Raw genomic sequence first — 72,089 nt, 5'->3', positions numbered from 1 at the left:
GGTCGAAGAGAACCTGGTCGCCGCGGTGCACGTAGGACGTCTCATGCTGCGAGCTTCGCAGGATCCCCGAGGACGAGACGTCTGCAGTCCGGTCCAAGTCCTCTTTGAAGATTGTGAACATCACGCGGTCCAAGAAGTACAGGAGAGCAGCAGAGACGACGAGACCAGAGAACAAGCAGGCGGAGACGAATGCGCACATGCAGACAACAGCGAAGAGGGGACCACGACGCAGACCGAAGCGTATGCAGATTCCGTGCGCGAATCTGTGCACCACATCGCTCCAGGCGTCCATGACAACGAGCGCAAACATCAGCAGGACCACGATGAGGACCTCCCCCTGCAAGTTTTCATGTCTCCAGGTTTTATTTCAGCTGTCTCTGCGATCCTCTTGTATTCATTACGTGTTCAGTACGAATGCCGGTACTCAATATACTTACAGCTCTGACTAAATGACGGAAAAGGAATCATTCATTTATCAATTACTTAACAAATATATGCTACAAACACACAATTTATTGTATTCTGATTATGTTTTCTCTCCCCTTAAGTATGTAAAGGTCATTATCAAATTTTGGTAAACAAATAACGAAAACACATACAGTTTTGTGCGAAAAAAACGAACGCCTCTTGTATTGCGGAAAATAGATATCGCGCTCGAAATTTGGCGGGAGGACAGCGGTTGCGCCGGTTGTTCTGCGGAGTTTCGGAGCTTGATCACCCGATTATTGAAGCTGCCAAGAGTGTCGTGGCCGTGGGAAACAAGCAAGATTTCCCATCTAATGCATGGTAAGCGCCGTTGTTAATGTCCTAAGGCCATTTTGCGGCTATTCGTGACCCTTCTCACACTTCTGTGCAAAGCCGCCTTTGCTTCATACCCCGCTAGCAGTGAGGGTCGCCAAAGTGTGCTTCATGCGGCTTCAGCCTTGTCTGTTCTTTCAGATGTGCATCAAAGTGCATCAACACATGGCGGAGCGCTTCTCGTGGGTGGGCATGAGACGGAACGCTGGCTGATATTAGGATCGAGTGTATTACAGAAAAGCAAGTGAGCAAATTGTGTATGGAATTCATTTCCACCAGCATTGAGGCAATCAACTTTACTGGGCATATTGCTCCTAATCATGATATGGTTTGGGCAAGAGCAGATAAAGCTGCTGCTGAGGAGGGAGGTTGGCCTGTTAAACCACGTATCAAGTCTTTCGAATACTGATGAGCACTATAGTGTCTGAAAAAAGTGGTGTTCTGTACGATATCTGTCATACAATATGCAGATAGGAATGCACCAACTTCCCTGCTGCTTTCAATTGTCTATCATAAATTACGGATAATTGCCGTTTCTATAACCTTTCAAGTACACTTCATTGTTGACGACATTGAAAAGGAACCAGACGTCTCTTCGTTGCCGTGCATCATTGCATCGGGTATGTTTATTAGTTTGAGTGCAAGACAAACTTCATTCTTTACGTAGGAACCTAGAAATGCACATTAAAGATTGACCAGGGTTGCACTCCGCTTAAACAGATTAAAATGCGCGGAAGCACTGTTTGGCATAGCCTTGATTGGCGGTTTACAAATGCGACTGAAGGCAAAGTGTGCCTTCAAGAAATGAAAATTGAAGGTTTCTGTTAAAGGGAAGGTTCATTGTCGCTCTCACTTCTCGGTGGATTCCGGAAGTGTTAAACATCTGTGAATCTCATAATTACCGGCATCTAATTGGAGGTACATATGTCGCTATTTCAAATCATATTGTAAACTAGCCTGCAACATGACTGGAAGATGGTTGCTAAATGGGAAGTGAAATGTCATTTTTGTGCATGGTTGAGCAAAGGAGCATTAGCAGAAGGAGCAAAGCACACTTACTTTAATATTGCGCCTCCTAACAGCTTTATGCAGAGTATTAAACTGTAGTCGAAAAATAGGATGTACACCGGTGAAAGAAGGCTGAATTCGGAGTTACCTTTTGTATACGTAGCTTCACAATACATCGTTTCTTGTTCTATCAGAAACACAAGATGAGTGTAAAGTTTTATTGTTGGCTTCACTGCTAGAATAGATACTGAAGGTTTAGGCTTCCATCTTCAGAATGCCTAATTTATTTCTGTTGTCCTAGCTAATGTCTCTGTTTTTGCGTAAAAAGTGCGAAAAGGCCTGGGTGTCTCATATGTTTTATGTTATAAACATAAATACCGTGTAGACTCGCTGAGAACCTCGTTTCTGTCGGCAATTGCTGCTCTTACAGGCGGTACATAGTAGCACATAGGACAAGCATTGGGTCTGTATCTAGTTACATATTATCGAGTAACAATAGCTAAATGGCTATCCTAAACCAATGAGCCTGCTAAACATTTATTTCAGTGCGCTTATAACAATACACATTCATTGCTTTGCGTTAGATTGGCTGTGAAGGGCAGTTTGTTGTCTAGACATGCTAGCAGGTGGTAGACATTAGTTGCAGCATGGATGTAGCCTAGTTTTGAAGTACCAGGATCTCTTACATCTGTAAAACTAGGAGCTTTAATAATTACACCATCGTGGTTGACTTAGGCTATTTAAGAACTGGGAAATAATGAGCTTGCACACGTCTTTTTTTGTGTGGTCTCGAGGAGATGACATTTAGTCTACAGAAGATTACATGAACTCCATTTACCGACATGATGTGGCAGCAGCACCGGATATTGATGGGGCCTTTACGACGCTCTTTAGTAGTTATTTTTGCCTTCAGATTTTTTTTTTTGCTGCCGAAGTCTGCTGCACCTTTGAATTTGTTCCAAATTCAGTTTAGTTCATTCACACGACAATGCGATTTTTGATCTTTGCAAAATTAGAATAGCGCTGCTGATTGGATCAGCATAGAGAAAGTAAAAGTAAGTGAATTTCGGTGTGCTTTTGTGTACCACATTTGGCATGTTTAACATTTATTTGTGCATAGCGCTGCTCATTGGATCAGCACAGGGAAAGTAAATGTAAGTGAACTTCGGTGTGCTTTTGTTTACTCTCTTTGGCATATTTAACATTTAATTGTGCAGTTCTCTGAAATAGCTCTAATCATGTGCAGAGCGCGCACGTAATATCTAACATGGACTTAACAGTCCATGCATCCCTTTCACTCTTACTCTTGTTCATCTAGACATTTGCATTTTTTTTTTTGTGTAAACAACCAGCAGTGCGCACTACTTGCAATTAATTTTCTTCTATTTACTTCTACAAGCATTTCGTACTTGCATTGCTACCAAAGCCAGAGCCTGCACATTTCCTTTTCATCGCAATAATGGTAGTGTGCAGTAACTGTAAACGCTGGAAGGAATAGTAGTTCAGTTTAGAGCAGGGCGTCTTTACGTCACTTTCCATTCGATAGAATTTCTTTATGCTACCCATTGAGCAGCTTTTTAAAGCGTAGGCTGTTCTCATAGAGGTAATATGGCAAAAGTAAGAATGACTTGAAATGACATGGTTACAGGAAAGAACTCCGAAATTCTCTTGCATTTTTCATCTTATCCCGATGCAAGTTGTGCATATTTTTGTATGTATTTTTGAATACACGAACCTCTTGTTGAAGCTTTTATATAAGTAAAATAAATGTTCATTTTGCTATTTTAGAGTGCGACAGATATCACATGCAACAGGAACATCATATAGTGATCGAAGTACATAATTAAATTCGACTACAAATTGTTCGTTCATGGTTAGCTATAGTACATATATTTTTAAAATTCGTGATCATGTAGCGTCATCTCTCTGAGCAGTGGACAGCAATTACAATGATGCAGTGCAAAGAAGTAAAACATTAACTTGGTTTACACATGAAAAGTTTAACTGTGGGTCACTATAATACTTAAAAAAAAGAACAGAAGAGTATACAGCCTAGAAAGAAAATTTGGTAAAAAAAAAAAAGAAAGATATGGCCTTGCTAGCTGAATACAGAAGAAATCTAGCTTATCAATGTCGGGTCGATGCCTCTGGAAGTACTAAAATGTCTTGCCATGACTGCCTTTTCAGATTTGGACTCGGCGTTCATAATCACATTATGATGCCAGCAATACGGAGTAGCAGTCTATGTTGTCGGCTTAGTGTAATTGGCCAAAACACTGTCTCCCGTTTTTCTGGTACTAATTTCAAAGACGACTTAAGTAAAGTCTCATTGTTATGGGAAACGTTGCTTGGTATGGTACTTTCAATTGTTTCATTTCATTTAGTACCTGTGCAGAACTGGTCTTGTAAGCCACGGAGGAATGAATTTGGTATTTTGGTACTTTGGAGCCACGCTCACATCTCGACAGCCAGCAGAGCTCACTGCTCTAATTTCGTGCGCGTAGACTGTCGTCTTTCACCAGAGGAGCACCAGGAAATAGTGAACATTTTTGTTCAATAAATAAAAGCTGTCACGTTCCTATCGTCTTCACTGTGTACTGAATTCTCTCCTGCATTAAAAGCATAGGAGCTAGCCTAGCTGAGCAGACAGCTGTGGCGAATTGCAAATAATGAGTTTTATATTGTAAGGGTTTTATGGGGTGAGCACAAAAACACATCTGATTTTGCATTTTTTGCTGTTGCTTGTAAATTATACTGTAAAATAACAGTAATAAAGATAACAGGATCGCGTCGAGTTTACAAAACTCTGTATATATTATGGTATTTGCCAGTAAAAAGGGCGTGTATATTTATATTGTAGGCCCTGACGTGTACTTTTAATAGTAATATTACATTATTATAACCGCTGCCTGTAAAACGAAAAAACAGTTCTTTGTAACTGGTAGCCTAATATGACGGGTGATATTGCATTGTTATAACCTCACCCTGCAAAATGAAAAAAAAAAAAAAAGGTCTTGTGTAATTGGCAGCTAAATATGGTGGGTATATTACTGTTAAAACAACAGCCTTTTTTTTCACAGTGTAGGTTGTACATCCAGTGCATGACACGAAGTTACAGTCGGATACAACTTAAGTCCACAGTACCGTCACATACCATTCATCCGTAACAGAAACAAAGGCCGCTGTGAATGCTTTTCTCCCCAAATAAATCAAAATTTAAGCGTGATGCGAAATTTTAAGCTGTATAATTACATTCGTTATGGTCAAATTTCAAAAACTGTTTTCGTTCACTGTTGATTGAAAGAATACGAACGGCTCCTATTACTGCCCGTAGTTAGCAACTGCTGTTTTTAAAACGTTGCATCCTAATTAAATGTTTATTCTGTGCAATAGTTGAGTGCGGTGCAGTCCACTAAACATCACTCCTGCACACAAGAAAGCCCTCACACATGGACGTTAAATGGCATACAATGTAGCAAGCTTTTGTTGGGCCACAACATGTCGCGCAATCAACATTCACTTGCACCACCGCGATGGCCTTGTTAGCGAGTGAAATTTGGTGTGGCGTAATATATTTTTACCTAAACGTTTTCTGATTAATTTTAGGGCGACATAACGTGATGAAGCAGTTATTGACATTTTTAACATGCAGCTTGGAAGCAAGAACAGAGTCCTGTCACCTCGCCCCAATACGAAGAAAGGTACGCACTCCGAGGTATTGGCTGGCCACCTGCTCCGGAGACATGAGTCCCAGCAGCGGCAGCGTGACTAAGTGCACCACGGCGGCAGCTGGCTTGGGAACCGCGTTGAAGGCCCACAGCAGCAGCGGAAGTAGTAGAGAATACAGGCAGCCGCCAAACTGTGAGAAAGCATGCGCACTACTGGTTGTGGGAAGGCCCATTGAGTTGTACGGGTATAAAAAGCACTCAGCTACGCTGGAAACGTTAGTGCTGCTTGATATCCTTACTAACGGGTTCTCCGACTGGCCCTCGGCTTTACAATTATCGTGCTACTATGTATGAAAAGATCGCACCCTATTATTACCAGCAGCAGATGACCTTCCGAGAGCAACTTTTCAAGAAAGAAACTGTGAGCGATGTCGCAAGCACCGATACTGTTTTCTGTGCGATTTTGACGCGACCTTGCAGTGCCTTTTTGTGAGGACTATAAAAGAGTGGCGCTAGTGTGTGTATTACGGTTCATACCAGATATAAACGGCGTCCTTATGCTGATGGCGCTAGGCCAGTTTACATGGCGGGTTTCGAAAAGAAAACTACACCCAGTCTGGTTTTGAGGGTTTAGTTTTTGGGACCTTGTTTATGAACGCGCCATTGCATCGCTGCGAAGAGTTGTTTTGGTTTTAATTTATTGTGTTCGTTTTTTCACAGAGGTGCTCTTTATCTCTTTACCTGTGGCGCAAGACGCGGCCGGATTTATACGTAAATCCGGCCGCAGCTTTCTCTGCCAGGTTTGATTTTGTTATCAGGATTTCCCGCGCTTTATCTCGAAAATCGGCGGCCACCTGCATTGAGCGCGGCCAAAAGAGGTGATTCTACCCTGCAATGCGCCCGAGCGGAATTGCTGCTATCATCTACTACGAGTTGTTCCAGTTTTTCTTGGCGAGAGTTCGGCCAGCGAACTTTTAATGCGTCTCTGCTGTTGTGTGCCCAAGCGCCCTTGTTCTTGGCAATGAAATGTGTCCAGAACACCAGCCGAGTGTCACCAGGCTGCGTGTTCCGCTTCTCAATCGTGTAATAGAGAATTAGTACCCCTTTTTGAAGCTATAAATCTGTAAAAGTAAAGGAGAGCTCCTGTTGTCACTTCTTATCAAGTTGCAATTCTGGGGGAATCCACGTTGGCTTTAGAATACGAGCAAGAAGCAAAACACGCAGCCTGGTTACTTTTGGCAAAGACTGTACATGCAAGGTCGGCCATGTAATATCTTGTGACCTCAGATCCCTGCCATGAGTAACCGCTCGGCCATGCCACCTGCCACAGCAGCTGTCAACTCGAAGATGCCCCATTGTCTCTTGATATCACACTCCCGTCGACCAGTCAACGCTAGGCCATAATAATGTGACCGCATGAGGTCATTAATTAGTCAACCAGTAAAAAAGGAATTTCGTGGTAGCTCCGAATTTGCGTTAGGAGACGGTGACGCAACAATTACCGAATTTGATTTAGCCATATAGTGGAGCCACAGGCCTGACGCGCATTCCTCCTTATACATAACCTGTTCCTTCCAAGATAGCCACCCTCTGGGTCCTTACCGTGACAGGCCACCTTCCTCCGCTTTTTCCATAACCTTTCTAGCCACTGTATAGTCAATCACAAGTCGAGAACGCAGCGGCAAATAACCATCACAGGCATTTTCAACTAATCGCTTTAGTTCTTAACGCTGGTCCCCCTCTAAATGGAGGAATACCGCCTTTTGTCCACGTGTCCCCAGCCTAAACAGTTTTATTCTTTCCGTTTTTTTAGGGAAAGGGGGGGGGGGGGCTGAACACGGCTCGCAACGCTAAACCCCTTTTCAAATACTGGCACGATGACAGCGGGAAAAAATACGGGATACATTTAAGCTCCGCTTTTAATTGTATGACGCGATAGCGTAGGCTGCCAGCCTCCATATAAAGTCCCGCTTTAATCAAGCCGTATAAACGTGCCTGCGTGGCCTAGGCGTAACGTACAATCAGATGTTTTGGCAGGCTGATTCTGATATTACCCTCCATTTGAATAAAGAAGCCGGAGTTGACTGCTGCCGCCAAACGTAATGTCAGGAAATCCTACGTCCAGTTACTGGTCGGCCATGTCAGTTATCGCCTGCCAGCGCCATATGGTCGTGCATTGTCGATCACAACGCCGGCTGCCGATGCCGGAGTTTCGGAAAACGGACTCTTAACTGCTTTCGAGCTAAAATTAGTTTCTGCCGCAGGTGCGGAGAAGTTACTCTCTGTCGACGGCATTGGCTGGAAGGCTCCCTTTAAAGAATTCCTCCGCGGCATTCTTGACTTTCAACTGACGATATATCTTCCCATCATGGCAATGGCAATTAATTTAAGGTGTTAAATAACTAGGGTCTTGCGACTGATGATACAGATGTCAGGACGGAGCGCATGGCTATATGGCTACACCAATTCAATGACAGCATTCACTGCGGATGATGGTGACAGAGTGTAACGGAAGGAAATCATTTAAATTTCTTGCTCGCTGACCGATCATCACTTGTAATATTATATAACAAATGGGATGTAAATAATTTCTCTCGTTGATATATCGCCGCGAGGGTTACAGATATTTATTATTTCCAACTGCCGCCGGCATGCCGCCTTATCACTGTGCAGCGCACAGAACAACCTAGTGCTGTTTGCTTGTTCGTGGTCAGTATCTCGAAACGGGGCTTTATGATTTCCTTTGCAGCGTGAGATGCGCTGAAATTAGTCTGGAATGGTTGCAGGCAAGCAACACAGTTTCAGTGTTGTTCCAAACTTTTCCAGTACCCTTTCTGGTTTATCTAGACCTTTCTGCACCGATTTTATTTTGAGCACTGCCTAATGTAGCCGGCATTCTTAGTTCGACGACCAGCGAGCACGTTTGCTGCTATCGCCGCCAGCCAGTTTCTGTTTTTTTTGCGGGCACAAATCGGCCCGATGAAGAGTTGATTTCACTGCTGTTATGCCTGTCCTCACTTTTGCGTCGCCTATGGCCGTGTCACTACCACGTTGACTCTATCATTTGTTCGAGTCAGCGTGCGAGAAGCGAGTTCCCATTCTGAAAGAAAAAAAAATCGTGAGTCGCAGTGAAGGCTACTGTCATTACAGCAGAGCCGCGTAATGGCAGATAAAAGAAACGCTGACAAGTAGCACGGCGTCGAACACTACTTAAAGGCGAGGGTCGCAGTGCTGCGACGTACGAAAGAGAGAAAAATAGCACGAAGATCGAGGGTTCAAATCGTGCTATAGGGCTCGCACCTGGATGCCGACGAAGAGCAGAGGCAGAAGGTAGAGTGGTATGAGCACTCCCAGGTGGGCCAGGCTGTGGCACTCATCGTGCTCCTCGACCACCGAGGCGATCGACCCCCGCATCGAACAGAAGGACTGTGAGCGAAGGAGCGGCTCCGGCGCAGCCTGACCCTCACCTGCGCTCGAAGGGACGCAGCGATGAGAGATGTTCGCTGTTGTGTGCAGTCGACTGCGAAGTGCTAGTGCGATATGCTTTCCCTTGCTTGATTACGAGTGTCTTACTCTCAGGTCTTAAACAGCAAAACAGACACTTTCGCATACCCAAGGGGGCACACAGATCAGGATCGAATGCTGGACGCTTCATGAGAGGACAGATCGTAATGCGCTGATAAACTTCGAACAGAATACTGACCTTCATTCTTTCCACGCAACGACTCTTCGTCCATGGTGAGCCCTTTCACAATTGCGGTAGAGCGAATAGGAGGCTGCTGGTGTCCCCTCAGTGCTGCAAATAGCAAAAAATGCAAAATAGGAGCGGCGCAGACCAGAAGAAACGATCGCACGCAGCACGTGAAGCCTTCTTCTGAACGTGCTGCAGCACGTGTTGCCACGTGCTGCTTCACGTGGCAACACGCGCTGTTGGAGAAGATGTCATCATCACGAACTTTGAATTCGAACAACTACAGCTACAATCGGACTATTTACTGCGAACGTGAAAACGCGTTCATAGGTTCTCAGACAATATTCTAGCCGCCAACTGCAAATTGGCGTATGCCTCTGAGGCTACTTTTCTCTTTGATTTTCTACAGGATAGTGTATGATGGCACCGCCAATGGCCTTTGTTGTAGACCTGCTGCATGTCTTTTTTTGAATGTTGTTGTAATTACGGCCAGTGTTTGTCTGCAAGCTGCAAGCGGTGTGACAATCGCCGAGTTTCGGCCTAGTGAGCGTGCCATTGTTCTAGCGTGGCCCCGGATGTGAATTTATGTATTGCTGGCAGCCAACCCATCCCGCTTTCCTGTGGCGATAATTTAACCAAGCTGGAAGGATAGAAATGAAAGAAGACTTATTTCTCAGTTGAAAACAAAGCGAATAAATAACAGTCACGTTTTATCACTTTGCATACGCGGGTGAATAAACCATCGCCAATCATAAGTCTACCAGTGCATTAGGGCCACCGAATCACGGCCAATTCCGATTTCGTTCGCTCAAAGTGCAGTAGAGAGCAGCGCGGCTCTGGCGAGCGAATGACCAACTAACTTTATTTTTTTCGGAATTTCGCGCGTTTCTTTTAGTGCTAGGAAAAAGTGGCAAATAGTTTGACTCTGCGAACCAAAGTAGTATCGTGTGAGAACGCACAATTCTCGACTGTCAATTCACATCTGAGGGCTCTGGCCGCTTCATTTTGAGTGGCTGGGTAAGCACCTTGCCACCAAATTTCGCTGATGGTCCGGACATATTTCGAGGTTGAGACAAGTCGGCTTTGCACGTGCGTACACTGCAGTTTATAAATGCCAAACCGTTTTTGGGGATTGGCGTCCAAAATGTGGAGACGAGCCTCAGCTGTGCTAAGCTTAGCGTTTCCATCGGCATAACCTTGCAAGAACTGCATTACGGGAACTGCGCTGTCAGAACTGAAGAGCTACTCTCCCTTCTAGAATTAAAGTTGACACAAGTTAGAAGGCTCGAATTGTCGATACACGACTGCTTGTTTTACGAGTAGTGGCCAGTTCCCGACGACCGTTTGCCGAATATGCAACCGGAAGTATGTACCTGTAAGAGGTAAATAGGCTGTGACAAAAAATGCGGGCTTTTTAGTTCTTATTTTGTAGCTATGCCGCCGATTGCAGAACGTGCACATCCACTAAATTGAGAAAGAAGGCTTATCCCCGAGATGTGAGTGAATATTATTCGTGTCTTTACAAAATTTTAACACATTAACGTTTGCATGCGAAGCAATCTACGCCCCCTAAGCTATACAATTGCCCAACCGTCGGGATTTGGACCCTATTCATGCAGAAGACTTATTGCCGGCAACATAAGTTATCAGCTAAGACCTGCACATTCTCGCAACCTGGTCATTGTCGAGGCTGCAAGGCGAACAACTCAGAAGAGTTGAGCAAGCAATCGTGGTAATGAAAGCCAATGGATACATAAATCGTACCCTCCTTTCCAGAGTTTTGTTGAGGTCCGGCGCTGGACTGCAGTCTTATAGCATGTGCTTAGTCCGGTCGGCACTTCATGGACAGCAGTCACCAGGGACTGTGACCGCCAGGTGCAACATCAATTCAACGCACATCTTCTTTACGAGGGGCATGTCTGGCGTCGTCGAGCTAAACATGTCATCATTTCGCTTCGATCGGACCACCGACGCCCTGCAATCGTGGGCTCTACGCGGTCGCATCATAAAGGCATTGGCGGTCGCACCTTGCGGCGTCAATGGGAAAAGCTCCCTCACATCCATAGTCAACGGATGCAGAAACCAGTGGCAGCTAGACATCCCGATCAAGCGTGATTCGAATAGGGAATGTCTATACGAATTCTGGAATATACCCTTGAGTTCAGCGAAGGGTCTTTTAGGGAGCTGCAAGGGACGGCCATGCTTTGGAGGTTGAGTTTGGATGAGACTGCGAAAATTAAAGCGTTAAAGCTCGCCTTGTAAAAATGCATGAAATAGTAATTATAGGTCTTGAAAGCCGATGCTTAGTTACTAATAGAAATCTATCTACGGCTCTCGCATACAATCAAGAATCCATCGTGCCGACGAATAGCAGTCCCCCGCTCATACATTGCTCGACCTTCGAGGAATTACACAACTATATAGTAATGGTAATCGCCGGAATCCACCATTTTTGCGTATTTTTGCTAGTTTTCGAATGCAAAGCTTATTTTCTTCTGCACTTAATGAACATGAGAAAAAAATTCATGAACTCTGGACAGTGTCTTCCTAAGCTGCTCTTTCGTTACACATGAGGGCTGTGGCAAAAGGGAACGAGCTGTACAGAATAGCGCCTTATGGAGTTCGGATCAGATCGGCCTTATTTCGGTGGAAGCGAAATATGGCAGTGCATGTTAACAAATCATTGGGGGTCGAAACTAATTGACAATCCCTACTATGGCGCGCCTTGTAGCCCGTGTGCAGATTTCGAACATTTAGGCTCAACTAGACACTCATTAGATACGGAGGGTGTACTTTTCGCATGCACTCCCCATCAATGACAAAGCGCCAAATTGATTCCTGATGTTAATTTAGATTTATACAAGCAAATACTTCGAAGAAAATTATCCAGATATTCAAGATGCTTAAAAAGAAAGTTGTTATAAAATGTTGCTGTCGATAACTGAGCATCGCACGTTTCGAAAGAATGCGCAAGCTACGACAGACGCAGGTAAAGAAAGCGCAGGAAAATTTTGAGTAACTGAATGCGTGTTGATTGCTAGTTTACGTGTGGTATACTATTTCAAGGCCTTTAGCACCATTGCAGATTAGCAACCATGGTTGGGAATGAACGTTGCAACAATAAGATGGGGTTACGAACAGAGTAGTGAAAATATACCCGCAAACATAATATCGGCTACATCGCTTAGGGGGCACAAATATATGCAAAAAAAAAAAAAAAAAACAATCAACTAAGAGCCTTGGCGTGAGAGCCGCGAGATATCTACCGAGAGTTAGAAAAAAATCGTAGTGCAGTGCAACTCCCATGTGCCCTCACTTGCAAGTAACGAGCCCGTAACGTTTGTGTTGCCTGTTTTCGATTAATTCAGAATTGAAGAAGAGAGAGATTAATTTAATGAGAAGTAAGGTGGAGAGGTTGGCCTGCGGTAAAGAAACCCTGGTCTTTTTCTACTCACTGGGGAAGGGGGGAAGAGGAAGTTGAAGGAGAGTTAGTTACTACTACTACTACTACTACTACTACTACTACTACTACTACTACTACTACTACTACTACTACTACTACTACTACTACTACTACTACTACTACTACTACTGCTGCTGCTGCTGCTGCTGCTGCTGCTGCTGCTGCTGCTACTACTACTACTACTACTACTACTACTACTACTACTACTACTACTACTACTACTACTACTACTACTACTACTACTACTACTACTACTACTACTACTACTACTACTACTACTACTGCTGCTGCTGCTGCTGCTGCTGCTGCTGCTGCTGCTACTACTACTACTACTACTACTACTACTACTACTACTACTACTACTACTACTACTACTACTACTACTACTACTAGTACTACTACTGCTACTGCTACTACTACTGCTACTACTGCTACTGCTACTGCTACTGCTACTGCTACTGCTATGTTCACGGCTTTTGAACCGAACGAGCTGTATTAAAACCTGCACCGAAGTTACTGTAAAGCGATGGCTTTTCGACCGAATGAGCTTAATGATCGAAATATTCGGAAAATTGTTAAGGCGCTGTGGCTCTTCTCTTGAAGCGAAGCCATTTTTGTAGCTTGCTTCAGCAGCGAGTTGTGTACTTATCCAGTTTTCAGAGGATGGCTCAGAAAACCCGCGGCAAAGAAGGAAAAAATGTTCAAGAAACTTATTGTATTTCCTTACTGGTAATTCAGTTGGCAGGTTCCCAGAAAATGGAGTGTGCTGGCTTCAATACCTTTAATACAATAAATACTAATTCTCAAATGCGTAGACGTAGTTATCTTTCAGCGTACCCACATGCCCCAAACTTCTGTTATAGGCTTTTTAACTATTTAAACTTTGATTGTATATACACACACTGCTCGATCATATTGACTGCTATATGTATGATGAGCGCGATGACAAAGAAGAAGATCTGACAAGCGGAAACCAAGACGACGAAAAAGACTGTGCGCTGGCCTTTCATCGCAGGCTTCAGGGTGTCCGTCATGGGTAAGTTACGGAATTTTGCTGCAACTGACTGTTTCTCGCTAGCAGCTAGGGTTCAAAAAATATATCAGATAAACATTTAGCTAAAGGCGATTGTTTTCGGTTTTTCGGTCATGTTTCATGTTTATGGAGAATTCCGGTGCTATAGTACTACTCGTAATGACAGTCTTTTATACATTCGTGTGAGCGGTTTTCTTTCACGACATTTGTCACCGCCCGGTTTCGTTCTTTGCCGGCGCTATTCGTTTGTGTATATTATATCGCAGCCCACAACTGGTAGTTCCACTTTTGCGGTGTCTATTCAGTCGCGGACCTCATGTGGGTAGAAGTGGAGATGGACTGCCCGGCGGATGTCCCTCACGACATCTGAACGTTTAATAAACACGTTGGTATTTAAAGCATATGTTATAAATACCTAATTAGTTCGTCCTCCCGACATCGCACACAGACACATCTAAGCTTGCCTGCTCAATAGCCCCGTGGCGTTTTTTTCCCTGCAGATTCTGGTGATAACGAACGTACTGCAATGATTGTCTCTTTGGACCCCACTGACGAAGGTAAGCGAATAATGGACACTGAAGGCAACTCCTCCCAACATTATTCTCACTAAACTATGATTCTCTGGCTGTTTCTGGCTATGATGAAGTCCGGAAGCAAAATATAAATTGATCTACGATTTACTGATTCACTAAAAAAAGAAAACGTTTACTGAAGCAGATGATTAAAGCGGTCGCTGTGTGTACCTATGGCTGCCGCGTTGGACCTGTCTACTATCCCTTGCTGTTGCTCAAGGTCGATCATCATTGAAGAACGCCTTCTTATTGCTATGGGGGGGGATTGGTGGCTTAAGTAGAAGTCGAACTAGCATGTGCACAACGTGTGGTACAGATTAGCTACCTCTCCACAGCGTGGACACTGCAGAATGTTTAGCATCGAATACCACTACCGTAATTTATATTGCGCCGGGAAAGTGTGTGCATGCGTCGCAATGTGCATTCCTCAGCCTTGTTTAGATGCGTGCCTAAGCTATAAAATTGTTTACCGGATGTCTGTCCCAGGTGATCGCACAGAGTATAAGTAAGATCTCAGTTGACTCATTGCCATTTGCCATTTATCTAGCAGAAACGATTAGCGATTAGAACGCTGTACCGTGTCAATACAGGCCAACGTCTATTTCTGCTGTGTGTTCACTCTATCAGCTTTGATTGCTCTCTTGCGCGCTTGCTCCCCGACGTCTTGCTTGCGGTGAATCTACTGTTATGGCTTCCTATTCTTCATACACACTGTCATTACCACTGCCATCTCATGTTTCTGTGCTAGTCATCCTAGGCACGCCGTGTGAAAAATTTCAGGGGGCACTTTGGAGTGTGGACCACTCAAGTGCGATGAGGTGAAGCCTTTGTAGCGTGGTTGTTGAGTCTTTAGAGCTCTTCCTTCTTTTTCTTACGGCGCGGCTCAGGTGTCCACGGAGAAGTGTCATAGATAGTGTGCCTTTTCTTTGCTGTAAACCAATTTGAAACGCCACTGATTCCTCCTTTAGTGAGCCTGCTTCTGCATGCTGTGTGGTGGGGCGAGGTAGTAGCAAGCATTACTTCCTCCGCACAATTTGCCTTTCAGCTGTGTAGCTGAGTAGTTCTGTCTTTCGAAATCTCAAAAGAGGAGGCAGACTCTTGTGATCTCTGTATCCTTTCAGAACTACACATAAACCATAGGTTAGGAGCTACGCTCGGTCTAAAGCGGACTGTGTGGCCCAAAAACTTTTGGCCTAGTAAGGCTGTTCGTTCAGCTGTTTCATGGCCCGCAAATGACATGGGTAGCCACGTCACTCGCATATTTGTGGATGTCATTATAACATGTTTAATTTCCTCATTAAATTCCAGATGATATTGCCTCGTCCACAATCGTCACCCCATTCAAGGGTAAGTGGCTTAATGGAGAACACAATATTATTCACGACTCTAGATCATTCTTCAATATATACCTAGCAGCCAGTAGGGGGAACTGCTGATTCATTTCTGGCATAGAAACGCTTGTTAGGTTTCCATCTTTCATGCTTTTATGAAGAACACCTTTGTTTTTTATTTTTCATAATGCTTCTCATGAATGAAAAAAAAAAAAAAATGCGTGCGAGAAAGTGAACGCCCACACAGTTTCTCTGTGTACCATTTTGTGTCCTCGCGCTGTAAAGCCCCAGCCCTGTGTCAGTATGTCAGCTCCCGAAAGAGTGAGATGATGGGCTACGCAGAGCGTTACGGATCAAAACCCGGAGTTGTTTGTTGTTTTGTCGTTAGTTTGATTCTCTCTGGACGAATTTACACTCCCTTCAATCATAAACATTGATCGTTATTCTTTAATCACTAATCAAATGTCGCATAACGTTACCGTGACCGTAGGTTTATTCTTTAGGTGTGCCGTCATTGACAAACCTAACCTTCGGGAGTTATCAGTGTCATACTCAGTTGTTTCTGCCTTGATGTAATTCGTTTCTCCCCTACGAGTATACCACCAGTGGCTTTGGGGGATCATGACGTCCCACATGGTGGACCAGGTGGTGGACTTCATTGTATGGGTGGTCACGTGGTAGCTAAAAATGATTTGCAACACTGTACCTGTAATCACGTGACTCGACCGCCATCTTGAACCTAAAAGCGATGGAGAAACTGACGAGAAACCGGCAAATGCAGGTAGTAAGGGCTAACGCTCTTTAATCACGTATGGATTACATTCAACAACCTGTAAAACGAAGACTACATATCTAAGTGGACCGGACTCCGAGGAACAGGATAGGGCTGCCTGCTTTGTTTGCGAGGTGTATTGTTGCCAGACAAGTTACATTTTTTTTTTTTTTTTTCAGAGTTCGAATTCTGAGATATTTTAATTTATTGCACTCATGCCATGTACCACATCTCTCTAATATTTATACAGCGGCGACTTTGTAAGTACACGAAACAATTGTATTTTTACCTTCGTAGCTTTCGAAGACCACCAATAGGCCTAAGAGTCTCAGCGCAAAAAAAGGTGCAAGCCTCATGGACCAGCGGGGAAACGACCCGTGAGATGGATTGCATGAGGGTCTTAGAGTAACAGTAAATATTAAGTCTTATCGGCTGCTTCTAATTTAAGCCTAACAATGAAAATGGTGAAACCCTTTTTCAAAGGTGCCCTATTTCACACATGATTTGTGAAGTTTTCCGGTTTTTAAGCTACTGTACAGTTAGCAGCTTGGGATACCTTAGTGCTGTTTAATTTTGTGCGCTTTCCTATTTGCCTTTACTGCTTTACCAGCTTTCTTAAGCACATGGATTCACTGTATTTTCTCCAATTAGCTTCCTACTGTTACGGATAACCATGAGATTCGTCCAGTTGTACATTTAAATATTATATATAGATATCTTACCGGTATCGCTCAAGAGGAAAGTATACAACAGTTGCATCTTGCCTGTACTCACCTATGGGGCTGAAACGTGGAGGCTAACCAAGAGAGTTCTACTTAAGTTGAGGACAACCCAGAGGGCTATGGAACGAAAAATGGTAGGGGTAACATTAAGAGATAGAAAGCGTGCAGAGTGGGTCAGAGAAATAACTCAAGTTACCGACATTCTAGTAGAAATTAAGAAGAAGAAATGGACATGGGCAGGACATGTAGTGCGAAGAAAGGATAACCGATGGTCGCTGAGGGTAACAAACTGGATTCCAAGGGAAGGAAAGCGTAGCAGGGGGCGGCAGAAAGTTAGGTGGGTGGATGAGATTAAGAAGTTCGCAGGGGTCAAGTGGATGCAGCTAGCACAGAACCGGGTTAAGTGGAGAAATATGGGAGAGGCCTTCGCCCTGCAGTGGGTATAATCAGGCTGATGATGATGATGATGATGATATAGATATCTGAAAGAGCAGTCTGTAATGTTTCCAGCTGCCCGACCAGTTTGCGAATTTCGCACACAACTCCATTAGAGCCGGGAAAATAAATCGCTTTGAAATCTTGAAAGGTTTCGGCCGTGCCTATAAGATAGTGATGAGTTATGCCCGCCCGTTGCTCATTTTGTTCCGTGGGGAGTGTCCTGCTCTTGCCAAAATAGTTGACCAAGAAGAGGTTTACGTACGACACGACTGGTACAATATGCACCCTCCTACAGAATGAGGTCATCGTCGATGTTTTGCTTTAGATATGGTGGGCGGTTATAGGGCGATGAACTACTTCTCTGGTTGACACTGGGCTTTTGTTTTGCTTCAGCTTCACCCTTGTTCTCGTTCCGTAGGCTTGTAACTAGGACATGAGTGCAAGCGAGTAACTAGAACTTGACTGGAAGATTTTGGAAACTGAAATTATAGTGAAGTTCATGGCGAAATTGCATAGTAAATCACCGGACACAGATTGAAAAACAATTTCAGTGAAAGCGTTTCACTCAAGGCCAACCTATTGTTAGACCGGTTTTTCACAGCTGAAACAATGGGTTCTCAACATTTCAGATTGCGCTTCTGACAGTGTATGCTGCATTGATTGCGGTCATAATGACTTCATGGGTTGTTATTTCTTTCGTTTCCCACCAGCTGCACACCTACGCTGTTCTTCACTATCGCCGGCCTGCTGCTGCTGTTTCTCGTCGGATCCAACCTTTTCATGTTCGTAAGCGGTAAATATCTTCATATTATCGTTACACTGGGACTTCCCCCAATGCAGACGGAAATTGAAGACGGTAAAAAAGGCCGGGACGTCCTAGAATGGACTTACAGTCGCGGTCACTGCGCAAGCGCACAGTTTCAGTGGTTGAGATAGTGGCAATGCTAAATAAATAACCGCTCTGCTTGAGAGCTTCACGAACACACACACACACACACACACACACACACACACACACACACACACACACACACACACACACACACACACACACACACACACACACACACACACACACACACACACACACACACACACACACACACACACACACACACACACACACACACACACACGCACACGCACACGCACACGCACACGCACACGCACACGCACACGCACACGCACGCACGCACGCACACGCACACGCACCAGTAATAAAGCGGCGCAGAAAACCCTGAAAAATGCACTGCAGCCGATAACAATGTCAATGTGGCAGCCACGAAGAAAAAGACGATTTATTGGGCGAAAGTGAAAGCTTCATCATGTCCCGTTTTCCAACCCAAACCTCTTTGTTGTAAATGTGATTTTCGAAACAGGATTGGCCACACTTGAGCTTTTGCAGCAATCCCTCGCTAATGCACCAGTCATCGAATTATGTCATGACTGATTATTTTATAGGCACACAGTAGCACGCATGGACAAGCTGTTATTAGTTCTTCTACACCGTCTTCTTTCTTGCCTCTGTTAATAGTTGTTCTGTCGACGCGTACAGCTTACATACCTATAACCATCGGGCCTAGCCTCACTACCTGACGCCCTTGTATGATGTTATAAACGGTGTACCAAAATACAAAGATTACAGAACCGAGTCAAAGATGTGAGAAAATATTCTGTAGTTGCGTCGTAACGGCAGATCTTCCTTTTGTTCTGTAGTCTGTAGTTCTATAGCTCTTTTACGTCGTGGCTACACAAAATGCTGCTACCAAAACTTCTGTTGTCTCATAGAGGTCTCGGACCGCCCAATATATGTGTTGTGACAGCAGAAAATTTCTTGTCGTTCTTTTTCGACTATGTAGAAAGCATTTCTTTAAAGGGTTACTTAATAATGATGTCCTCAGTCACTGTGAATAACACGAGCGTTCTCTGAAGCTTGAGTTCTATGTAGTGTATATAGACTACGAACTACGAAATCGTTTTGGCCGTGGCACTGCAGCGAACACAGGCAACGCCCCTGCCATGGAAATCACGGCGGAGTCCGAAGATTCGGTAGTCCGCGATGAAAGCAGTGGTCCAGCGAGTGGGAGACGCGCCAGAGAGCCACCTGGAGAGGAGGCAATACGAGAGACAGCCGTGACAAAGGCGCGAGGTACGCCTCTTCACAGTATTATTGCATAGTTAGCTGCCTAACAGCTTCTGAGCAGCTTTAGTAGATCAACACTCTAAGTGATTTGGATGCTTTCGCCTTTGCAGCTTTTAAACTTAGATTAAGTACTATAGAAAACAAAGAAATACTGCTCGTAATGTAAAAGATCTCGTTTGCTCAATTTCAGTGCATTTATTTATGCCGGGTGTTACAGAAAACATATCTACAGGAACAAACTCTGAAGCGAAGCGGAGACAATTAGTTGGAAAATATTTTTATGCAACTATAGTTACCTAAATGTTACTAAATTTTTGTTATTAACACATTTGGGCACGTAACCCGAACAGAGAATTTTAAGCCGTGAACAAGGGAACGCTATATCAATATAGTTTCTGAAACCAAGAAAACTTGTTTTGTAAAGATCTGCAGATCGAGGAAATCCGACGCTCTTTTGCGCAAGCAACTGAATGTGAGCGCGAGAGATGCGCAGTACGGTCCGTACAAAGGCAACGCGACAGCTGCTGATGACGCGTTGCAGTGGCTGCGGTGCAAATTCCGAATTGTCTCCTCTACTGTGACGTGCACTTTAAAATCGCTTTGTCGATCTAACCAATAACCACCCCGCAGTTTGCAATCACTGCACTTACCCTTGCACCAAGCTGTAAGGCGAAATAATCTACTGGCTTTGCCAGAAATTTAGAGCACAGGGGTTCTACTTCTGAGCCGTGTAGGGCCGTCACTTTGTCATTCATAGAAGTTTTCCATTTGAGAGGGTAGGACTAGAAAATTGCCTGGGGCTTAACTCAGCAGAGCCAGAATAAACAAAGCAAAAGCAGTAGTAGTCATAGATGAGACCGAATCGTTTCTCTGTTGTTTTCTGGTCCCATCTTTTTCTCCGCCGCCTTGCGTCGTTGTTTTGCAAGTCTCTCTTCTCGCTCTTCGGGAGTTTCCATCGCTTGTTTAGCTCTCGCTCAGCTTCAGTTTTTCTACAGGCCGCTTCTTCACGGCGAGCTACGTACGCAGGACGAGTAGATTCGATTTGTGGGAGTGCGTAGTGAACGCTTGCACTAAGCGTTGTGGCCGCACCCGTGGCATGGCACTATATATATATATATATATATATATATATATATATATATATATATATATATATATATATATATATATATATATATACGCTTTCGCGAGCGAGAGGCTGCTCCGCGGCTTATATCCCCCGTTGCGGCGCCGCTCATGCACAGTGAGTCGCATACCTAAATGATGACGTCACGCGTGACGCTCCGCGGAGACCGGCGATATGTACCGGTATGAAGGGAGTTTGCCAGGTGTCTGAAGAAGAAGAGTTGTGCGATGTAGAAGAAGCAAAAAAGTAGAAGAATGGAGCGCTTTACGCTCCGTGCACCACACCTGCGGAGCAGAAACGGGCGGCGACCAGGCCGCGCACCACTAGGCACGCGCAGCCACATGGTGAGGCTGAGAAGCAAACTCTCTGGGCTCTCAACTTTTGGCAACACTGTGCATGCATTGGCATAATATCGTCTGCAGTTAGAGCTGAGTGCTCTAGCCAGCACATTACATCACCACCGGCAAACTACAGGCAATTTTTTTATTCGTTTCAAATACTGATATGGCATCGCCTTGTTCAGTGCTTTTAACTCCCACTGGATAACCACCCAAGTGCAATAATTAGAAAGTAGATTTCCTGGTTTTAGTTAATTAGGCACTTTGCCTCAAGTTATGCGAGCCACGGTGAAGAATTCGCTCCTGCAAATATTTATAGAGCGGCAGCTTTACTCAACGCAAAAGTCGCTCATCAGGTTGTGTCTGATTTTACCTCGATTTATCCTTGAAAAGCACAGGATAGCAACCGCGGACAGTGGCTCTGGCAGGTGGCATTTGGTTGATGACATGGCTGAACACCTATTCGTGGATGGATTGTGTGATGTAATGAGGCCACATGCCGCCATAAATTTGGACGGCACTCCCAACTTTGGTACTCATGTGAACTGCATGAGATGATGAGAACTGAGCTAGCCTTCTTTGCCTCTTGAAGGCCAACGGAGGCACGCTAACCTATCTAGGCCGTGCAGGCATGATCATACGACTTGGTTGAAGAGGGGCGTTTATCTATGTTGATTGGTAAATTATGACCAGCAGAATTGTAGGCTAATAAGAATGTGGGATGTATTAGAGGCACAAGCAATTCAAGGGATTGGTACCAAGCGAGTAGAGCTTAAGTGCCCTTCAGTACGAGTAATTTGGTTGAGATGGGCGAACGTTTGGCTAACTAAACCAAGCTACTGCTCGTCAGACTAAGTTAAACTTACCATTTTCAGGAATTTTCGAAAATGTTCGGTGAAACGCCTGATATACCAGCTTGCAACCGACCGAGCCATACGAGTGCGTGTACATACTTGTTAATATTTGTACTAGATGCACATCAAATACATGTTCAGGCGTATGGGCATGAAAGGACTGAGGTGATAGATTTCTGTTAGCACGGTGGTTCGAGACGGGAATTTACAATATCAGAGCGACTTTCTTTCAGAGAAAATTTGAATTTTATTATCGCAACAAAAGTGTCATGCGGAAAACGACCTGCTTTAAGAGACCGTCGGCAAAAGATAGCGTCTCTTTGAATCATGCCACTCCTTCGGCAACGCATTACGGGAGGCTGTCAAGTAGCGCTATTTGTTTGGCCGTATCGTGTGTTTAAAATTATTTAATACAGATATTTCTTTCAAAAGACGCGAAAGATACGCCGCTGTGGTCTGTGCAGGTTGATTGTATGGCAAAGTGGGCGTTATATGTCTTGTAATGTGCAACAAAAAGATGAATTTTCAGTTAAGTTATGAAGTTTATTTTTCATATCCGAGGCCAAACAATATGTTGCCTAAATGATGACCTGTAACAACGGAGGTGAGTCGAGTTTATAATATTTCATAATCGGCTCCATGGTTCGAGATTCCAATGGCAAAAAAATAAGCTTTTGATAACACGCTTAGGTGGCTTTTCCGCAGGGCACATCGGTACTACGGGAATCGCGTAAACGACCTAAATGTTATAAACACCTTAAACTGCATCTGTATTTTATTCAAGCGGCACAATTTATTCTATGCGTAGCGGGGGATCGCCAGCCTGAAAAGCTTACACAAGCGCAATTTTCATGTTCGATATATCGAACCACGATAGCTGTTCAAAAATTTGATAACCTGGGCTCACTTCAGTGTTGAAGGCCTTGAAATTTGTAGTATGATGTGTGCCCTAAAACAAAAACTTAAAACGTAGGCTAAATAATTTTACTAATTAGCAGTCCTTTTATTGCATATCTTCACCAAAATTCCAGTACCATCGGCCTGCACAGACCGAATCGGCTTATCTCCCGCCTGTTATGAAAAAGAAAAAGAAGAGTCCGCAACACCACTTAGAACATTCCGTACGTGAACAAAGCACGGGAGTGTTACTATTAGTGAAATTCCAACAGCTTCAAAGCGAGTCATCTTGCTCGCAACTTGAGCCAGCTCATAATTCTTAAGACAATACAACTTCTAAGGTTTTCTGCTGGCTCACACAAGCACGAATTTTTTAGAAGCGCTTGTTTTGCACGCTGCACTAAACAAGTACGCTAAATGTAAGATCATGTACAAACTGCAGCTATTGCCTGCTTTTATTTCTCTATCATATTTTGTATAGCCTAGGATTGATACCAATAATTTCGGAAAGCACCGTTTTTTTTCAACATTAACCACGTTCACGGCTAGCTTCTCACTCGCGTAATAGAACCATTACAGCTTCCCTAAAAAAATCTTGGAAGACGAGGACAAGGATTTAAGGATTTTCATTACCTTGAACACAAAATTTTACCTTGAGCTGTAGCTTGAGTACTGCACTGTACGAGCGAATAAGAAAACACCCAGCCCGGTTTTATTTTACAAATATGGTAGGTTTCATCTCTACTCCTTTTAACCTCGCCTTCTGTTCCATTTCTTTTAGGGGGAGGGGGGGGGGGGGGGGCATGCTGCTTATCTCAGAGTGTGCAGAAAGAAACTGCACTAGCAATCGCGGGCTCTGAACGTGACACGAAAGTTTGCCCAAGTTCCAGTCTAGTGTCCCGAGTCCTGAGAATGCTGCATTACCTCTTGGCGATTCCACGCACTCTCACCCGTGCACGGACTTGCAAACATCTTACAAAGACTACTTGTCGTTACAGCTCCGCAAGCGAATGACTTGGAAACATCTTACAACGACTACGTGTCGTTACAGCTCCGCAGGCGAATGACTTGGAAACATCTTACAAAGACTTCGTGTCGTTACAGCTCCGCAGGCGAATGTCGTGCGCGGTGGCAACCCGAATTTGCTACCTGGTCGCTCTCTGCTGTGCGTACTGGGTGGCTGGTCCAAGGCTTACGCCCTGATGAGGCTGGACGGCTTGTGCGACGTGGTCTTCGTGCCCTTCTACGCACTGCCACAAGGTGGTGACACTCTCCTGGACGACGGCCACAGGATCACGCAGAATGTGCTCGAAGTGGCCGCCAAGTCGATCAAAACCACCTACGGCATACACGTGCCGCTCAAGTACGGGAGCTTGCGCTTTCCATCGTTGTCGCATCTGGTAGCCATTGATAATAACAAAAGTAGGAGGAAGCATTGCGCCGCTGTTTGAGCCTGTCTTAGAGCAGCTTTATATGGACGCTGAAAACAAATTAAAGTTCGCATGTTTTGATGTCTTGGATGGCTTTGATGACAAAACTCGCTATCATAAAGCAAAAAAAAATGCAGAAAAGGCCTACATGCTAGAATCCGAAAGCATTATGAAGACTATGACCATCATTTATTACTTTGCGCAATGTTTATCCATACTACTCTACATTTTCTGTATACGTTAATAGTGAAGTGCTGAGTAAGGCTTCTTTACACAATGTATACTGGCTATTAATCATGACAATACAGGTCCTCCCGTTTTATCATTTATTCATTTATGACGATAAATGTTTCTGTACTCTTTGGCACTGTTCAACGGCGTGGCGACGTTATCCGAATATTGTGCCACTCACATCGCCGAATCCTGCGCCATGGATCCTCAGATTTTTATTTAAATGCAACCGAAAAGCTTTAACAGCGGACTATCGTCTGTCACGGGGGAAGCGTGTGGCGATTACTACGGACTTGAGTTGTATCCGACTGCAATGATGCTTTCGTGTGATCACACAAGTACAATTATCTCCAGAAATGGCGTCCACGTTTAAAGCTTTCTGCGAGGCCGTCTAGCAGATATTTTTTTTCGAGCTGGTTCTATGATTAAATGGTCAGTAATTTGCAAATAAAAATGGCGCAGTCCTTCCCTCTTTTGACTTCACTGCAGGTTTATCTGCTGGAAGCACGTTTAAAAGGTCGAATGATACTCATGTGGTCACTGCAGGGGAGCAGTTTCACGAAACAGTAAAGGGAACGAATTCTTTGGAAGCTGTCATGAGGTGGTTGGCCGAGCATGTATACGAGGATGGCCTACCGTATTTTTTATATGTTGACTTCGATTTGGTCCAAACTGCTTTCTGAAGTGTTGCGACGAGATTATTTTTATTTCTAAAATACTACGATAGTAAAAGCGAGACCTCGGCCGCAGCTACGCAGTGAAGAAGCGTAGCTACGGTCTCCTCATAAAACATTCAGCCTGCCATGACATCTGTATTCACGTAACCCCTACGCCGCGGGCAGGAGCTGCCAACTCAGGTCGCTCCTTTCATGTGGGAGGGTGATATCAGAATCAGCCTGCCAGAACCGTTTGCATTCTCGTTACCCCTACTAGACACAGGCGCGTCCATAAGTCCTGGTTGAAGCGTGACTTCGCTTACGCACTCACGTCACACCCCTAAAGGATGAGCTTAAATGTCCCAATAATATAGCACCTTGAATTGTTAGGGCGTGATAGGAGAATAATGTAGCAGGCAAAATAAGCTTCCGCTGCTGTTTTCGCAATTCAATTAGAGTTAACCAGAGCTAAATCACAACTAATTTTTTTCTTCTTTAAAATAAATAATCATCACAAAATGAAACCTATATATATGTATATACATATATATATATATATATATATATATATATATATATATATATATATATATATATATATAGCCTATATTGGCCTGAATGTATAGGCTTCGCACCAACATTTCATCAATCTAGTTTGTTTTTGCCAAGTTATATACAACACGAGTGACCACTCACAGAAAATGAATTGACGTGATTTCAGCTCGAAACCTGAAGAAGGGGCTCGGCGTACGCTTACGAGTGTATACATCACTAAACGGCACGTATGAAACCAACATATGTATTGTGCGAAGCAAGTCTATGATAGTTCTGCAATGGAACACGATTTAATACAAAGGAAAGAAGATTAGGGTTTCTCTCCTTTCCTTTGTCGTGATATATATCGACGTATGACATAAGAAAATTAAGTACTGGAAATACATGAATACATAAAATACATAAAATATATTTATATAAGGTTGCCAAGCTCAATTTGGGAGGCGCGATAGCAGCGCCGCTTCGGCGCGATGTGAAGTTCGAGAGGCGGCCGTGGAGACTGGAGTGCAGTCAGGTACGGCGACGCATTTAGCTAGACGAAACGTGCGTCGCGCATAATAATATTCAAACGTTTGCCATGCCATCTGTTCCTTCGACTTCGCGGAAAGCAGGAAGGAATCACTGTTGTGCTGGGGATAGCGCTAAACTGTGCGAAATGCGAAGAACCGGGAACCGCGGTGAAATTTCGCCGCTTCCCATGGCAAGTATATATATATATATAGGTACGGCGAGAAGCGGCGCGAAGCGTGGATAGCAGCAGCCCGGGGAATCAAGTTTCTCCTTTGCGACATTATCAGCTTATAATCAGTATTCGGTACCAGTACCAGTAATCGCAGTCATGCCTGTGAGAGTGATTCGAAGACTGGTCTCCTAAAATAAAAGCTTCTCAGGCTTACAACCAATTCTGTAGTTTTTTTGCGCGTTGAAGGCAATGCGCGTTTCTTTAGCACGTAACATTGTATATGGTAATTCCACATCTAATTACCAGGGTGGGATTTCGGTTTGTTTCTTTTGATTCATTCCAAATTAGCATCTCAAGAACATGAAACACAGACGGAGTCGCACGCTTCCAGAGCTTTGTATCCACTGCTTCGCATGTTTTTCGCGGTGCATTTCAATACTCTAAGACAAATGGCGACAAAGTTTAGACTGTAAAATAGACTTCCTTATAGCGCTGGATTGCTAGCCTTGTCTGCTAGTGCGCTGCGTTTGGTAAAATTAGCGGTGTCAGCTGGTTTTTGAGGCATACGTACAGGCGGCCGCTTTTTAAGGATTGTTAATGGCGATCGATAAACGAATAATCCGTAATTAATTAATATCAAAAAATATTTTGCCAAGTCTTGTTTACACAGTGATACCATGACCAGGTAATCTCAAGCTTTAGGTTATTATTATAAGGCTCAAAATCCCATTAGCAAGTCGTAAACAGCCTTAACCCTAGTGAAAAAACCCTATGAGTCACAATAACATCATACAAATTTTCATACTCAACTTATACTAATCTCATACAAATCTCATATAATCTCATTCTAAACTCATTCATCATATGAGAAATATATGAGAATTAATGAGATTTGTATGAGTTTAGTATGAGAAATTCGTATGAGGTTATTGTGACTCATACGGTGTTTTTCACTAGGGAAGTCACAAAGCGGAAGCATCCCACAAAACAACCGTTCTTAATTAAGCGGGCGGTACAATGTTCGGAACAGCAACATGTCAGAAATTTGCAATATTTCATCAAGTGCAATTAATCAATATTTCACGATTTAATACATATGTACATGCGCGGACAAAAAACAACAACAACAAACAGACAGACAGACAAAGTCTAAACTTAAGGGGTGCTCGCCCGCAAACGTTATTACAATTCCAATGGCACACATAGTCTCAGGGGGACCATATCTGCGAGGCTTCAGGGCGCACGTGCATACATGCACTCGCAAGCTCCAATCTCGCAGCGTCCTGAACCGCGCCTATGTAATCGCGAACCATATATAAGCGCATGTAATGCAATCATAGTCGATATGCATCAGAAATGGTGATTTCAGACTATTATTTCTTGCATCCTGCATCTACAACTAGGCGACAGCTGGAGCAGAGAGTAGAACCGGTCCTCATTGGGATTGAAGGTGCATTTATTGTCAGAACACCTGCAAAATTGTGAACTTATCTAAATATGCACGCTGTAGGTGATGTGGTCGTTCAAGTGCGCCACATTTCGTCTGAACAAAAACATTGCTGTAATTCTGGCTCCACATTATGCATATTAGATATTAATTTCTCCCCATTCGTGGGATCTGCGTACTGAAAACGTTTTTCAGGATTACGTATTTTTTAAAACAGTCCTGCTTGTGTTGTACACCTCGAAACCAAGAGCCTTGACCGCCTTGCTCCCGCTGCATGAAATTGCCGCCGATGAGGGCTCTGATTGCTTTGCTGTCGGAGCCCAGACTAGCCGAGTTTGGGATCCTTTATATAATGCATGTTTACATCTCGATGCTGAGTCACTACTAGGGTACGTTAATGTTTGCTTTCCAGTAAAGCTTCTCAAGTTACAAACGACCTGCAGCTAAAGAGAGCCCAGAAGAAGATGAAAATCTACTGGATGAAAAACAAAATCTACCACTATGCACTGCTAGATCTGCAAGTAGGAACAAACGGCAGCACAGCCTCTGACGTAGTGGACCGAGTCTTCCACCTGCTCGCGGTAAGTTTCAGCACACTTGTGGCTTACATTTGGCTATGTAGCCTACGAATGCTGTTGGTGCATGGCATGGCTGTTTACATCAATGTTTTTCATCTAACACTGAAATTTCTGCATAACAATGAAATAACAGTCGTGCAGTTTGGGTGCCTACATAGTCTGGGTGCGAAATACAAATATATGTGGCAAGAGTTCCAATTTTCAATTTCTGAAGGCATGATAATTATAAGTAATCATTAGCTAGTGTCTACTGCCGAGCATTTAAATATCAGATATGACATAAGGTATGTGGGGCTTGACTTCCCAAATGGGCGTATGAACTGTGATAAACGTCACTGCGTAGCTTTGTTAAGTAATTGAAGCCACTTGGAATGCTTTGAAACGCATTAAAGGTTACCATTAATCCCTACTGGTAATTTGTGTACACGTAGGATGGTGTCCCCGCATCAGCTTAATTGATTTCTCCTCTGCCTTCCTTCTATTTCTTCTATCATCCTAGACATTCAGAGATGCGCAGAACAAAATCCGCCGGGCAGTGTCAGCAGTCGCATCGAGAAGGCCTCATGCGGCATACGTCGTATTGGGGGCCCGTCCTCGCTTGGAGACCAACGAGCACCTTTTCAGAGCACTCGAAAAGCGCGCACGGTACGGAACATTTCTGAGCGTTTTAGTCATTATCGCTGACTTTTATTGCCCGAAGCAATAAACGTGTGGGAGAATGCCCTCGCTTAATCCTAGTCGCTTTGTACGAACAGGTGTCCTGGTTCAATAAACATAAAACTCGTTAATACAATAACAACACCCCTTATGTCGGACTCTGCATAACGTGAAGACATTTTCAGTCCTCTACGAGTTCTAATTATAGAGAGCCTGATGTGCTAATGATTTCAACAATACCTGCCTGATTCGCGAGGCCTGCGCTCGGTGAATCAGAGCTTTATAAAGTAAAATGAGAACCCTCAAATGATGATTTTTTTTTTGCCAATTGACAGATCGTTTGTGGTCAGCGCATTCATCATTCGCACCCACATCCGCGGCACCGAAACGCTGACGGCGCACGACGGATGCAAGACCATCGGTCCTGCACCTTACAAGATTAAGAACGACAAGCACATCATGGGAATGGTGAGGCTGCAAGCATTGGTGTCGTTTATTCTGCATCCCCCACAGTGGTTCTCAGAAAGGAATCGATTTTTTTTATGCTACAGCGTTAATTGATACCTTACGCAGAAAATGCAGCATCGTCGTTGTGAGCAAAACAACCACGAGCATGTCGCTATCAGGTCTAGTAACTAACAGCTGACATGGCCGACCACTGATTTTTCGACGGTTTATGCGCAACTAAATGAGACCACAATATATCCGAAGCTTGGGAGGATCTGCCAACTGAGGTTGCTCTTTTGGAGTAGAAAGATGGCATAAGAATCAACCTTCCAGTGTTCTTGGATGCCAAGAAAAGCAGGTTATAATCTTAAATCACGCAGACACGCGCGCTCATGCGGATTTGGTTAAAGTGGAGCTTTAAATGTCAGGTGCTGTAGCTTAGGATATCGTGTCACAGCATTAAAAGGTTGAGCTTAAATACCCGCTCAACTTTTATCATATAGGATATATTAGCGCGTGATGACTAAAACTTAGCATAACCAGAAACGAGCAGGCTACCGAGCACTGAAGCGAACGCTTAAAGGGGTTGACTTGCGCTCACATAGAATTAAACAACTTGGCGGCGGCGGTATTACCAACTTTACACGATGGTTTTCAAAGAACAGAAGCACCCATAGTATAGTTTTTGGACGGTGATGTTGCCAACAGAAACGGTATTGATATCGAAGGTCTTGTGTTCGATGTCGACACATCACATCTGAGCGATGATTTGGTTTAACACTTTCTAGCTCCTTAGATTGTGGATGACATACGCGCCCATCTTCCTGTCACTCGTTTAGCTGTGCTGCAGAATTGCTTGAGTGAGCTTAGCCGTAAACATATATCATGTGGCGATTTCAGTGAGTGATACAGTGGTCTTCGTCGGATTAGCAATGAAAAGCCTCCCCAAGGGAAAAGATTACTAAAGGAAGCAGTAGTTTACCTGCATGTATTTCTACGCTTCTCAGCTGCTTACAATTATGGCAATATTAACAACAGCTGACTCTTGACCGCGGGTAACTTTTGAAGAGACTACATGCTTTAGGATTTCGGTAGCTTACGACAAATGCAGTAATTTAATACATTCCAAACAAATTTTTATTTGCCTGTGCCCTTTGTTGATTGGATAATGGTTCGCTGCCTCTAAATTTGCGACAGGAATAAATACAACAGGATATAACATGTTCAAGACAGTGCTGGGGGTCATCTTTACCACTATGCGAGGCAAAATGTATGTTAATATAGAAACCAGGAATCGCAAACCTACTGTCGCAGATGCGAAAGCACCTGCCTTTTGAAGAAAATTATTCTTGTAAGGATATCCAGGGGTGGCAGTTTGTATAGTGAAAACAGCTTTTTTTTTTCAATACATACAAAGCGTATAAATTCATAAGAAAAATATGTGCAGAATGACAATTCAAGCTGTGCCAGTGTTATGTAAATATACAAAATACTATTTTGAAACGCTACCAATATTAATGCACTATCTCGCAATAGGGCCATTTTTTTAACCTACACTAGCTACACTAGTGTAGCAAAACACCATTGGACGTATTGGAGAGTAGGATAAACAAATGGTTCTATTTAATCGGCAGGGTAAATTGGATTCCCACCCTCCTACACTTATTTAAACCTAGTGATTTTTTCTTCTCACGATTAAATTCTGCAGATATTAAATGTTTCTTGTCGTTTGTTTTTTCCCTATATCCCGATTTCACCGCGTGCTCTTTAATTGTGATTAGCAAATAGACACTGTTGATTCATAGGTAGGGTTTAAAATTTGTGTCCAAAACAAGCATTATCTATAAGGACGCTAAATACCATACGTGTATCTTACTGAGGGTCATATTTATCACTATGCGAGGCAAAAAATATGCTTCTTCTGTATCTCAGTCTAAAGTCTTGACGCTTCTGAGCTCTGATATATTTCTCCTTTCTGTAGGCAGGCGCGGTGTCCTACTCAAGGAAGTTCAGCTGGGTCAAGAACACCACCCTGGTGGTCTCGTTCACCCTCTGCATGCGTCGCTACCGGGCAAAGAAAGAACTACACATCGGTGCCGAATGCCTCAAGGACGCCAAGGGGAGGACGGCGAGGATTTTGTCTTCGGCCGCAGTGAGAAAACCCGCGTCTGCCTTCATCAGCATAATAGAGAGATTTAGCTTACCGTGATCCGCGATCGGCCACCGTGACTCGCTACCGTGCGTGGGTGGGGCGCACAAGCTGATTGGTCCCGACGCGGCACGTCTATGCGCCGACATTCAGTATGTGGCGCCATCTATCGGCGTCAAGGGATCTGGGCATGTGCAGTGGAACGCGCGGTGGTGGATCACGGTAACGAATCGCGGATCACGGTAAGCTAAAACTCTCTAATAACATCATATATATCCGCGCAAGAGGGTCATGATCACTGACCTCCTTTTCAAGCTGACGCAGCCTGAGAAAACGTTATTTGACAATTATTCACATAGAATCCTGATTTATAGAGACACCTGGCAGCCCGCTTCACACGGACAACTGCAACATGAGTTTTTCAGAGTTCTTTCGTCGCAAAGCAGAGGGAATTTTGACGATTAAGTCTCCACCGAAATGCGACCGTCACAGTCCGAATTCGATGCCGTGACATTGGGCCCTATTCGCTTCGAGATAGAGCGAAATCATCACCTTGCTGCAGATCACCGAATCCTACTCAATGTGGATGCGCACTTGCATCGTCTACTAGCCAGCAGTGTTTACGTGCGCGCGTACGCCCTTGTGCCTGCTGTTTTGCTTTTCCTGTGTGATTTTATTTACTTGTCTGCCTCTTACGAAATAAACATGAGCAGGCTATCATCTCACGCTGCAATGAAGGTAATGATTATTCTTATCGAATATGTCGTGCTGGATAATGGCATCCTCCATCGTTGCTCGGTTCCTGAGATTATTTGCCGCACGACGTCTCAAACAGCGACGGAGTCGTTAGGCGCCGTGTCAAGACAAAACGAATTGGTCGCCGACGTCCATACAACTTAATGCAACCTCCCCGAAATTGCATCCTCGCTACTGTGTAGAATCAGACAGCTACTACATAAGCAGGCCTTAACAGTGTTGCCTACTCGATGCAGATTGACAGGCCATTATGGGCCCTATGCACGATCAAGATTATCGAGCGATTTTCGCTCGTCATGGTAATTATTTTGTTAAAATCGCTGTTCGGCTGTGTGTTGCTGCTCTATTTCGTGCAAAGCCATTGTTTCTGAGAAGTAGAGTAAAACGGCACAAAACTTCATACGGACTTAACTATTATCGCTCCTTGACCGACCTTGTTTACTTCGAGGATAAATAGATTTGTTACGTAGAGGATCCACTTGTTTTGAAATAATTTTATATCCGGCCCCTGTTAAGATAATATTCCTAAAACTTCTCCCTGAAAAACTGGGTCACTTCTCGATATTTACAATGTTAAATCTGTCTCTCAAAGCTGCTTGCCCGACAAAAACCATGACAGTGTTCAATTATCTGCAATTTCTTCGCAGCGACTAATATTCGTAGCTTACACTTCAACAAGAAATAATTGCAGAAGGTGCAGAATTTTGTGTGTGTGTAATTTGCTAGGTCACTCGGCCAAATATAGTGAAATTATCTCCAATCATTACACTTCCAAAATACCATTGATAAATGTCACATACATTGAAAATTTCCATATGCTTTCTACGGTTTTCGTATTCTTTCTTCGGTCGTACTATAATATTTGCTGGCATTAGCTGCAAAGAGCACCCGCCTCGTAGTGAGTCGCGAAAGTACTCGCTTCACCAGGCGTGTTACACGTGCACAGCTAGCTTTCCTGTGCGGCCAGAGTTCCTGTACTGTATGGGCCTGACCTCATTTTGGTGCAGTAGTTCGTAGAAATGCCAACTTCGTCTAGCTAGAGGTGATGCGCAGTCGTTGCTATAGTATATTGCAAACTCGCCGTGTAGATTACACCATCTGAGCCATCGAACCAAAGACTGTGTATCCTTTTGAAGACAAGGTAGAACGAGAGGAAGAAAATGGTTTACATGGTATGAAAGAGCACTGAACAAGGGTAAAGTGGGGACGCCTTAGTTCGCATGTCGAGCCAACGTTTCGGCAAGTGAACTTGTCTTCGCCTGGCTAAAATGGGTTAGATAGATTTGGTGCCGGCTACCTATGTTCGTCTTACCCGGCCAGTGCATAAGTTAGCTGAGCCTGTTGTAAAAGTGCTCGTGGGCATTTATTTACCCTCTAGTGCATTTCGACGTCAATATGAGGACATGTACAGGCCAACAACACTGAAAAATGAGTAAATAGTCAAGTAAGCACACCATTTCAATACTTGCCATCTCCACAGCTGTGCCGGAAAAATCCGGGATTTTACGAGGACCAGGCAGTCGACAAGGTCCAGCGGACGGCCTACTCCTGGCGGAAGCCGGACGTCGTGGCCACGTACGACACTGCGGACACGATGCGATGGAAGGCAAGACAACCAGCTTACGCTACGGGCAATTTCAATGTTATCATAATCGATGCAGTTTCACTTAATATGAACCGACTAGCCCATCAGAGTGTCTTACTTTAGTTTCACTTCTACGGATCATTGACACCAGTGTTTCTATTAGTGCATTTGGCAAAGACAGCTTACGACGCATGCAGTGAAAAGGTCGGTAAGGAGATATGCTGTCAAATGACGTCACAGGCCACTGCGAACAGTAACTTAAAAAGGAAACTTTGCAGCGTTTCCCACTTTCGCTTCACCAAGTATAGCAGCTTTCGTTCCATACCTGCACTTGTCTGACGTAAACGTGATCACCATAATAGTAAATTCTTCTGTGGTAAGGCAGCAGGTATAGCCGTAAGACTTAACTATAATACAATTTTCTGTATTAAATTCGGGGGAGTGCTGTTTCTGATTTGGTAAGAAATCCAGGCGTGCGGCCGTTTACGATACTTCATTAATCAAAATTCAGTTACAACAGCAGAAACGGAGACCAGGACCTTTTCCTTAATTAACAATGTGCGCTTAAGTGTCGCGGGGCCTCGTGATACAAAATGATGTTGTTAGGTTGGGGCAAATTCTCAACAGCCATGTATAAACTCAGATGCAAGCAATTGGCTGTTACCGGCCAGTATGCCATTTAACGGCGTCGTTGAGAGTTATACGTAGGTTTTCTACTGCAGCCCGTGAGCTCACTACTGATCTTCATTTGGTTACTAAGCTACAGCGCCGATAGCGACGTGCCAGGAAAAATACGGATCCAGCCCCAATTTTGTGTCCACAACTGTTCCTATCTGTCGTTTTTTTTTTTTCAGTGTTGCTTTAATTTGATTTGTTGCCGACTTCTCAACCACCTGTCTACCTGCTTTTTCTCGGCCTCTCCTAACTACGCAGATATGTCATTTAGAGAGGACCCACCGGCGTCTGAATCTGAGCGTCGCACTGTTCGACGCTGAATGTGAAGATTGGCGGGGCAAGTGCTCGGGATCCAGCTTGTCGCACATGACGGGCCCCGCCAGAATACGGAGCATGAGCGCCTACTTGCGCCGACTTTCTCACCTGGAAGGAAACGCAAACAGGACCTGCTCCTGACGCCACCAAGTACCGCGTGCTCTTTATGTAGACCACGTAACTGTACAAAAGGCGAATACGCCATTTGTTTAAATACACGTTAGATGCGTGCATCATACAATATCCACGCCCTGCAATAAATCAAATCGGTGAATGAGCTTAGAATACTTCATGCAAAAGTGCCTGCCAGAAAAATATGCATACGCGTTGCGCAAGCTTCCGTGCTCGCCTCTTGCTCCCGTTGGGTTTGAACTCCTCACACGTGGTTCTTGCTGTCGCAGTTTTACTTAAGCTGCGAGCCACTAGTCATAATTTTGCTCCGCATAACTTTCTTTTTCTTATAAGGAGCATGAAACATTACCGCCTGAGACGTTAATAAACACGAAAAGTCCCGCGAAACATCCTCCCCCTGGCGGTGTTTCCAATGCCGCAGTCGCTCTTGTGTCTCACTGCACTTACTCTTAGACAGCGGATTTTAGGAACGTCCTCTGTGAAGCGGGCCTGTAGGGCGTCGGTGTATCCATCTCGAGTGGGCTTGCAGTAGCTGCTGCAGAGCAACGTACTGTTTTCTACTATTACCGAGGCTGCTCCTTTCTTCCTAAGTCGCACTTACGGCGGCGCTAGGCAGGGAACGAAAGGGGAACGCCACTAAACATAGAGACAAAATTATGCCTACCTCCCTTGAGAAAAGAGCAGTGTGTGTGTGCTTGGAGACGTATATACACGGACTCCTTGGTGCCATACACTATAGTGTAAGAGGAAAGACGTTGTTCGTTGATTACACGTTAAGAGGGCAGTGTCATTACTTCTAAACTACCTGTACCCATATAATCACGGATTCCATGACAGCCTACATGTGACTACATCAAATGACTAACTGGTACCCGGCTGCCAAACTATCGCAAAATCATGGTTCTCTACACAGAGAAGTGCCTCGTCTGGTCCGCATGACATCGAGTGTGTGCATCAGAGCTTACAAGCTCTGTAATAGTTGAACGGGCAACAAGAGCGCAACACAAGCGCCGCGAAAGAGATGTACACGATGGGTGCCAAATAAGCGGTGTTTTTTGCCCTACACGCTTATCGTGTGTGGCTGAATTGTTAGTACATGAGGTCGAAAGTGAAAAATAAGCTACGAAAATTTTTTATAGGAGCTTATGTCCCTCAAAATTTCGCCATTTTGTTTTCGAAACAAAGGGACTGGCCAACATTGCAACCTACAGGATTCCGATACATGGTGGCTCCAGGCCTTTCCCCAAAAAATCCTGCTTCATATTTGCCTGGACCCATAGACCACACCATAACTTCCTCCTGGACTTCATAAAATCAGCAAAAATATTCAATTAATTGAATAATTTCTGCATCCTTCATCACATACCGCACAGATGCCCTTAGGCAATAGCTATTGCTTAAAAAAAATGGGCAAAACAAAAAATATTCGAGAGAGGGTTAAAAAATTTACGGTATTGCTGCCGTGCTTTTCGAAGAAAGCTAAATATACCTCTGAGGGTAACGAGTTTGTTATGTGAATGATTCACCGTTAGCTGGATGGGATCGCGCAGAAATGGAGAATGTGTTAGAGTTAATATATTAGAGATTCCGCCGCGTACGCGATGGGCTGACTCGTATGCGTAGGGGAATTTTCAACAGTTGATGAGCGAAGTTGAATTTTTACTGGTTGGTGTTGGGCGGTGGGCTTCTGGCCGCCGACGCTGCACGAAGCGGAGGGAAGAGCTAAGAACTGCTCACAATGTGAAATGAACTAGAAGGACCCCAAACTAATTGGTTGTCTCTTAGTTTCAATCGAGGCATTTCAATTTAGCACCTCTTCACTGAAATCTCACTGAAGCGCGGCCGTAGCCTTTTCTATTTCTCCAGATTTACATCGGCCTTATCGCCAAGATCGTCGTCTTGGACATGGTCATCATGACGGTAAACGCGAAACGCACGATCGGAATGCGATCAGCCTGCTCGACGCCCAAACGACTGAATGAACCGGAGCAGGGAGACAATCGGAGGGGACGAGGTGGGGTGATATACAGACCTGATTTGCACGTACGACGTACCGTATACCAAAGACGTCATTCAACGCAATGACGCGGGATTGCTCCTATTCAGTTTTCAGAGTTTTCCGCTGCTTTCCTTCGGCTGTCGTTTGTCATAGTGATTTGCTGCGTGGCGCACTGCCCTTGGCCGAGATCAGCTCTCATCGAACCACCTGCTCCACTACGGCAACCGCATGATGGACGCCAGAGAAGACATGTGTGTTTGAAAAACGTTTGTTTAGGTTACTGGATTTGACAATTTAAGCTGACGATGGGCAGATGTGAGGCAAGTCCTCATACTGTGCATTTTAAGGCGAAAGCCTTTAATGGCTCATACTGTCGTTTGCAGAAGGTGTCACAATTTGCGACCACCCTAGGTCACGTGATTCCACCCAAGATGACGGCCACCATAGGTCAAGTGGTGCTACCCAAGTTGGCGACCACCTTAAGGATCGCCCTAGGTCATGTGACGCTACCCAAAAATGGTAACCAACCAAAAGCCCAACCTGGGCCCATGTCCCTCAAAGGGGGATGTATTAAGGCGTAAGCCTTAATACGCTTTCGTTGCCTGGGAGGCGGTAGCTGGCAACTGACGTGGTCGAGCACTAACTGGATGTACGGCTTCCTGACATTACGTTTGGCAGGCGCTGCCAACACAGGCCTCTCCTTTCATATGGGGGATGATATCAGAATCAGCCTGCCACGACTCTTGTATTCACGTTATCTCTAGGTCACGCAGGCACGTTCATGTGGCTCGGTTAAAGCGGCGCCTTATATCACGCTATCGCGCAATACCGATCCGGGCGTCCGTGCAGCGACTTTCATTTGGCGGTTCCTCGAACGCCGCATCACACAGCCTACAGAAGCAAACGCAGTAAAACCAGGGCCGGCTTGCACGATAAAGTCCGAGCTAAGTCCAGACTTAAATGGTGTCTTTAGAAAGACCAAGCTTATTTATGACGGCTCGTGTTCCGAACGTCGAACGCTTCGAATTCATGTTCACCAGAGTGGCTTCCCAGAACGGCCTCAGCAACCACTTGGGGCATTTTTCCTCGTAACACAATCTTAAGCCGCAAAAAGCAATGGCGCGGATTTTACACAACGCAAAATGTACATCTTACAGCAGGGACAGTGCCAGCGCATCCCTGTATTTCCCTAATTTCTCTACTTAGACACCTGGCGTCCTTGTGTCCTAACCAAGACAGCACTACAGTCGTAATCATACAAGCAACTTATTCAAGTCAGGACTGAAGCCCAGTCTTGACTCCAGTCTTAAGCGTCCATGCTAGTGGCCTATTCTTTAGACTCCAGTTAAGTCTGGACTTAGCTAAGACAGTCTTAAGATTGTTTTGTGCAAGCGGGCCCAGGAATCAGGGAAGTTTTAAACAAAGATTTTCTCCTTATCGCACTTTATTGGTCCAAATTGCCACGCATACGTTTTGCATGATGACGATTGTTTCCGGAAAGTAAGCTGCGACCGACGGTGGAGAATGAAATTGAAAAGGTTGAGAAGTGTCAGCAGAACATTCGAGGAAGTAAATGCTTCGTCGTGTTCAAGTCGGAAGTGTGCACAGGAGTGGCCCCATTACGCAGAAGGGCTTTTGATGCAGTATAGAATCGATCAGTTTTCTCACAATGAGTGTAGGCATGGCTGTCTACAACGAAGTATCAATTTCGAAAATGCGTTTGGGCAGTATACGATTCCTTCTTGCGTTGTGATATTAGGTACCCTGCAGTTCAACACTTTTCTTGGCTTCTAGATGTGATGAATCCTACGAAAACTACCGGTATAGGGTGACCTAGCGTATACTTGCGTAGAGTGACACGTGGACAAGGCTGAAGGGCCACTATCCCTTGGTTCATGAACCCTATTCTCAAACCAAACCAGCATTTGGCTCCAGAAGAGATTAGGTTTAGGCCAAACAAAACCAACATTTGACTCCAGAGGAAACTAGGATTAGGCCAGGAGAAATCTCGTATCCATAAAAACCACTGGATGCTAGGCGGCACTGAGGGTCTTGCCCAGTACCTTAGAAATTCGTGACGGATGGCCTTCCTCAAGGTCAAATCTTTATGTTCAAGTTAGAATAACTTTGGATCGCAAGTTATGCAAATAATGTGGGCAATATTCGATCTGAAACGTTGGATTGGGCTCTTCCCGAAGTGAAACTCTACATTTGACCCAGTGTTGTTCCAAAAACTTCGTTTCTATAATAATAATTCAAGCGTTATTCAAGAAACAAATAATATGATTTTTCTGTGAATTAAGGCGCACGAATAGAACATTCAACAAACTCAATAAGGGAGGCTGCGGTACTTCACTGACACAAGCAATTATTATTAGCAAGACTGTGTCAAGAGCGTAGGTGTAACAGCCCTCTCTTGCCATGTTCTCAATGCGGCAGCAGGAAAGAGCTTGAGAGAGTAAGCGGGCTCCAGTATTTCTTGCACTTCACTGTACCCTTCTAAATGATCGATCCGCGTGTCGCAATGGCAGACGCAGACAGTTCGCAAAACCAAAAAAGGGAAGCTTCTTAGCCAGTCATTTCTTTTTCTCGTCTGTCATTTCTTAGGTAGAAAAACATTAGGAAGCCAATACAAGCTAGTCCAACTGAACGCGTAAAAGTCAGTATATCACAGGAGAATCCTTGCTTCCACCGTCATGAGGCAATAGTCCCTTCGTTACCATCACCTTCTGGGTTCCGATCTTTAATATAGTCCGCAGTAGATGGTGAAGAAGCGCTGGTAACAAATCAACCAATCGTTCTCCAAACAAAGCAAGTGCCAACAAAAACACCTCTAGCGAGTAGATTTCGCTCATTTTGACCCCTAAATATGCAGGACCTGGCTCAATGTTGATTTCACATAAGACTTCATGATGTGGGGTCGGCCAAAGTTCAATCGCATATCATATAACAGACGTTTCCGCAAAGCTCCGTTCCAGTTATTATGGCTTTTTAATGTGTATGAATGGATGTTGTGACATTTGCGACGTTAACGGATGTCAAAAACATTTGAATAATGATACCTGTTAGAAGGCCAAGCGATTTTTGATATATAAATTTTACCTTCTCTACTTAGGCGTCTTGTTGAAATGAGAGATTTATAGCTAGTTGCTAACAAAATAAATATAAGTGCTTAGAATGTAAATGACGCTAACGCCCTCGACGCTGTAGCTCAGCAGCATTTGGTCTGTCCCCTGAGATTCAGCGGTTTATTTCGACCGGCCGAACACACCGCCCAGGGTTCAAGCATCCTAGGCCGCCAATTACGCGGATAGGTTGATGCCTGTACTATATCTTTTGTATAATAAAGCGTTACCACAACATACCGAGACCAAAGAGTAGCATACTTTCGTCAAGCGCTCCTCTTTCGGGAGCGCGAAGCAATGCCCAACGTGCACGACGTGCTCGCCTCCGCGCACTTCCCCAGTTCATGCAGTTTCTCAAAGTTACCCAGAGAAAAAAGTGGCGCCACCTTCTATGCTAGTCTCCTTAATAACGTTCCATCTACCTAGCGCATGTCGAGAAGTCTATCGAGGCTCTGTATTTGACATAGAAGCAACATAACAGCTCTCATTCATCTTAGGGAGGCCACACGAATGCTTTAGAGATAGCAAAACAGTACCAGCGGCCGAGCTCTTGAGTCTCTAAAGAAGCACAATGTCCACAACCTTCAGATATAAATGGCTTCTGCACTACGCACGTTTTCACCAAGTGATGAAAGCACGAGTTCCAAGATAACATCTACGCGTGTTGTTACGAAGGTGTGTGGGCAAGATGGCAGACGATAATGATAAGAAAAAGTCTGTAAATGCGTCCATATATACGTCCCCCGTACAGTGGCCATTTCGGAGTGTGTTCTAAGCACGACTAAGATATCATCGGCACGTGTCGGGACGAAGGTTTGTGGGTCAAGTGACAGGCGATAACGAGTAGAGAAAGTCTGCAGGTTCGACCATACCTCCCCGACACGAAACAAAGCAGCTTTTGAAGCCAAAACTGCCCTGAAGAAGAAGAAAAAAAAAAAAAAAACTGATAGCGCGACAAAAAAGGTCAGTTCCCATCTTCCCATGCCGGTGAATCTAGGCCACATATTTTATCGGCAAATTATGTAGGCTGATTAGTAGGCTGCTAGCGAAGGCCAAAGATAGCAAGCAATTCATCGTGGCCAGACCCTATAACGCTCTGTATGGCAACATTGCAGGTGCCTGGTTTACCACTATAGGAACCGCGAAGCTTACAAGCTGATATTTATCAGAAAATAGGTATATTAGGTCTCTTCTTTCGTGGCCTCTCTCCAAGATAGTGAAACTTTCTTTTAGATAGAATCTTTTAGATAGAAGCCGCTTTTAGATAGAATCTGAATGCAAAGCACTCGTGCACTGTGCGATGCTTGGGCACATTAAAAAATTCAATGGTCTAAATTTCTGGAGGTCTCCATTCCTTAGTCCTTCATAGCCTGAGCAAATTTGGCATGTAAAAACCCTTTAAAACAAACCAGATCTAGCCAAACATTACCATTCCTACACACAGTCATAAAGTTACTCTCAAGTGCAAATAAGAACCTCGATTTTTACTTCCCATAAACTTTGAGCAATCAGCTTAATATATCTTGCCTTTATATCCGCTTCAAGTTCGATTTGATGTCGACTGAACGTCAAGAAAAGGGGAGAAGGAAAGGAAATGACTTTCAAACATTTTTTTTTTATGATCACCCTCGAGTTAGCCCCCATCCACTGGCTGTGGGCGCTGGCCACGTTCGTTCCTAATTCACTTATTGCGACTTTTATGAGAAAAAGGTATGACACAGGTCAACGTTACTAGCTCATTTAACTGCCAGAAGAAAAGTGTACAGACGTAAAACTGTACGTCTGTGCAGGACTTTTTTTGCCATACTGCCGTTGTCACTGTCGCGTTATTTAATTTTAAAATACGCCCTTCATATTTACAGCAGCTTTTTAAAATGTAGCGGCTGCAATGCAGCCAAGTTTCCAGACAGCGAATCACTTAGGAATATCACAATTTTAATCTCCGGGCACCGACACCTCCAAGCGTTCAACAATAACAGCCGTATTCATAGTAAAATCTAGACACCAGGGTTGGGACAATGTTCCAACAGGCAACCCTGCTTGGATACTGACTGTACTGATTGGTTTTAAACTACTGCGTTAAATAGAAATTCCAGAAAAGCGGCGCCTACGCGCTTTGGCATTCGTATTTCTTCCTGGCGCGCTTTTAGCTGGATGGTAAAAAAGCGCCCTGTTACCCTCCATGATTGAACCATGAATGACTCTACCTAAGCCGATTTGTTCACAGTTGTTTTTATGCCCTCCGTACATAATAACAGCACTCACATCTTTCACAATCAGTAAGCATGAGAAGATGATAGGCTGGTTTTCCGGGCGAGGCTAGGGCCTCCCGGTGCACAGCTAACTTCAGCCTTTAAGTTTGAGCAATATGGGACCGAGACGCCTCGTTTACGAACGTCGCATATCCCCGAAACACGCTTTCCAAATGTCAGAAGCCGCCGATATGGAATCCTGTCCTCTTACCTTGCTGCAGAAACAAAGTGCATCAGTCCAGAACAGAGAACTACTGCAAAGACGTTGTGTGATTAACACAATGAAGAATGCTGGAAAGAAAGTTTATTGATCGGCGCGCCGGAGTATATACACATCCTAAAGAGGGCACGTAGCTTGGTACAAACCGTGGAACTTGGGCGGTCCACAAAAGTTATCTGTTTATGGATACATGATGTTGAGATGACAAAAGTTCTCTCATATGAAACGCTTGACTGTCAGACACAGCGAGTGGAGGAGCATCTCCACACTATCATTCTATGAAGCGCAGCACTTGAATTACTTCTGCTTACAGGCGAGAGGGCAGCGTAGATCATACAGCGTTGAATCCACCGCCTTTTTCATAAAGGTGCTATGCCCACGAAGTGCCGTATGACCTAGCGGTCGGGTGATTGTTCCCGTGAGCCGAGCAGTAGAGTTTTGTGTCAGAATTCTGGGCCACCGGAAATGTTTTCAAAAGCTCTGGCCCCCGCACAATGACTCACGGTCATCAGAAACTGTGCTCCAGCACTACATCGCTATTATTCAACATCACGGAACGAGCCATCAGACCTACCACGGGACAGACAAACACCTCATGAAAGAGGTTTCCCGGAAATAAAAACAGCCCCAGTAATCCCAACTAAAAGCTGTGGAATACTGCACTGACTATCCTTTGGCCTGGAAAACAAGTGGCAGCTTGTGCACTGAGCCCGGCTGACGACAAAATTCATAGTCCTCGACTGAGGACTCCTTCCAGCACAGGTCCCTTCTTTAGAGTTAATAAATGCTCATCATCATCCTGAAAGCACCTCCGCCATTTTCCACGCATCGCTGACCTTGAAACTACTCCACACTCTTTAAATGTACGCGCGCTCTTCCACTTATTCTTGTTCCCAAAGCTGTAAAGATAAAACATTTTTAATTAGTTCACAAGATCAAACCGGTGGCCCCGTGAATCAATAGCAAGAAATGAGGGCAGAATTTTCGTCATTCTTGTAAATACAATTTTTTTTTTTGCATCCAAATGTGTTTTGCAGCCATTATAGAGACGTTGAAAGGCTGACGAGAACGTATACATGCTTGCAATGAGCACGAGTGCCTGTCACGCTGGTAACATTAAACGGCAGAAACAACATAGCAATCAAGGTAGGTGGAGTTCATATTGTTAATTCTGTGGGTGTTTATAAATCTGTTGTGCCTAAAATGTCATGTCAGGCCTCTTTAAACGTGCATTCCTGTGTGTGTATGTGCGTTCACCCAACCATTGGAAACTTTTTTCCCGTGCGCAACCGGGATTCAGACGTAGTACGTCCAGAAGGCGGAGACAATGTTCTTTCTATACACCATCGATGCGTAAGATCACTTTGAATTAATTCGCATTGAAAGGGCGGGTTTTAGATGGAGGCACCCACCGCTAGGCCCCATAATACCGTCCTAGTTGTTTCAGCCACGTGTCAACAGTCACCACCTTATGCCTTAAAAAAAGAAAAAAAAAAAAAAAAAAAAAAAAAGACCACGCACAGGGTGAACTGTTCTGCAGCAGTTTGTCCATAGTCTTTAGGACGAGGTTTGGTGCTCCAGGTGCCCTGTATGTAAGTCTCTCGTATATTTCGCACCACTTCACACCAACTTGTCATGGCAAAGAAGTCTGCTTAGTCGAGGCGTTCAGCTTGAATGCTCGGCTTCGAGACCTTTCGAGGAAGCGAAGGAAGAGCCAAACGAGACCGATGACGAGAACCACGAAGCCGGTGGCTCGCATCATGTTGTCGTAGCTCCCAATGTTGTCTCGAAAAAAGCCTGCAACGGTGAAGGATGAACATATAAATGTCGCACGAATGCTAGTGCTCAGTGAATATATATATACGAAGCTTGCCCTTTTTATTACGCATTCAAATTGTTCTGAACTGATAATTTGCTATGTCTGAGTAAATTTTGGTACAATAAAGCAGTCCACTGCGAGCGCGAGTTCCTGGAGGAATGATTGCCTCTTTTTCAGTTGGCTTTTCATCCGTCTTTTCATGGCCCGTGTTCATTTTACGTCTTCCCTGAATTCTCAGAATGATTACAATTCTACAGGCATCAAAGAATTCGCTTATGAATTTAAACAGAACGCTAACGTGGATAATGTTTCTATGCTTGTGAGGAAATATGGAAGAGGAGGTGGCCTGACCTATTGAAGTGACCCAGCCGGTCTGCTAAGATTGTTTGAATTGAAAATCTTGGCTTAGGCTTCCCACGTAGTCCGAGGGACAGAAAAGAGAGCAACTCTCATAATAATTGTTATCAATGGCTGGAAGAGTGGCTAATCTATTGCTACAAACATTCAATCGAGCCTCCTGGACTAATTTTGCCGTCTTTGTCAAGTCGTGATTGACTGAAAAAGCTTGCTTGTATAGTTTCGACTTTGGTATGTAATTGTGAAAACTCTACGTTGGAAATCGGTGCCCCGTTTCGCAGTAAAAGCACACACAAGTTTGTATTGGCGTATTTATTCTGGGAAAATAAAGTAAGTAACAGATTGAGAAATTTTAAGTTTAGTGTTTCACTTCTGAACTAAACTGGAGCTACGAGTAGTGAAACCGAACGCTATTCTCTAGCTTTGTTGAGACACTCTGCAAGGCCACCGAATGCAGCGCGAATAGGTGACGATCGATTTTGAATACACAGCACCCTGCGTGCATTGGTTGTGCATGGAACTTAAACATGTCTCACCCGGGGAAAGTGAGATTGTTCGCGGGCCTGAGAGGGTAAATGCATTTTGCTGAGATTAAGGAAAAACGGCAGAATGGCGATCGAAAGAAATTGCGAGAACTCTGAAAATACGGCACGCGCGAAGTGTTTTGCGTGTTTAGGACTCACGCGACTGACTTTCATCGACTTCTTTAACAAAAAGATGGTGGGGATTGTAGAGCACCAGAACGCTTTCTATTGAAAATGGGCACATATACATTGATTACCCATTTCTAACTGAACAAGCGATAGAAAAGATTTGTCCGGTCCTGCTCTTTGAAAAGCGGGTGGCCAGCTTTTGCAAAGCGTTATATACGGGACTTCCTGAAGTTACTATGCCAGTCTATATATGACAGATGCAATTACGAGGCTTATAATGCGAAAGCAATATTTATCAGATTACGCGAAACACCGGCGGCTTTAGTGCCTGAGATATGGCTAAAAACATAGACCCCCAACAGCTGATCACCGAGAAAAACTGCAGAAAAATGTATGACGTCTTCAATCAACCACAGAAAGCGGACATCCACGATATACTTCTGTGAATACAGATCCATACGCGGCCGAGGACACAATCGTATGCCTTTCGTTCGAGTATATATACTTACACCACTGGCCAATTTTGTTGTCGCGTCAGTTTTCCACCTTTCGTACCAAAATTCTGACGCAACCTTTCTACCGTTTCTCGTGCAGTGTTTAGAGTGATGGCATAACATTTCTATTTGCATATAGTGGTCATAAGCTTGCGAGAAGGATTCGAACCAACGACTTATGTGCTTCCAGTCGCATGTTTTAAAACCGAAGTTTCGGCTAATACGGCTCCCAGCGGCTGCGTGAAGCACCCACAGTTTACATAGAATGCACAAACACACACCAAATACAGAAAGAGCTTATGTAAATGGCAAAAATCACACTCACAAAACATTTACCCGTGCGACGTACTGTTTCAGCATTCATACAAGTAAGCTGACCTAATTGCTTCTGCCAATATTTTATTACAGTTATTTTTATACAGTTATAGATACACTACTAATGCAAGGCCTATACTAGAGTACGCGTGTACAGCACGGGATCATGAAACTAAAAATGACGTTGACAAATTAGATAACGTCTAAAACTTAGCTCTCTGTTTTGGTTTAAATAATTACAGCCGGAATTTCAGTGTATCAACCGCGCAGAAACACGTTTAGGAAAGCCTCGCTCCCATAGCTTTGGCTCCATTGCCACAGAAAGTTGTCCCCGAGGCAATGAATTTGATCCACGTGGAAATAAGAGTGTAGATAACTCGGCACCACAGGTACTTGATATGGAATGTAATTGAATGAAAAAGTTATGTAATTCTGACCTAAGCAATAGATTTGGACGACGTGGGAATAACATTGTAGATCACTCGGCATCATAAGTGCTAAAGATGAAATGTAATTCAATCAAAAAAGATATGTAATGCTGACCTAGGCAATGGATTTGATCCACGTGGTTATAACAGTGTAGATAACTGAGTACCATAAGTACTAAATATAGAATGTAATTGTATGAAAAATGTTATCTAATGGTGACCTAGGCAATGGATTTGGTCAACGCGTAAATAATAGTGTATATAGATTAATCTTATACTTGTTTTTTTTTGAGAATTAAATACCTCATTTCATAACTGGCTTATTTTGCAGAATATTATCGATACCAGTTATCAACCCAGGACCACCGTATACACTTCGCACCATTATCTACTTAGTTTCTGAGTCTTATATATTTGGCCTCATTGGGCACTAGGTAGGATAGGATTTCATAACCTTGCGTTTTCGGTGAGTTTAGGATTACTAACAGCCCTCCGCTCACCTAGGTTATGCAGAAAATGGGTAAAAAAAAATAGAGGACTCGGTTCTCACCAATGAGGGCAGGTCTTCCAAAGGCTGTGAGACCAGAGAAGAAAGTCATCATTCCCATGGCTGTAGGAATGCGCTTTACACCAACGCCATCTGCAAGTATCACACTAAACAATACTACGCTGTTCCCTACGCTGTAGCCAGTTGAAATACAGGCACACATGAGACCGATGTATTCCGTGCAGAAAGGAATCACCTGAAACAAAAATAAAAGAGCACGGCGTTACGTTGCTGATAATCCTGCTTTCTTTGCGAACTGCAACAATGAGATGCAGAATTAACCCACTCAATTTGGCACTGTAGTAAGATGGAACGCTTCAATGCCAAGTATTACCATTACCATGATATTTGCTACAATAAATTTCGCTCAGAACAACAGTAAACGGAATTGAAGTACAGCTCACCTGCATGACCAAGCCGAACAAGGTGCAGCATAGGCCTACAATTGTCTTCTTCTCGATCAAGCCTGTGTCGGCGACCCAGCCGCAACTCAGGCGTCCCGCAATGTCAGCAGCGGCGAACGCCGAGAGTAAGTAGACAGCTTCGTCGAGGTTGATACCTCGATCTCTGGCGAAGTCCATCACCACTGTCATAAATAGCATGTTGGCGTTCGTGACGAAAATGTATGTAATAGTCACCATAATAAATATGACCCCGAATAGCCGTTTCTTTTCCTCCTGCAGGCCCGGATTCGATGCTTCGACCTCCAACTCTGTATCGTCGTTGTTCTCTGACTCTGGTATGCTGGTAATAGCGTTGCTGTGGGAAGCCGGCTCGTAAATGCAGTAAAAATTTGACAAGGATGATGCACTGGACGAGGATCGACGTACCCTGCGTCGTGGGCTGGTAAGTTGAGAAGCGTCCGGTGTGGATGGCTGAAGCCGCAATTCTTCATGTGCTGAAGAGACGGCAGGATCCATTCTACTTTCGAAGCAGATATCTCCTTGACAGCCACTGCAGTCCTGGCTTACGCTTCTCTGCACTGCAGGCGCTGGTGATTTGATTCTATGGCTCTCGTTTCTGCAGTCGCAACAGCCGCTTTTTACTGATGGACGCTTTGAGATGCCCGTGATATGTCCGTTCTCTTTACAGGACTGCTGATTCACCTGGAACAACCATGGTACAACCAGTGTGAGGTTATATTTGTGCGGTGGAAGTTTGTTCAGGAGAAAAAAAACTGTGGTGTTGGCTTTCAACGTACCCTTCCTTCTCTACAATTTTCAGTAGATCCGGTTTCAAGGTGATGCATCCTTATCTCCTCCCCTTTATTATCATCCGCACTCCAGTCGAATGCTTTGTTCTCTGTACCGGCACCAGAGTCTTTCTTGACCCCAGGAAAAACTGTCAGCTCGTTTCGCTTCTTGAGCATAGTTGCGTTTTTTTCAGCCTGCTTTCTCCTCTCCTTGGCTTTCTTTTCTTTCCAGACCCATGGGGGCGACCGCACAAATAGGGAACACACCGTGGAATGCAACATCACGGCACCGAAAATGAGGAAACATCCCCGGATGCCATACACGTCGTTGCAGTACTTGAACAGGACAGGAAAAACGAACGATCCCAATGTGGCTCCTGCGTAAATGATGCCACTTGCCCGGACTTTTTTTTCGTCGAACCACTCGTTGAGGCAAACGACGTTCGGTGTTATGGTCATGCCCGTGCCCATACCTGCGCATATCGTAGAGTGACATGGTTAGAATATTACCGTCCATTAAGCAAGGATCGGTTTAAAGATAATTCAACCACCTGAAACATCGCAGCATAACTTCTTTCCTCTGACAAGGCAGGCTTAAATGCAAGTGTCCTACGTTGTTAAACTAAAAACAAAAAATAAAAAGCATTAACTTTTTTGCTGTCTTCTCCGAGGATGATTAAGACATGCATCAGGTAACGAAGAAAATGCATCATATATGCATTCATAGTAATTTATGCGAAAATAAATAAACCAATTATATAAACACTGTTAGAATTCAGTGCCCAGCCAATTGAAAGTTACGAATAGTTTCAGCAGACATTAAGATTATAAATACTATTTGACATCACAGAAAAAAAAAAACAGGCTCGTCATGGATACATGTATATTTAGATGAGTCTCTTTATTGGAAAGCCAGAAACGTTGACTGAAGAGGTGAATATATGATCCCCTGCTCGAGGCTAGGAAAGGGGAAGATGCGAAGGAAAGAGTAGGGATGGAGGAGTGTGTGGTGTGAAGAGGCATGAAAATTATATGCCCGCACATTTCTTCGCATCATAGTAGCGAGTGGAGACTCGTGTCGCTCAAAAAGCAAGAAAATGCCTGTATTGCCTGGATAACTTTCCATCTCTTCGACCAAGAGTAGTAGTCCTCTGACCGCGGCCTGCTGTAGAAACTATCAAGGAAGCGGTTAGCGTTAGTCTTTCGCGCTCATACATTGGGCGTGCCAGTAGTAGATGGTCCACAGTCATAGTAATGACACAGGTTAAACAGTCCCGGAAGTCCACGTGTCCAAATAAATGTAAGTATAATTTCGTGCAAATTCAACGTCTGGACGCAGTCAACAGCAATCATGAATGCGCGGAATTTTACGCGGAACAAAAAATATAATTGCCGGCTGACCGGGTTGACTCTGGTATGTCGCGATCGCACAACTCAAAAAGTTCGAAAGGAGATTGGTGTTGTCCGGTCCACGGAAATTTAAGGCAACTGTTCGGAAGTTATTCATTGCTGAAGGCGCTCTTCGCTTCAGCATCTGTCTTTTTATTTATGTCGAGCTCGCAGTGACTATAGAAGCAAGCAAAACATAATCTAGGCGCCTTGGTCACGAGCAGACGAAATAAGCTCGGGGATGTCTGGTGCCTGATACTGGTACATGGTGTGGCGTAGCAATCTTGTCAAAATTTGCTGCTCTGGTTTCGAATCTGTGAATATACTCCACTGTTGAAGTGCTTCCGTACAGATGTGGCGAATGACTTTCCGGAGTGCCACAAGCTTAGTAGCGGTTGATGTATAAATATGCCTTGAAAAGAAACGGCAAGTCGTCTGCTGAGTAGTTATCACTACTTCTGTTCTCGATGCCTGTGCGTGCCGATGCGTACACATGCTTGAGCGTGTACGCAAACATGGTTCTGATATTCTTCGATGTTTGTGGTTACATAAATCTCAGTATGTCCATAAACATAGTTTTGTGATCCTTCAGTCGCTTCAGTCAGCTAACTGTACCGTACATTTCTTTAGTATACCTTGAACCCTTAGGCGAATCGAACGCTGAGTTTTCATCCATGGCTACTGGACGGTTCGATATGGTATTGCGACTGGTGGGAGCGAAGTGCATTTGAAAAATTGCTGCCAGGCACTCATCCAAATTCTTCGACAGTATGTGACAACGATGTCGGCTCTGGACAATGAAGTGGTTTGCGTGACATGTATATCGAGCGTGCGCTTCCTCAATGGGGCCCTTGTAGGAGGCGCACCGGGGCAATTCCTGGCTTACATTGAGCGCATGGGGCTCTAACGCTGTCTGAAGTTCGCAAGGAGAGAATGCTCATATTATAGAGCACTGGGAGGTTGTATCAAATGTGGCCTGCAAACATCGTAAATTCGTAGTGAGGAACACTCTGTTTGGTCCCTTGATTCAACATACAAAACGAACAACTTGCAAAATTACTAAGCGTCATCTTTAGTATATTGAAATGCTTCGGTTATGAAAGACCGCGGTCAGTTATAATGCCTGAAGATCTGTGCTGGGAGAAGGATATCGCAATCCTGTTAAGTTTTATAGGATATAGGCAGACAGATTTGAGCCTGAATGTGACCACAGCCCATTTTTCTGCTGCTGACACCAAGGCCTGATGCCACAGGTACCTTGATGTCGACGACGCATCTCGTTGCAATGTCGCACGCTGACGGTCGTGTTCAATCAGAGGCCCAGATACAGATGTCGTCAGCATATGCACTGATGTAGATGTTAGTTGGCAGTGCACCCACCAGACCAATTAGCGTAATGCTCAATAAAGCTGGGCTGAGGACCCTGTAGAACCTCACAGAGGGCCCGGCCCAATGAAGAGCAGTCTCTCCATGTGTAACCATGCATACTAAGTAGTCGCTGTGGTAGCCTACAATCTACAGGTATAGACTGCCGCCAACGACCAAGTCGTCAAGCGTATCAATAATGCCGTCTTGAAGAACACTGTACTAAACCTCTTTGATGCCTAAAAAGACAGAAGCCACGTGTCTTCGGGGAGCCTTTTGTTGTCCACCATCGCCACGAGGTTGATGCCGAAACACACCCCAGCACCTTTCGCCTATATAATTTCAAACACAACTTGCTAGGGAAACCGGTCGATATAAGGTATGTTCGTAACGAGGCTCTTCAGGCTTCTAAAGAGCAATCGGACGGTCGACCTTTTAGTGTTACGGAGCAGCACTTTGATACCCATCTGTATTTTAAGCAACTGAAGAGTGCAGCTCGACCATTAATACTCAGGTGAGATAGAGCTGCGTAAGAAATCGCGCCATGGCCAAGTGCAGATGAATGCCTGCATGGGGCAAGAAATACGTCTATAATAAGCATCTAGATAAGCAAGCCTCTGTCGTTATAGGGAACCTGCACTGCCTAGGTGGCGCTGCAATTGTCCTGCAGGGTGCCTCAAAAATGCTGTTGTTAGCCGCTTGGTTCGCGATAAACGACCGACCATATTAAGCTCCATTATAGATACGCGTGTGACAGATAACATCTTAGCCCCGGCGTCCTCGATATAGCCCAGTTATCTGAAACACGCCATGCAAAGCTTCGACACAGCGTGCAATCTGATCCCTGTAAGCTCATGCAAGTGGCGTGAAAACGCCCTCCGAAACCGCCTAAAAAGTATCTGCTCTTCTCGTTAGGATATGTGTTACGGCGCGGCGGTTGCCAGAGCAAACTTCATTGCATGCTGCCTATACGAGAACCGTGGTGCAAAAGACTTCAATCTTGATAATGATTCCTGAGTTGTGCCGCAACCATGAGGCGAAAATCTGCTAAATTTACTTCCGTGTAGCGTTGGTAAAAGGCAAAGAACGGGCGTGAACGCACGGTTCTGACATCACACCAAATAGGCAATGGCATCTTGCGAAGACCTGTGATGAACAGAACTAACTGCAGCGTTGTCTTCGTAACCTCTCGAGATGGCGCAATATTTATCGTTGAGCTGGGGACAAAGGGCAAGCTAGTAGCTGGATTTTGTTCTATAGTTCCTTTCGGCACACCAGCAGACTGCGTGTGGCCTCTATAATTTCGCGTTGATGACAGACCCTGGCGTAGTCGCACATATATATCTCACTTAGGCCTTATATAGGATACAGTGACTTGGGGTTCACACAAAATGTTTTCACGGATGTCTTACAGCGGGGCCAGTTCGCGCATCGTGCACGAGACCAAATGGTAGGTGCAAACCACTTGACGCACACGTAAGCTGCATCCGCAGTGCGCATACGTAAGCTGGTTGTGGTGCTTCTACCATGTGTTACCACATCACTGCATCAATTAACAGAAATCAGTAAGCTTGTGGAAGCAAACGCCCAATCTCAGAAGCTGCTGTAGAATATCGCATGTAGAAACATAGCTGAGCTGCCCTTTACATAGGCACAATCTTGGGCGCGCATAAACTGGGCAAGGATTCTTCCTGGATTGCTCATTACGGAACTATTCCGCTGAGCGTGGGGTACACATCATATTTTAGAAAGCTGACGCAACTAGACGGACTCCTCTCTTGCTTGAGGTACTACCTTTCATGAATGAACTACATGCTGCAGACTTGTACTTTTGAACACACGGCCTTTGTGACGTCTGGGGCTGAGGATATGGTCTTTACAAATGAATATCTATAACTGATTAGAATGACAGGCAGTATTGCGTAGCACAATTGCCCACGTGAGCAAACTATCGCGCATATTCTCTCTTTCTGTTGTCGCTTTGGCGCCATAAACGTGACCTGGTAAGAGGCGTTATGGTGCCCGAAATACTTGGGCCATGTCCTCACTGTTCCACGGCCCACAACGACGTACAGTTGCCAGTGAAGTACATTAGGCCAATACGGACTAGTCATTGATTCGATATGGGTGGATAATTATGGGCCACTTTCCTTTATTCTCTTAAATTCTTCCTCCATCGCTCAATGGAAGCAGGGAGGTGCTGAAAACGCTTTCCTTCTTCTCATCTTTCACTTTCTTAGGCCACAGTCAAGATTGTATATGGTATACCAAGGACATCTGAAATACCTACTTCTCAGTTTACTTCGAGAATTGTTGAATTCGAAGTGTATGGTTTGCCGTAAATTAAAGCGGTAACGTCCACCATTGTTGGACACAGAACAATGTAGGCGATAGAAAAGCAGTGGGAGCAGAGAAATTGGCGCATTTTTCGCACGCCGGCGCATTTTTATCCTGCTTATCTTCATGAAGGAAATTCGGAGCCATTAGGGCCGAAACAGAAATAACTGTAGTGTTGCTCTAGTGTTGGCCATGCTATTACATTCTGGTCATTGTTACTTAAACAGGCATGTTCTTGCTCAGACAGACAGTGCAGTAATGCTATACTCGCAGCGTAACAATCATGTTCCTTTCATAAGAAATACTGTCTAGCACTGGGTCGTTCAGGATGTGTTCTTTGCACACCGAAAATGGGCGATACTTCTCAAACATTTCCTCGTTTACTTGGTCCGCCATTACACGATGAGCAATTATTAAACTAACAAGACAAAATCCCTAGGGCAGGTGGTTTTATACTTTTAATTACCATAGTTTCAGCGGCCGCGATCTAGACACAGACCATATTTTTCATCAATTTTGTGTTTGGGGCCATGTTAAGATAACCAGTGTGGACATTGGTGTGAATAGGAATTGGCATGCGGCTTCGGCGATGTGTCCTCTTTTCGCATATTCACAAGACAACATAGACGGCGCCACTTGTTGGAAATTTTCATTTATAAAATTTCTAGTTTGCAGACAGACATAGGTGTCGAAGATTATTGTGTATATAGAAAGGTAAAATTAAAAGAGACCGGTGAAATGAACACCATTTGGAGAATTTGTTCTCACCGTGAAAGACGCCCAGTAATATTGTCAGGACCAGGACGTTTGGTGCAAAGAAGCACAGCATCACTGCAACGGAAGACATGACTGTTCCGATGATCGCAACTGGCCGGACGCCAAACCTTCTGACTGCCAGTCCGACGACGGGACCTAATAAATAAAGAAATCATTGCGAATATTTTCATCGTTATCACGCTAACAGAGGAAATATGAGGTGGTTAAACAAACAAACAATTAACCCTAATTTAGGTCACTTGATTGCCATTAGAGCATGGAAATCTAGTTACTGGAAGTTCAAGTGCAAGAAATCCATAGAGGTGGTCTCTGTGAGTGTTCGAGTCAAGTTTAAGAGCTCTGCGTGGAGCCTGCAATTTACGAATAATTTTTAAATATGCCCCTGGCACCCGCTCACAAATGATTAGGGTGACACCTCCCCGTGAGTCCTCTTTCCGATGATATAATTGGGACTTGCTGGACGCCCACGCATTGGACGATTCCGAATGACTCGGGTGAAACGGGCAGCGGTGAGCGCCATGATGACTTGTTTTCTTCACGTTTTCTTACACGCCAACGAGCGCTTAGTAGGAGGGGGAGGAGCACCATTTTCGATCGCTGATATGTTGAGCAATAATAAACTAACTTACTTTTTGTTTGTTGCGGAGAAGAATGACGGCATACCTGTTATTCGTACTCGTTTTCTTGCTTTAGTAAACAGCTTCATGCTTTCATGGACCCTTTCAAGGTGACGGGTCTGACGGATGAGTCAATTCTAAAGCTCACACTATTCCGATGTTTATTGAAATAGATAATGCAAAACAAATCTTCAATCGCACAAACAAAAAGAAAAGCGCTGTCAAGCAGTTAAGCATCTGCAGGAAACTGCACCTGGCAACCAAATAAGGCTCAACTGCCGTTTTGGATTCGCAATCAGGCTGTCGGAGCTCTGTTTCGATTTCTGCCAAACTATTCTTTGGAGATTGACATGTTCGGCTAACTCCATAAAGAAATAACTTACCTCTTTTAACTCATAGGTCCGGGAACAATTTTAAAATGTTCGGAAGGCGCTTGAGAGCTGGACCACACTCAAAGACAAGAATATGTGGCGAGTGGTTCATCACAGACGACCAAATTGGATGTAGGCAATAAACAACGTTATTAAAAAATATGGATGTGTCAAAGAGGCTGGTCCTTTTGGGCTTTATTCCTTGCCCCAGTTAGTTGTTCGTCGATACAAAGAGTGACCGTTACAACCTAAAAGGATGACAGCAAAGGAAATCGAGCTGTCAATAATGATGTCTATAGGGCTAGCCGTTCTTAGCCACCCGCTAAGTTAGTCAGCTGCCCATTTCAGTCGCTTTCGACCATTGTACCCTTGACAACGAAGGTCGGCAGTGTCGTCCGTTGACGCAAGAAAAATGGTCGAGGAAAACCTTGCCTCGGCTACGGAGCGACGTCATAAACTGACTTCGCAGTATATATATTTTTCTTTTGTTGAGGGGGCACGTGTTGCTTCGTGCTCATACGCTCTTGTTCAACGGTTTTTTTTTTTCGGAAAGCATTGTTTGTGTTTTTTTTCTCCACGACGGATGTTACGTTGCAGTGCTTCTTCAGAGACAACCTGTCCAGATATTTCGCACGCTTTTCCTCACCGTGAAGGACGAAGTGATGGAACGATGAAGCTCTAGGCTTGGTATAAACTTATGGAAGGTGTGTTGTGTGCTAGTGAGTGATTGTGAGAACAAATCAACCAAGAATTCTAGGTTTCCTAGTGCACTCCCGTCTCTCCTTCGAGCACAAAAGCACATCGCTCCCCTGGCAACTAGCATACGGGCGGTATAAGAACTTGATAGGGAACAAAACCACAACGTGTGTAAACCGGGTCTGTCCTCCAACGCCATGCAAACGCAGTCCAAATGACAAAGTGGAATATTTGGAAGCTAGAGCATCGATGAAGTACAGAGATGTGCATTGTATTACTTCGTGCTTTTGGCCTCGAAGCGATCCTTGGATATTCGTCAGCAATGATGCGAAGCGAACTTTCTTATTTTTGTCGTAGGTAGAGCCGTGGTCATGCATTTGCTTAGAGCGGCATGTTTCTCTATTTCGGATCAAGAAAATGTTTTTTTTTTTTTTTAGCTTCCACGAATGTTTGTCTTGTTGCTGATGTTGCGCGATTGTCAATGTATATAGAACAAACTGGTTTGTGCATTTGTGAGTGGTAGTCCAAATAAACTGTCAGCTGGAAGTCAGAACTGTATTGCATCTTTTGTTGATCCCTTTTCGTGTCCTGCTGCTTCGTTCCTCCACAAAGAGTGTTTTCCCTTTTGTGCCGGCAGAAGGATTCGTGTGATGAGAGCACGGTATTGGCTTGGTATTCTTTCTTGTCGTTGAACCACTCAATTGAATTCAGCTTTCGGGAAAATGTTCCAGAAAAAGTTTCTATCTCGGGGGTGGTGCAGTGGTAAGACGCTCGACTGCTGTCCGGAGTTCCCGGGTTCGAACCCGACCTCGGCGGCTGCGTTTCGATGGAGGCGAAACGAAGAAGCGTCCGTGTGCTGTGCGATGCCAGCGCACGTAAAAGATCCCCAGATGGTCGAAATTACTCCGTAGTTTTCCACTACGGCTCCTCTTTATCTCTTTCCACTTTCACTCACAACTTCCTCCCTTCTCCTACGGCGCGGTCAGGTGTCCACAGAAACAAGTGTGACAGATACTGCGCCTTTCCCTTCCTATATACGTCTGAGTGAACCAGCGACTGTAACTTCATTCCCTAAAAGAGACTGCTCGTTGACATTCAAAAAAGCACCGTCATAGGGCTGCAAAGAGAAGCTATACAGATTCCTCAGAATCTTCGTAGTTACTTAAAATGTGCGTCCCGATCCGGAGTTCGAGCCTCCCACCTGCCCGCGGCAGTCGCTTAAGCAAGTGAGCTAACCAGGATGGCTAGTAGACCAGACGGTAGGGCGAGAGCGAATTGATCATTAACTTGAATTGGGAACGGGTTTGGTCGAGTGCTTAGGTAAACCCACCAAGGTGGAGTAGATTTGTAATAAGTGATTTGTAATAAGTAAGTAATTACTCCTTACCATCCACCCAAGTACAGCCGTACGGCTGCAACGGAAAACCGCACAGCTTTCTCGAATACTTTGTAGTTAAAAGCTTTCCATAAGCTGAATGTGAACCAGTAGTTACTTCTTATTACAAATCTACTCCGCCTTGGGGGATTCCCCTAAACATTCGACCAATTTTGTTCCGTATCTGGCGCAAAAACGAGCATAACTGCATTATCATTATTATTATTGGGAGCCGCGAAAAGTACCCATATAAGTAAAGGGCCTGCTTTCTTTCGCATGTAAAGCTTATATTTAATTGACGAGATGTATGTGAAAATAATAGCAAGATGCAATCATTTGCAAGTTCCGCCATCGAGACGGAGGCATCGACCACTGCTGTTGCATCAGTCGTGTGGAAACGAGAAATGTCCAGACCTTATCTGTCTGCGTAGCATTGTTTTGGCACAGTCTCCCCCTCACCGCATGTAGAGGCAAGCTTTTAGGCGCAACCGCTTACCGATAAGATTTGCGCTCGCCGGAACCACGGAGATAGGCCAAGCGGCTTCTTGCCTAGTGACGTTGAAGCACTCTACAACGTTGACGTAGACTACGCCAGCAGAGCGGATCATCACCACCGAGAAGAAGTTCATGCAGGAACAGGCCACTGCCACCACCCAGCTCCAGGGACCATCCGGCTTCATGGGCACTCGATGGCCGCACTCTCGGTCGCTCGGCTTGCTCTCGCTGCTCATGTCTTTGACGCCGCTCTGTGCGTTGTTCGCCTGGACAACGAGAAAAAAAAAAAAGCCACCGCAAAACAACTAAAAAAACAGCCATCGTTACAAGCCGTGTGTTTCTCTCGTCTCCATTGTGTAGGGCGCTCGAAAAGCCTGTATAGATAATAAAACAAGACGTATTAGATCGGCTGAGCTTTTGAGTAACACGAACAATTAGGCGAAAAGCTGTCCTCGCGGCCTCGTTTTAAAACTCCGGCGCCGGCGCTATCGGTGTTATCCGTGTCGAGAGCGAAAAATCACGGGCATGGATCTGACTGGTGGTAGCTGGCTGCTCACACATTGATTGGACATTGATTGGGAATTGATTGGTCATTGATTGGGTATTGATTGGTCCTAAGGTTGGACGAGTTCACGCGCACACTTGACACGGCCGCTTTGGCAGGAGCTGCCAACTCGGGGTTATCATTTCCGATGGGAGGGTGAGGGTAATCGAAACTTCCAGGGCACTTGCATTCAGAGTAAGACATGCTATACCATATGGATTGCACAGGTACATTCGCACGGCATAGCTATGTAGGGCTGTACATATATGTCGGGTGGTGTTTGACATAATGTAGTAGCGTATACGACTGAGTGCTAAATAGTATGTGTGAGTAATGGAGATATGAATTAAGAGAGTAGTGATTAAACTAGTTGCAAAATGAATGCATGTGAACGAGGATTCGCAAGGAGAGCTGCACATGGAGCCATTAGAGCTGTCACGTCATACCCTTAAAGGCGGAGCCTAAGACGTTTTGCACATTGCATGAAAATCGGTGGTTGGAAAGAAAGGGTTTTATTGATCATGTGTGTCATTTTTTTTTTTTTTCAATTCTGTCGATAAGAAAAACAAAAATCGCTTGTTAAAAACGTGCTGCGGTCACGCCCTCGTCGCTTTAAGGGCCACTGACTAAGGTATGATATTTTAAACGAACAAGCCCATTGCTACGATCGGAGATAGTCTGCAAAATATTAAAGCGATGCGCTGGCCGGGAAGCAACAAAAATAGATATCAAGGCTCTTTCATGCTCCTCTTCAGAAAACCAGTTTCCTTGCTTTCTACTCTGTCCTGCAATCCTGGATGATGACGTCACAAGATTTGACGGCATCTACTCGCTAGTCTTTCTAATTGACGGGTGAAAGGGGGGCGGAGACTACTAATTTTGTGAGGTTTGACTGCTAGCTGCGTGCTTCTCTCAGGCCCGTTTTGTTGTCGCCCATGCAGAGTCCTTGCTCTGAAACCGTTCTGTGTGCTGAGCCATCCTATAACCTTCATACAGACAAAACACATTTCGTCAAACGCGGAGGAGGATGGGGAATTTGGAACCTTTACTCTGTGATAAAGCCCCAGCTTTCAAAACGTTTGCGCAAAGCGACCGGATTATTGGCTCATTGCCGAAAGCATATCAACAATGGCATGGCGCAGCATCCAGTGGTTAGCAGGCGCTTGCGACGAATGACGGCGGCTATCATTGACGGGGGGGGACAGGTTATCTTGTGATTTCTGTGACTGGCCGTGTGCTGCTTTCGACTGCTGCTGCCGTCACACTGACGTCCGACTAACTGGAAAATGGGAGCTTGTTGAGTCAACGATCGAATACGGTCCCTGGTCTACTAAATCAATGCTCGCTAATGGGTCAACCATGCTCGTCGCAGAGCTAAGTATGAACGAGAGCGGCGCACTTAGACACAGGATTACGCCATTTATTCGCAGCAGCAGTCGGGGAATGTGCAGGCCGGTGGGTCTACGCGCCTGCGTTTAGAGCGTCGCTGAAATGGAACGGTTGAGGTGTCCATCGAGAAGACGGTACTTACTGCGTCCTTTAATTCAACTACTCTTTTTTTTTTCATCGCAGATATCCATCTTTTTACCGGTTGCAACCTTCTAATCCTTTTATGAGCAAACAAATGAAGAAATTGGTTTTAATGAAACGAGCGGTGCTTGAACTTTCTAACTTAACCACGAAGAGAGGAAACAAAGGGTATATACTCATTGCTGTGACCTACAGGCCCAAAGGGCCTTAACGCGGCGTGCGCGGGCGGCGGCAACCGCCAATGGGGTCTCTGACTAGGGTCTCCATCCAGTATTGTAAGGCCGAGGCCCTTAAGGCTCCGCGTCAAACAAACCTCCAAATATACAATAAATGTTTTCACCACCACCCCCACCACCCACTCATTGCGCCCATCTCCTAGCTTCTTCGTTTAGCTCCTGCTAGGATCCTGCTAGGAGCCTTAGTGGTCAGTGACACGTAAAGATAGGAGACTGCCTCTACAGTGCTGGTAGGGCTAGATCTATTTTCTGCTATCACTATCTTTCTTACTGATTTCTTCGTCGTCTCCACGTGCAAGGTTGTAAACCAGGCCTCAGTCTGGTTACATTCCTGTGTTTTCTTTATGCGCTCTCTTTTATTTGTCGACACGGTAGGTTCCAGTTTGTCTACCAAAGTCACACTGAGGACAAGGCCATATCCTAATTTTATTGTTTTAGTAAGTATTGGTTTTTCCCTACTTTAGAAGCGACTACGTTTGTCATGCCGCCTTAACATTGATAGTCTACTGTATCCAAGGATGCGGAATCAAATTCCGGCAGCCGGCAGGATGCTTTTAAATGGAGGCGAAAAGGAAGGGAGCCGTGTATTGTGCGATGTCAGTGCACTTCAAAGAACCCGGGGTGGTAGAAATGTCTGAAGCTCTCCACTACGGCATCTCTTATAGCCTGAGTCACGTTTGAAAGTTAAACCGCATGATCCATAAACCATCCTCAACATTGGAAGACATTTCCTCTTTCAGAAAGCGTATTGAATGGCTACACTTTAGAGTAACGCAAAGATCTTGCTCCTTCTGATATTGGAGTCTCAACGTACCGTGAAGATACTCGAATGATAATGCGTTATCTATTGTCATTGGCACTTGCAATAGCAAACATCAATGACAAGTTGCCTTGTACGTGTGGTCTGTGTCGATGTAGTCTCTCTAACGACATGCAAGCCTAAGCGCCTGTCACCTGCGGCTGAGATTTGTATTCTCTCTCTCTCTCTCTCGCTCTCTCTCTCTCTCTCTCTCTCTCTCTCTCTCTCTCTCTCTCTCTCTATATATATATATATATATATATATATATATATATATATATATATATATATATATATATATATATTGTAACGGAGAACAAGCAGAGACGCGGCCGTTCCTACGAACGCCCAGCTTTATTCTCCCTTCATCCTCTTCTGCTTCTCCGCTCCTGCACTGTTCACTTCGTCGTCGCCTAGTACATCACAATATATATATATATATATATATATATATATATATATATATATATATATATATATATATATATATATATATGTGTGTGTATAAACATTTATAAATATTTATATGAAGAAAATATTGAAAATATTTATTAAGAACATAGGCTTTGCGGCTGAAATGGCTATAATCTGTGCAAGAGGACGGGGTCTTATTTCTGGCTGACCCCGTTTTACATGCTGCTGCATTTCAACATTGCGCGGATTTTTTTAGCCGTTATAGCATTTAAAAGCTATGAAAAAAAAAATACACATCATATTTGGATACGAATAGGGAAGATCAGACTTCAGGCTGAAGCGGAGAGAAGTAGTGTGTGTCTATATATACAAAAAGTGTCCTACCACGTATTAGTTCTCTGACGTAACCACAATGCAGGTCTGACGAGATGCAGTTGAACCTAGATGAGCGTAAATAAATTACCGTAATAAATAAAGCTCTCAGCTAAAATATTTGCATTCATTTTCAAACAAATAAAATTAGCCCTGCTGTGTTACAAGTACTTTTGTTTCCCTTAAACAGATTACATTACTAATTTCTGTGATTATTCAAGTAAATATTAAAAAAAAAGACATAAAGTACTATCCCCAACGCTTTCCTTGGCCTCGCCGACTGTTGGCTTCTTTCCTTCATGTATTATAACGAGCACCCTCATTTCCCCTTAATTATTCTTCAAGTACTTTTATATGAAATTTAAGAATGCGTATTTATTATTAGGAGCACTTAGCATGTGTGATTTGTGCTGCCTCGCTACAACCAGGAATACCTCGCTACCATTTGAGCCCTACAGATGAGAAAAAATAACCGAGCATATGCTATAATATCTGGCACAATGTGTTCAAGTGTCTCTACCGACGGCGCTTCGCCAACTGCATTGTCATCTCTTCTCGAGGGTCAGTAGTCTACGGCCATGGCCTAAATTCCCGTCAGCACAGGAGGCCTCTACAGATCTACTTCGGCGTTTGAAAGCTGATAGCTTAGGAGGCCAGCTCTGGACCCACAGTGTCAGTTTCCGTTTCTTGACTATGAATCGTGAATTTATGGCCAGAAAATCTTCTGTATCAGTGTTCCCTTTCACTAGCTTGATCCTTCTGCGCATTTGTAAGTGATTCAACCAATCAGGCTTCACTAACCCGCCTATACCTTTCCTTTGCCTCTTCATACTATCATTTCGCTCGGTGAAACTGCCAGTTATCTTGCCCAGCGGTTCATGAACTCCGCACGATAAAATACTTTGATAAACCATTTAAATGCGGGGGCATCAATAACAAAACTAAATAAGCCATTTATGTATGCGCGCATTCATAGTGCCTTGGGCGCAGCGCGCGACTCACCTTGTTGCTCATAGCTGTCAGATTCTGTAGCAGATGAATCTCTTTGGGTGAATGACGTTGTAGAAACGACAACGTTGGTACACGCAACCGGTCCTCGATCCTTTCTTGCTAGGAGCAACCGACCGCCTCGGCGCTGAGCCTCGAACAAAGCTGGGTCACTCTAATTGCTGATACCATTTATGTCGGCCATACGGGAGCCACGGCCAAGCACGAGATAAGGATACTTTGCGACACCCTTCTGACGCAATCTTCCTCTCACCGTCACCGCGAGAATCAGTAAGTGATAGTGACGCGTCAAATAATCAGTGTCCGTCAATTCCTCTGCTTTGACGGACTATCTACCGAAGCTAACAACAATCGATACTTGATGTCACGTGCAGGAAAAAATGAAAAATTACGCATTCTTTTTGCATCCTATTGTTCCCGCGCATGTCGCTGCCAGCCAATGTCACGCAAGCATAGGCAACGAACAGCCCATATTTGCTAACGCTCGCTTATTTCTTTTATATTTTCCTCGCATTGTGGATGCTCCTGTGACTGCTGCACTTGGGCTAGTGTACATTCAGATTTATGCAATGGTGTACACAGAAAATATCAGTAGGCAGTCCTATTGTGCTTTGCTCAGTTGTGAGTATGTCAACTACGCAGTTCATGATGTTGAGTCGTAGGCCAGTTTTATAGTCACGAGATTTGAGGCAAAAATCATAACGCGAAGAAAGCATTGCGTGATGCGCGGAAATGATGGACATGCGCTGTCATCTGCGAGAGGGCCCGTAGTACAGTGAGGAGACAGAAACTGCAAGGGGCATGTTTACGTGGTCCCCCCCCCCCCCCCCCCCCACACACCCTTAAAAAAAAAAGACAAGCATAATTTCCAATTGATAATTCTGGAATATACACAACTTGAATAAGGAGTTTCTCGCCCAGAAAACGAAATCAAACACCTAACGACCGAACTGGAGAATAAAGATAAGGGTTTGTTTCATACCTCAAAGATCTCTACACTTAGAGCAACAAAGCCAGTGCCATCTGTTTAAAATAAAAATGTATTACACCCTTGCGTGTAGGACATACGGACACAGCGGCCGCTTTTCGGTGAAAATGAAAACCAAGGCGTTCGTGAACTGGGCGATGTTAGTTCTCAGGTAGCGAAAATTGCCGGAGTCACCTACCATGATGTCCCTAATAGCCCGGATTGCTTTGGGACGTTATAAACTACCAACCGAACCAAACCTAAACCTTAAGCCTAAACGTGGCATGTCCTGCGGCTGTAAACAGCCTGCCCCTGGAATGGCTCGCGCACTTTATTTGCAGCAATATAAGTTGTGACGTCTAAACTTGTTACGCTAAATGGTACCGGAATATCATGGTATACGATAAGATAGCATGCATGCCGCTTTTGCCAAGAAAGAGTGAGTGAGCTTATGGTGACGCAAAAAGAAGACTACGAGTGAGGATTTTCACGTAGTAAAACATTGCCCATCGCAATGCAGCAGCACATGGATCAACAAGTCACCGCGTAAGAAACGAAAAAAAAAAAAAAAAGAAACCTTACTCTGCCGTACAGAATACTCGCGTCACTGAGATGAAAGCAAACGCTACCTGCACTGACTGCAGCTCCCGAATGCGTTCTTTAAAATCTGGAAGGAATTGGAACAGAGAAATCGCGCTATGGTTCATTTATAATTTATGTGCACACTCTCTTACAAGTCAGCCAGTTTTTATGACAAAAAGCGAAAAATAGACTGCGATTCGATCAGAAATCATAGAAATGAAGTACATCCTTCAGACCAAGCAATCAAGCACATGGGCGATTGCCGACGCCCAATGAAAAATGCACGCGCGCGTGGGAACATTGTTTTAACACCGCGCCGCTCCAGTAGATCAAAAGGTTGTTACATCACGCATGGCAAAGTGCCACTGTACGAGGTGCCATTGACGTTCTGGTTAATAACGTAGTGGCGTCTACCAGAGATAGAGGCAAAAATGATCAATACATGATATTATCCTCGTACATATAGGCGAAAACTACTATTGCTACATGTCATGTTGCATGCAGCAATAGTTAGTAAATATGGTAACAGTTGGTAACTATCATATGACTATCATCTATAAAATAGCCCTTTAATGTCGTTATACTAGCTGGGTGCTATATTTATTCATTTTTGTGCATTTCTATTCTCAAAGTCTTCAAACAGGCATCGTGGTCCGTATAGGAGGACTGGACAACGATGTGAGCAATGCGTAGGTGACAATGAACGACTAAGAGATGATTAATTAACTAAAATTAAAGAATCAACTTTCATAATGTTCTTTTTTTTTTTTTTTTTTTGATGGGAAAGGTGTAGGGCTCTACAGTTTACCGCGAAATCGAAGGGCATTACTCGAAGGGCATTACTCGAAGGCGAGTCTAAATTTTCCAATTCTCTAAAATCAACAGCGTGGTTAAAAATATTGAGAGTGAAACATAAGCTATTCAGAGCTAGGTAGTTAGCCTCTTTTCTATTCTTATCTATAAAATGGCCTCTCTGCAGATGCTGTTATCGCCAAAATCCCATTACCTTTTTCTGTATTATAGAATATACATTCTGCATCTGTAGCTGCTGCATTAAAAGATTTAAGTGACTCCATCTTATCAATGTGCAGACCGAGAAAGCCAACAACAACAACAAAAAAAGAAAACCAAAACATAATTTCTGACACTCCGTATTGCGATCCGCAATTCGCATTCAGATGATTTGAAAACTGAGCTCAGCTTCAATGTGACGACCTCGAATTTCGTAACAAACTTTTTCTGCACGAAAAAAAAAAAAAAAAGCTCGAGATGATCCCAAAGTGGCCTAGCCTATGAATGACGCCGTAGTGCAGAGCTCCGAAAATGTATACCGCCTGGGGTAATTAAAGTGCATGGACATTATTCTGTACATGGGCGAATTGCTTTTCGCTCCCACCGAAATTAAAATAAAATTATTTACTTTAATATTTGTTAGAGACGAAAATCAGCTCGGCCGCCGTAGCCGAGATCGAACCCGTCGCTTTCTTGGTATGTGCCACTGGAGCGGGGTTTCATTTATTCCGGCAGTTTTTATTTGATTTGATTTCATGTAGACGATATCTGACTTGCTGCACAGTCCATTTTCGCAGATCGCAGTGACGTATTTGTCGGTTTTTAAAACAAAATTTTTGTAAAAGTTAATCACTCGGTATATTCCCTTCTGCACTGATATCTTCGTCAAACTCGGCTCCTCGACAAGAATCAGGCGCTCAAAAAGATGCGACAGTTTCTCCGGACAGCATACATTCGGTTTTCCACTTCGATCAACTCGGAATATCAAACATCATATTCCAAAATCGAAATGCAAGTCAGGTGTTATGATACCGAAATTTCGCCCATACAGACGTCGTTCAACTGAACCAGAAAACCTTGTGCAAGTACAGAGTTTTTTGTTTTCTTGCTTGAAGGTATGTAAAGCGTGCCACGTAACCTTGAAGCCCGTTCCTTTCACAGGTAAAGCTATTTAGTCGATGGCACTTGGGGTGCAATTCGCTAGGGCTTCCTCTTAGAGCCACGGCGAATGAACACTTCATTTTGAAATGCATTCTCTGCCTCTTTATCAGTAGAGCGTGGCAACAGCTTTGCTTCTTTAGTAATATGAGTTACGCGATAATGGGGGCTAATCGGATTTTAGTATAGGTTGCTTTATATGCTTATGTATACTAAGAATAAAAATGGTGCGCGCTTTCTGTCAGCCAATATGAAGACGATATTACATCTACTCGGAACCTGGAAGCAACAAAATGTCTTGCTTCTGCGATTTTGCGATATGCCGTGGTTTACGCTACTTAGTTAGGGGATAGATGAATGGACTATAGTAAAAACTAGAAAATAATTTCTTGCATCCTATTCAATTCAGGTTAATCTTTTAGCACCACAATGTGGTATTGGGAGTGCGGCAAAAATATTCCAACGAAATCGTCGGCTTGACGGCCACCACACCCCCATTACAAACATGAGTGGCAGTGGCAGAGGCGCTGCGGCTCAGCAACTTGAATAATAAAAAGGAAAGTTATAGGTGCAGAATAAACAAGAAATCTCATCATAAAGCCATAGGAGTAATACAGGCATTAATCATTCACATATTCTTTCTTGTGGCGGATACTTTCCGCCATCACAACTGGCATCGCAAAAAAAAAAAAAAGAATAAAATATGACGTAAGAAATTGCGCAACAAAATACGAGCAAGATATTTGAATAGGAATGAGGATGAATATCAGAGGTATACATTTTGTTTAGAATATGCGGTAACTGAAGTTCAATTCTTTGCTCAGCATAATTTGCGCGGCTTGCCAGAGCCTACAAGGGCGGTCTGGGACGAAGTGGTTTTGTTTTTGCATTTGGCCTCAGGTTTGAAATGCTTTGCAATATTCTGGGGTGTGTCTTCATTTATTTTAAATGCTGAAGCACGAGCATGTATTCATAGAGCCATTTTATTGGCACAATTCTAGGTTCGGCAAATAAATTTGTAGTGTGGGAGTCATATGGAAGATTAGCTATTATACGAAGGGCTTTCTTTTGGAATATTTGTATTTTGTGTATATTCGCTTCTATGGTGGTTCCTCTTGCCGAATGAGCGTAAGTTACCTGACTAGTGAAAATTGAGGTATATATTAGTAGTTTTATATCTTTTAGCAATACATGACTAAATTTATTTAGAACTCCGCATGCTTTTGTGAGTTCGACCTTTAGTTGTTCAATGTGAGTTTCCCAGGATAGACATTCATTTAAGGTTAGGCCCAACGATGCAATGTTATTTACACAGAATATGCTTGCGTTGCCTAAAGCAGTTCCGGTACAGGTTGTACAATCTTATTTTAGTTCTTAACAGAATTGCTTTCCTCCTGTTTGCATTTATAATAAGCGAGTTTATGGTGCATTCATGCGACTTTGTGAATGCAAAGTTGCTGTCTCAGGCCAGCCCTTTAGTAGTGGATGCAGTGGTGGGGAGTAGTGTCATTAGAGTATATAACAAATTTTGTGTCTGGGTTGATGACGACAATATCGTTTATGTATACGTTAAAAGGTAGCGGCCCAAGAATAGCGCCTTGCGGAACACCTGCATTAATTGGAAGAAGGGTCGATTGTGAGTAGTTTATTGGTATGGATTGGAGGTGGCAACTGAGATAACTTTTTATTAGATTGAGGGCTGTTCCTCGGACGCCGTATCGCTCTAGTTTTTGATCAATCCTGTTGAAAGCATTAGAAAAGTTGGTGTAGATCCCAAATATTAGTAACTTTGATTTGAAAAATCGGAGTATTATTTCCTTTTGCTGAAGTAAAGCATGAGCTGTTGATCTTCACCGACGAAAACCATATTGAGCATCGAACATGCTTGTTAACCTTCGGTTTGCATATATAGAAGCTGCGATTATATTCTACTTTCTTTTTTTTTTTGCTCTTATGCATTCGCTGTACATTTTTCTCTGAATAAAAATTGGAAGGGCGTTTAAGCTTAGCATTAAGAGTAGACGCGACAGCATCTTCAACCCTTTTCGCCTTTACTTTCTGCGAATTTTTGTGATGTTGTTGTTGAGATTATTTAAATCAATAATAAAATAATTTATGATTGAATAACCAAAATCATTTATTACTAAATATTTAATGTAACCGAAATTATTAAGACAGTAACACCAGAAAAGATTTAACACAGACGGATATGTTCTGCTTACCACTACACGTTCACTAGGAGACCTTATAACACATTTGCTACCAACGACTATTCGTGACATATGCGTTGCTTGACCGCCTGGCATGCAGCGGGCCTGCAGGTTCGTACATCAATAGCCGCATGGTCATTTCAATGAACTACTTCAATTTCCCGATAACCCCTGCTAGGGGAACGTCCTCGCCAGTTTCGGCTTTATGCGAACACTCCCCAACTTTCTTTGCTTTATTTGAAACTCAGATGTTTGAAAATCCCGAGTGAGGTCGTCAGGTTGTGACGTCCTCACACTGTCGACCAGTCACGATTTTTCCTTGGCGGTCGGGAAAAATCAGCCAAAAGGCGGCGGAGAACACTTTTCGACGTTGCAAGCTGTATAGTTTTCGTCTAGTATACGACAGTAAACGATATAAAAGGCCAGAAAGCGCGGGGTAGCAGTGTATGTACACTGTTACACGTAAACTCGTAACTCAACTCAAACTACTAGTAAACTCACTGGCTTCACTTTCACGTTCTGAACGGCACAGTGTTGGAAGCAACGGTACTCAGGCCGTAATAAATTTATGGAAAGGGTGAAACGAAAAGTTAATCAGCTCGACGCTCCCGAGCATGATATCCTCGGTGATGACGAAGATCCAGTTGAAAATGCTAAAAAACCGTGTCAAAAATACGATAAAATGATCTGTATTTCTGCCATAACGTCGGAACTTCCAGTTGTCCTGTAGTCTTTTCTGTAGTACTATTATGCAGTCTCTAGTTCTGTAGAACATTTCTGATGTAACAGGGAAAAAATTTGATGTTGATCTACAGAAATCTTTATTGTGACAGGTTCACTGCCCAAAAAGAAAAAAAAAATAGACCAGAAATCCTTTTGGGACGACGGAAAATTTTCTGCAGTTTTTTTCCGACTGGAGATGCATGCATCTTCATTATAACCAAGATTACATGTTCGTTATATTTTAGATCACGTTGCATGCTACATCTTCGTTATAACAGAAGTGACGTGTTGGGTGCATTCGAACTCACGTGCACGGCCCCTTGATGGAAGCTTACTGCGCTTCCATCGAGCGGCCGTGTTACGTGGCATGGTCTCACCTTATTACTTTATGTAGAGATTCGTGTAGAGTTTCAACTATCCTTGAACCAAGTTTCACAAGCGTTAAAGATCGGCTAGATCCGCAGTCGCTGCTGCCGCTTCGATTTTGGCAAGTTTCCAACGCTTGGTAAGCTTCTCGGCAACAGGCTAGTCTGACTTCTCATTGTTCGATAGCCTCGCCAGCTCATTTGGCCCGGCTGCGGTCCCTGTCTTTAAGGAGATATGGCTTATGCGTATGACATATTTACCTAGTTTCAATGAAGGAATGGCGCAGTTGGAACTTCATGAAGGCGATGCATTTACCGCACAGAGTGAGATGAAAAACATGTGGCGCACGACCATGTGGCGCCATCTGTGGAACGCACAGCTCACGCTCTAATAAGCATTTCGCAATAACTGTCCGTAGGCAAAGGTCGCAGCTTAGAGTGTCTGCTCTTTGGCCCTGGAGATCACACTTTCAGCGTGGAACACAGTGAAATTTTGCAACCGCCGCCTCAGGGCACTGGATCCTGAACTGCGCCTCCGCCTTCCAATAGGATCTCTCGTCGAGAAGCCACGTTGCTGTGCAGTTTATGGCTCGATATTGCGTTCACCAACAAGTATGCTTTCAAGATCGGAACGGCCGACAGTCTTGCCTGTGACAATTGTGGCTGTGAAGAGACATTCGAACACCTCTTATGTGAATGCCCTACATTTGTGAGCGAATGCCATAAGCTGCGTTGTGCGCTGGACCGCCTTTATCCTTGCCCTTTAACGGCGGATAAGATCCTTAGTCTGTGGCCACGGCAGTCGACCGCCTTTAAGGCATCCAGGGCACTATTTATTGTTCTAACAGTCACCGGCTTGTGTGATAATCTCTGAATATGCTCCACGTCCCTTTCTCTTCTCCTTTTAATGTCCTTATTCCTTTTTCCGAGTGTAGAGTAGCCAACCGGAGGCCTTTATGGTTAACATCCCTGCCTTCAATCCTCATCCTTATCTACCTAGAGAGTCTGCCTGTCATTTGCGTCTCCTGTGCACATCTGCAGCTTCTCCACTGCCCATTTACGTTTCTGAAATTTTTTTTATTGCGAAAGCAATACTACGACCGCCAAAGCCAGACCTCGGATGGCCGCAGCTACGTCATGAAGAGGCTGCTACGCCGTGAAGAGGCGTAGGTATACGGTCTCCTCATAAAAAAATCAGCCTGCCATGAGATTTAAATTCACGTTACCCTTATGCCGTGGGCAGGAGCTGCCAACTCGGGTCGCTCCTTTCATATGGGAGGGTGATATCAGAATCAGCCTACCAGAACCGTTTGAATTCTCGTTACCCCTATGGCACGCAGGCACGTCCATGAGGCTTGGTTGAAGCGTGACTTTATATGTGGGCTGGTAGCTTACGCTCTCGCGTCACACCTTTAAAGGATGAGCTTAAGTGTCTCTAATAATGTAGCACCATACACTGATAGGGCGTGATAGGAGAATAATCTAGCAGGAAAAAGAAGCTTCCGCCGTTGATTTCGCAATTCAACTAGGGTTAACCAGAAATAAACCACAACATTTTTTCATCACGGATGCCTCAGGCTTCTAGAGGCTGGTGAGAGGTGCGTGGATGCCTTTGGACAGGGAAGTTTGTCACGTGGGTTGTAGGTAGACGCTCGTGGGCGGCAGAGGCAACTCCCAGACCCAGAGTGCGCACAGAAGGTGGGGTCCTCTAATCCCAACGCCGGGCACGTTTTGCGATAACAAGAGTTTTAACTGCTCGCGCAACAACAAAAAATAAAAGAAGTGTTGACAGTGGATCTCGCCTTTTGAGCCGTTGCTGAAATTAACAGAAAGCATAATACACACTATTTCTTTTCTCATGGTCATCTCATTGTTTATTAACATGAGCAGCACCAAATACTCAAAGAAGTTCACGTTGGCTATTTTGTTTGTACATTAAATCGGCTAAAGCCAGCCAGCAGTCAGAGTATTGAATAAAAGCTATCAGATAATAGACGAATGCGCATGCATTGTTCGAAAATCTTAATTCCAAAAGAAGGTGTTGTAAAGCTGGTGGCTTTTGCAATTATTTCTGTGCAATGTCTCCATATGCCTATTCCTGCTTCGTTTTCTTTAATTTGTCAAGGTCTTATTTTATACGGCTTTAAAGGCATACTGCGTGCTGCACGTGCAAGGGAATCGCATGGCGTGGCGTACATAACGTTGGGGCTAGTAGGTAGGTAAAAACGAGAAATAAATTCCTGTTATTTAATTACCTTTGAAATTTTTTATATTGGTGCACGATATTACATGATATAATTGCACACCCTGCTTTTAAATTTCTTAAAATGGCATTAAGGTTTGAGGTACGGGGAATTATGAGTGCAAATCGAGCTCGCACTGCAACCAACGCACGAAAAGGGGAGAAATGGATATAG

General features: G+C 44.2%; 2 protein-coding genes across 2 annotated transcripts; one reads left to right on the top strand and one right to left on the bottom strand.

Moving 5' to 3' along the window:
* Positions 1-13,660: 13,660 nt before the first annotated feature.
* LOC146197266 (uncharacterized) lies at positions 13,661-35,158 on the top strand. The gene is made up of 11 exons (XM_084597156.1): positions 13,661-13,664; positions 14,162-14,218; positions 15,542-15,580; positions 19,493-19,645; positions 23,959-24,217; positions 28,268-28,436; positions 28,933-29,078; positions 29,426-29,558; positions 31,519-31,689; positions 33,923-34,048; positions 34,961-35,158. Exons 1-11 carry the CDS (start codon positions 13,661-13,663, stop codon positions 35,156-35,158), a joined length of 1,455 nt encoding a protein of 484 aa, XP_084453282.1.
* A 7,765-nt stretch (positions 35,159-42,923) lies between these two features.
* Positions 42,924-58,234, bottom strand: LOC146197265 (monocarboxylate transporter 9-like). Its single transcript, XM_084599062.1, has 6 exons — positions 57,974-58,234; positions 54,410-54,553; positions 48,560-49,023; positions 47,763-48,464; positions 47,362-47,554; positions 42,924-44,542 (listed from the first exon to the last, which is right to left on the bottom strand). Exons 1-6 carry the CDS (start codon positions 58,206-58,208, stop codon positions 44,379-44,381), a joined length of 1,902 nt encoding a protein of 633 aa, XP_084455188.1. The 5' UTR covers positions 58,209-58,234; the 3' UTR covers positions 42,924-44,378.
* Between the last annotated feature and the right edge of the window lie 13,855 nt (positions 58,235-72,089).

The sequence above is a fragment of the Amblyomma maculatum genome, chromosome 3 (assembly GCF_055883805.1).
Source record: "Amblyomma maculatum isolate TAMU_Amacu chromosome 3, ASM5588380v1, whole genome shotgun sequence".
NCBI classification, from domain to species: domain Eukaryota; kingdom Metazoa; phylum Arthropoda; class Arachnida; order Ixodida; family Ixodidae; genus Amblyomma; species Amblyomma maculatum.
The sequence above is the reverse complement of the archived record's forward strand: the minus strand, read 5'-3'. Positions and strand labels throughout refer to the sequence as shown.

Coding starts and splice junctions, on each gene's coding strand:
- LOC146197266 (XM_084597156.1), top strand. Junction 31,690..33,922: donor GGATTTTGTCTTCGGCCGCA/GTGAGAAAACCC, acceptor CCATCTCCACAG/CTGTGCCGGAAAAATCCGGG. Junction 34,049..34,960: donor CGGACACGATGCGATGGAAG/GCAAGACAACCA, acceptor CTAACTACGCAG/ATATGTCATTTAGAGAGGAC.
- LOC146197265 (XM_084599062.1), bottom strand. CDS start 58,208: ATGAGCAGCGAGAGCAAGCCGAGCGACCGAGAGTGCGGCCATCGAGTG. Junction 49,024..54,409: donor ATTACTGGGCGTCTTTCACG/GTGAGAACAAAT, acceptor CGATATGCGCAG/GTATGGGCACGGGCATGACC. Junction 48,465..48,559: donor AAAATTGTAGAGAAGGAAGG/GTACGTTGAAAG, acceptor TGGTTGTTCCAG/GTGAATCAGCAGTCCTGTAA.